This window comes from Helianthus annuus, chromosome 17, assembly GCF_002127325.2.
Source record: "Helianthus annuus cultivar XRQ/B chromosome 17, HanXRQr2.0-SUNRISE, whole genome shotgun sequence".
NCBI lineage: Eukaryota > Viridiplantae > Streptophyta > Magnoliopsida > Asterales > Asteraceae > Helianthus > Helianthus annuus.
In genome coordinates, this window is record NC_035449.2 from 79012522 (window position 1) to 79084610 (window position 72089).

Here is a 72089-nt window from a genome sequence, read left to right on the forward strand (position 1 = left end):
GAAACGTGATTGTAATCACGATAGTTATAATCCTTCGTGATTATAGCCGCTGATTACCACGTTAACTAGTTGTAGTGTCGAGTCAAAGTTTCGGTCAAAATGCGTTTTAGCACACATTTTGCAACGGAACTACTTTAGGGTATCAAAACACTTTGTTTTGATACAAAATCGGTAGGTTAAACATGTTTTGACATGTTTAACTCGACACTATTAGTTTGTGCTTGTTTAGGGTCGTAAGGTAAGCGGTATAAACAACCGCTTACACTTCCGAACCCGACCCGTTGGGTCGATCTTTAGGATCCGACCAAGCTTAATAAGTGATCATAGATTCATAGGGAATAACCACTGAGGTTATAACCTTATGATCACATAGGATTGGTTAGTCATATGCTTGTTAGCTTGTATGCCCATAGGAAATGACCAAAATGCCCTTTTGAAGCATAAATCCGTATTTTCCCTATGTGAACATATTTTTGACAAGTAATCTGATTTAGTAACATGCTTAGGGATTATTGGGCATGTAAGACTTGACATAGCACATAGTTAACCATCCGAACATAGTTTTACGCTAACGACGCCTTATAGTAGCTTATGTTACCATAATGTGTCGAAACGGGTCAAAATCACTTAGGTAGACTTTCCAATCAGAATGTAGGGCCTATTAAATCATACCATATGAGTTCAATTACTCATTTGATTTATAGAACCTCATTCTATCCTATCTCCCGATTTTAGGAGCCGATTATTAACATAGTTACCTATACTAGGTGCCGGTTGATTCCGTGATACTTGGAGCCTAAATTGGTCTTATTCTCAAGACTAATTAGCAATCCCAAGTGAGTACATAGTCCCCTCTTTTACTGTTTTCAATTGTTTTGGGGTGAAACATATATGCCTATCTGTTATTTTCCTGATTTTAAACTATATGATTACACATGCTTAATACATATTCTTTTGACAAATTAAACAATTACCTATGGTTTAAACACTGATTTTCCAAAACTTAATAAACAAATTGTTGGATTGTACCATTTTTATACATTCACCCAGCCGATTGGTAGTATGATATAGCGCTATAGGACTAGACACCCCATTCCTGTTGTATGGAATGTCAGAAACCAAATTTTAACCAAATAGAAATTGCCTTTGTGGTGTTTCTTGTTTCTATAGTCTCCAAAGTGTAGTTTGATACACTAAGGCATGATTGAATACCAAATCACACTCTTTTTGTATATGTTGATATACTACAAAAGTACAGTTTGATGTGCTCTCAAATGTGATCTACCAAAGTATATTTTGATATGTTTTAACATACTACTTTGTTAATTACCAAAAGCATAGTTTGATATGCTACTATTTACCAAAGTATAGTTTGATATACTACCAATCTTGTTATTTTAAACCAAAGTATATTTTGATATACTATCCAAAGCATAGTTTGATATACTACTGTTTACTAAAGTATAGTTTGATATACTACCTACTTTGTTATTTCATAAACCAAAGTATAATTTGATATACTACCAATACTTTTATCCTTAAACTAAAGTATACTTGAGATATACTACTAAATCTAATATTTTAAATACTAAAGTATATTTCGATATACTACCTATTAACTATTTCAAAACTAAAGTATACTTTGTTATACTATTTATACAAACTTTCCAAAACCAAAGTATATTTTGTGTATACTATAAACCCTTTTACAAAACGACACATTTTCAAAAACAAAACTTTTTACATTGGATTCATGGCTATTTTGAAAACATAAAACCTTTTCCTCCTTTATCCAAAGCCATGAATCTAATTCATAAAATCCTATGTTACTCACAGGCATTTTTATGCTGACGTACCTATTTTCATATATGTTTCAGGTACTGCTTTGTGATGATTGTTGATGCATGCTACACATAGGATGGACTTGTGCCTTAGCGACTTTAAAACTGAGAAACAATTATTTGTATTTACCTGAATTGTACCAAACATTGAGTTCAATAATTTAATAAAACAAAACTATTTGATCCATGGTTGTGAAACAATGATTCTGTTACAACACTCCCCGACGTTTCCGCCACAATTTGTTGTTTTACGTGGTCGGGGTGTGACAACTTCTACATTTAGACCATTAAACCAGTTGGGTTTTCAATATTCGACTCTTCCATTTGGGCAATCTTCGGGTATAGGGGAGATGGATATGATGAGGGGTATGAAGATTATGAGGGATATGATGAAGATGGCTATGCATATGGGGGTGATGAAAATCAAGGGGAGTTTGCTTATGTACAAGGCCAAACTCAAGGAATGCCAAGTGTTGGTGGAATGCCACAACAACAACTTATACCACAACATATTCGGCCAAGGCCACAAGGGCCACAAGTGCAACGTCCTATTCCATTGCAACAAGTTCGTCCACAAAATGCACGACCACAATTCCAAAGGCCAATTCAACACCCACTGATGCCACAACATCAATTTCAACCATATGTACCTCAAGGGCCTATGCAAAGACCAATGGGTCCTATTCGTCTAAGGGGTCGGTTGGGTGTACCAAGAAGGCATCTTAGAGAACATGCGAGGGGAATTGAAGCGCATTTTAGGCCGGTAATTACTCACAATCCTTCACCGGTAGTGATTCCTCACAATAATCAAGGGAGAACTTTTGAAGTGAGAACCAATTCATTGCAAAGTTTGCCGAAATACAAGGGTCTAGCAACGGAGGAGCCTTATTTTCATTTGGAGACTTATGACTCAATTTGTAACACTCTTAGGAGTCAAGGTTTTTCGGCCGATGATGTCAAATTGGTATTATTTCAATTTTCCTTGGAAGACAAGGCAAAGAAGTGGTTTTACACTCTACCTTCGGCATCTATTTACACTTGGGTGAAGACGCAACAAATATTTTTAGATGAATTTTACACCGCTCAAAAGACCAATGATGCTAGGAAGGGGTTGAGGAGTTTTCAACAACAAAAAGGTGAAATGTTTCATGAGGCCTTTGAGCGTTTCAACATGATGATCAAGAATTGCCCCCATCATGGGATTGAACTTTGGGAATTGATGAATGCTTTTCACGAGGGGTTAAGTGCCGAAGATGCTTGCGATCTAATGTCCATCACAAATGGGACTTTTGGTACAAACTACGAGCATGATGATTGGGAATTTTTGGAGCAAATGGCAATTACATCAAAACGAAAAGCTTAAGCGTCAAGGAGAGCACGACCAGCCGTTACCCGAACTCAAGTGCATGCGGTAGATGATGGTAACGTTCAAACCTCTAACCAAATTTATGATGTTTGTGCTATTTGCAATGAGATAGGGCATGCAGCTGAAAATTACCAAGGAGGTGCAGGGCAATATGAAGAGGTTCATGTTGTGCAAGGTCAAGGAGGGGGTGGTAGAAACTACAATATGAATTCTAACACTTACCACCCCGGGTTGAGAAACCACCCAAATTTTCGGTATGGGAACCCTTCAAATCAAGTAAACACAAATTTTCAAGGAAGTCAAGGTAACTTTGGTTCGCGCCAACCTTACAACAATCAAAGTGGATATTGAGGTGGGAACAATCAAGGGTTCCAAAGACAATATCACATGGGTCAAGAACAAGGGGGGGGGGTCTTCGGGTGGAAACGAGAAGATGGAGATGTTAAAGAGCATGCAAGCGGAGATGCAAAAGAGAAATCAAATGGATGATGCGCATATACAACAAAATGAAGCCCGAGACAAAGCAATTCAACCTTTAACCTCCCAAATGGGTCAACTCGCAACAGAAGTGGAGGACTTGAAGAAAAATAAAGGTCAATTACCAAGCGAGACTAAGGTAAACCCGTCTCATAATACTTCTAGAGGTGACAATGTTAATATTCATCATGTAAGTGTTTTGAGAAGTGGGAAAGAGTACAAAACCAATCCTTCACCGGATTTGGTTGATGGGGTGGTTGAAGACATAACGGGTCAAGAAAGTGAGGAAGAAAATGAAACACCTAAAAAATCTTCTAAAAAACCCAATTTTGAAAAACCCAAAATTAACAATGAAAAAGAAAATAAAAATGAGGATGGGGGATCTAGTCAAGTACCATTTCCCTCGGCTTTATTAGATCCGGGTAGGAAAATTTTCATTTTAAAACGGGGTCCTCAAAAGGAAGAAATGTAGGAGGTGTTTAAACAAGTTAAAATTAATCTTCCTCTACTTGAAGCAATTAAACAGGTACCCGCTTATGCCAAGTTTTTGAAAGAATTATATACTCAAAAGAGGCAACAAAAAGTGCCTAAATTGGTTGACTTGACGGAGCGGGTAAGCGCGGTCTTGAAAGGAGATCTTCCTCCTAAGCTACAAGACCCGGGAATGCCTCTTATTAACATTCAAGTAGGAAATTTTCAAACTGCAAGGGTGTTACTAGATCTTGGAGCCGGAGTAAGTATCTTACCGGCGGGGTTATATGACCAATACGACTTTGGTCCATTGAAACGGGTCGAGACAATAGTGGTATTAGCCGATTTGTCTCATAAACTTCCTCGGGGTATTGTACAGGATGTGATAGTTAAATTTGATGAGTTCTATTATCCCGTTGATTTTCTTGTGTTAGATTACTCATCCGCGGACCCAATTCAACAACAAAATGTTATTTTGGGTCGGCCGTTTTTGAACACCGCACACGCATTTATTGATTGTCGATATGGTACGGTCGACATGACATTCGGTAATAGAAAGATGAGATTAAATGTTTTTACTAACGGTGCTAATGTTTATGGTGAATAGTGTTTTCTAGCAGATTTCATAGATGGATACGACCCAAAGGAGTATGAGGAAGAGATTTTGGGTTCGTGTGTTTGTAATGTGTCTTTGCAGGTTCATGCATGTGAGTTGCAAATGGAAGAGAAGGAGCAAGAAGCTCTTGCGGTGAAAGAAGGAAGACCGCCATGGACCCACCAAACGGAAACTTTACCGGTGGGAATTGATTCGGGTACAAAACCTTCATTGGAGTGTCCACCAAATGTGGAATTGAAAGAGCTACCGAAATATCTAACATATGCATTTTTGGGGGAGAATGACACCTTACCGGTGATCATTGCTTCTAATTTGGCGGTAGCTCAAGAAGAGGAATTGATACGGGTTTTGAAGGCTAATAAGGCGGCAATTGGATGGACGATAGCCGACTTGAAAGGTATTAGTTCATCCATTGTAACTCATAAAATCATTACAAGTGAAGATGCGAAGCCAACCCGTGAAACATAAAGAAGGTTGAACTCGAACTTGAGAGAAGTGGTCAAGAAAGAAGTGATCAAGTGGTTGGATGCGGGGATCATCTATGCCATTTCGGACAGTGCTCGGGTAAGTCCGACTCAGGTAGTGCCTAAAAAGGCTGGTATTCAGGTAATTAAGGATGAACAAGGCGAGCAAATTGCCACCCGACCTTTCACCGGGTGGCGAGTTTGCATTGATTACAGAAAATTAAACGTCGCTACCTCCAAGGACCATTTCCCGTTACCCTTCATTGACCAAATAATTGAAAAACTTTCGGGTCAAAAATACTATTTTTTTTTGGATGGGTACTCGGGTTATAACTAAATTGCTATTCACCCGGACGACCAACACAAAATCACATTTACATGTCCATATGGTACATTTGCTTTTCGGCGAATTCCATTTGGATTATGTAGCGCCCCGGCTACATTCCAAAGATATATGATGAGTATATTTTCGGACATGGTTGGGGAGTCTCTTGAAGTGTTTATGGATGATTTTTCCGTCTTTGGCCGAAGTTTCGATTCTTGTCTTGACGAATTAGAAAAAGTTTTAAAAAGGTGTGTTGAGACAAACTTGGTACTAAGTTGGGAAAAAAGCCATTTTATGGTTCAAGAGGGTATTGTGTTGGGACACTTAATATCGGACCGGGGAATGGAGGTAGACAAAGCAAAGATTCGGGTAATTTCATCTCTACCCCCACCAAAAAAATGTTAAGGGGGTGAGATCATTTTTGGGACATGCGGGGTTCTATAGAAGATTTATTAAGGGTTTTAGTGTAATTACAAAACCTTTATGTAACTTATTATTGAAAGATGTTCCATTTGATTTTACTGACGAATGATTGCAAGCGTTTCATGTGTTGAAGGAACAGTTGGTGAACGCTCCTATCTTGCAACCACCGGATTGGTCGAAGCCGTTTGAGATTATGTGCGATGCTAGCGACATGACCATTGGAGCGGTTTTGGGTCAAAGAGTTGATAAGAAGCCGGTGGTAATTTACTATGCAAGTAAAACTTTGTCCGAGGCGCAACTGAATTACACCACAACCGAGAAAGAATTATTAGCGGTGGTGTATGCCTTAGACAAGTTTTGATCTTACATTTGGGGGAGCAAGGTGATCGTGTACTCGGATCATAGCGCGGTCCGGTATTTAATGGAAAAAAAGCATGCAAAGCCCCGGTTAATTCGTTGGGTGCTTTTGTTGCAAGAGTTCGATCTAGAGATTCGGGACAAAAAAGGGTGTGAAAATGTTGTTGCGGATCATTTATCCCGGATCCCATTGGAAGGTGTTGATGACCCGAGTGAGATTAATGAACGGTTTCCCGATGAATAATTGTTAGTCGTTTCTACTTTTGTGGCACCTTGATATGCTCATTACTTGAATTATTTGGCCAAGGGTGCAATTCCAAATCATTGGACGAAGAAGAGACGACAACAATACTTAAGTCAAGTAAAACAATATATTTGGGATGAACCGGATTTGTTTAAAATCGGACCCGATCAAGTGATAAGAAGGTGTGTTCCCGAAACTTAAGTACTAGAGATTTTGACCCATGCTCATTCGTCGGCATGTGGAGGGCATTTTAGTGGGAACAAGACAGGTTACCGGGTGTTATCATGTGGGTTTTATTGGCCCACAATTTTCAAAGATTCTTGCGAGTTTGCCCGGAATTGTATCAATTGTCAAAAAGTTGGAAGCATATCAAAGCGGGATGAAATGCCTTTACAACCAATTTTGGTGGTTGAGGTGTTTGATGTTTGGGGAATAGATTTCATGGGTCCGTTTCCCAATTCGAACGAGTTCTTGTACATATTGGTTGCGGTTGACTATATTACAAAGTGGATAGAAGCTATTGCTACAAGGACCAATGATCATTCCGTTGTATGTAAGTTTGTGCAATCCAACATCTTTGCTCGATTCGGCGAGCCAAGGGTGATAATAAGTAATGGCGGTTCACATTTCAAGAATTTTAATTTTGGGAAATTGCTAAAAAGATATAATGTGAACCATCGAGTGGCTACACCATACCATCCGCAAACAAGTGGACAAGTTGAAGTGTCCAACCGTCAAATTAAAGAGATTCTCATGAAGATGGTAAGAACGGATAGAAAAGATTGGTCAAGTAAACTTGACGATGCGTTGTGGGCATACCGGACGGCCTACAAAACTCCAATTGGTACCACCCCTTATCGAATGGTGTATGGGAAGGGGTGCCATCTACCAATGGAGTTAGCACATCGAGCGCATTGGGCCATAAAAACTGTTAATGCGGATTATGACGAAGCGGGTCGAGTACGGAAGTTGCAATTGAATGAGATTGAGGAAATTAGAGATGAAGCTTACGAATGTGCATCCGCATACAAAGACAAACTAAAGAAAGTTCATGATGCAAAGCTAAGGAAGAAGAACTTTGAAGTGGGTCAAAAGGTGTGGTTGTACAATTCGAGGTTGAAAATGTTCGCGGGCAAACTCAAGAGCAAATGGATGGGTCCTTACGTTATCCGAAGAGTGGGAAGATTTGGAGATGTCGATATTCAAGATGAGCAAACCAATAAGCAACAAACGATGAATGGGCATCGGCTCAAACCGTATTTGGAAGGCAACGACATCAACAATCTTGAGCTTGACAAAGTGGGTTACATTTTACACTCGCTTGATGACGAGGAAGCATGAGAGGCCCAGGTTTGATGTTTGTACATATTTAGTTTAGTTTTGTTTTATTTTGAATAAAGTCCCGTTTGAAACTTGTGTTCGAAATAAGTGTAGGGAAATCCGTACGAATTTCCCGAACATAGTGTTGAGGACAACAAGGGTTTTTCACGGGGGGTAGGGTTATAATTTTCATGTTTTTCAAAATTTATAAAAACTATAAAAATTATAAAATTTATAAAAGTTAAAAAAAAACAAACAAAACAAAATATAAAGTTGACAAAAGGTAAAATGGCCGAAGCCAAGGAACCCAGTAAGTGCCGTAAGCTACGGCCCCTCGCGTAGCTTACGGCGGTGACTTTGAAAATTTTTGTCCTACGGCGTCAGGGGACTGTCTTACGGCAGCGATTTGTGCCCAGATATGGCCGTAACCTACGGCAAGCGCCGTAGGCTACGACGATGAATAAGGAGATGGGGGACGATTGGGGGACCATGTCGGCAGTTTAATTAAAAAAAAAGAAAAAAACCAAACACCACTAATAATAATAATAATAATAATAATATTAATAATAATAATAATAATAATAATAATAATAATAATAATAATAATAATAGTATATTTAATAAATAAATAAAAATCTTTACCCTTCCCCAACAACACATATCGTTCCCTTATCCCCAACCACACAATTTCTTTCTTCTTCACCTTTCTTTCTCTAAGAACCCTAATAGCAACAATTTCAAATCTCCATATCTTTCTCAAATCTTGTCCGATTTTAGTGATTCTTGAGTCCATTTTGGGTGAAATTTCACAAGGAATCTAGATTTATACTCATATTTTGAAAAATCCTTTGTTTTGTTGTCAGATTTGAGCAAAAAGGGGGCCGAAATTTTGGGGTTTTTGTGAGTTCTTGTTTGAACTTGAAGTTTTTGCTAGTTTTATCCTCTACAAGGTCAAGGTATGCGATTTCCTCGTATTCTTTGAATTACATTGCGGTTTGTAAGTTTCCATTATTGTTTTTTCTTACACATTTGCTTGTATATGATAGATGATAGGATGTTGTTGAACCATTGAATGTTTGGGTATAAATGTATTTGATGTTTAGTGAAAAATTTTGGAAAAATTATGATTTGTAGAGACATCATGCCAAATTTTTGTTTGAAAGGATAGATTTTTGGTTTTTGTACATTTATACCATAACATAAAGCAAGTGTGGGGAAGATTTTGGAGTTGAACTAACTTGAATTGTTGTGTGTGGTTTATGAATGTGTGTAGGTATGGTGAAAGCAAAGGATAAAGCGGGATCAAGTTCGTCTAAACAACCTCAAGGGGAAGAAGAACAACCAAAGAAGAGAAGGCTGACACGGGTTGGTGACCGGACTCGGAGGAGGATGCACCTCCAAGGGGTCCAAAACCGAATTGGACATCCGGTTCACTACTAGACCAACCTGAAGAATGGTGAGAGGACTTCTTTCACGTGCAAATGAACAAGTTGAAGCAAAGGAGTGAGGCGTTTATTTGCGAGAAGGAGATCCGGGAAGTTGATTTTGGGTCGCTTGGGATAACGGCAAAGTTTAAAGCATTGGGTTGGGGGCAACTTTGAAGTGTTATGATAATGAAGTAAAGAAGATGTATGATGCTCAGATTCAAGAGTGGATGGCCACACTTGAATGTCCCCCGTTTAAGGCCCCAAACAAGATGAAACTGGTTGGAACATGTAACGGGGTAAAGGTCGAGATGTCTTATGATTCATTGCGCCGAATAGCGAAGTTTGACGACCAACCATCCAATCAATATATCTACCCAAGCCTCAAAGATCTCTATCACGAGCCTGACAAGCATCCTCGATGGCAACAAATGCTTGATTACCTTTCCCTTCCGGGTACTACACACGGAAAATTGTTTAGACGAAACATGAGAATGGAGGCGAAGTTGTTGTTAGTTTTGTGTACACACAACGTCATCCCGCGGTGGGGTGATAAGATGGAGGTTAGGTTTGAAGAGGTGCCGATCTTGTACATGTTGATGCATGGTTCTCCCAAGGTTCCCTTCCGATTTCTAGTGTTGAACAACATTTGGTTGAGCCGAAATAGCGGAGAAAGAAAAATTGTACCCCATTGTCGATTGATCACGGCATTGTTAAAGAAATACGGGGCAATTGAAGGCAATGAAAAAGGCTCTTATAAGAGGTTTAGCCCGATTGACATAAACAATTTGGGATCAGGATGGGAGTACAAGGAAACAGAAAGGTATCATAAGTTGAAGACCGATGGGAGAATATGGAGAGTTATCAAAGCGGATGCGAGGCCACTACGACCGGGCGAGGCTGAGGAGCCCGAAACAACTGATGAAGAGGTTAGTGGTGACGATGACTACCGTAAAGACACGTTCATGGTTGATGCTCCAATGGGGGGCACTGGTCCAGGTGGAGTTCAGGGAGTAGGAGTACAGTCAGGATATGTGGGGAGTGCATTCGACTATGCACAACAGCCATATGATCCCTATTGGGCTCATTCGGAGAATATGCGCCAGATTATTGAACAAAGGCGACCCCCCACTTTTGGCGAATGGACTAAACCGAATCAAATGCTCTTCGATCAACAAACTTTTATGGGGGCTAGTGTGGAGAGAGCTCTTAAGCAGAGCTACGACAGAAATGAGCAATGGAATCGTGCTCATATGTATGCCCGCGAAGAAGAGATGAATAATCACTACTTAGACGATCGCCAAAGACGTTTACATGACCAGTGGCATGCAGGTCAACCACTTGTAGCGGACCCGCCAGTTGTGGATTATACCACATTGCCACCATATGATAGTAGTATGTCGTATCCCACCCCACCATTGCATCATTCTCAATGGGTGGATCCACACGCCATGAGTTATCAGAAGGCGAGTCAAGGTGGTGATCAAGGAAGCAGCAGCAGTAGCGGAGCATTTGGGTTTGGAGAGTGGAATGACATGATGACATCCATCTTTGGGCCTCCACAGCCAAAGTACTACTAGCCAGGTCGTATCTTGCTCCTTTGTATATTTGTGTATATTTTCATCTCGTATGTTTATGTTTATGGTTGGGAGGTCGGGTGGTGTTTAGATGTTGATGTAAATTATGGGATGCGTTAGTGGTGGTGTGTTTGAATTTTCATAAAAAAAAATAAAAAAATACAAAAAGAAACTTGGGATTTGAGAGTACTAGCCAAAGCTAATGTTTTTTTATTAGAAGCGATCTTTCCCTCAAAACCATACATTGGGACAATGTATCCCAAGTGTGGGGATGGGGGGAATTTTTTAGAATTTTAAAATTTTCGAGTAACCAAGCGAAAAGTGTCAAAATTTGAAAACTTGATATTGTTCCACTTGACACACCAACACCCATTTCTAGTCCTTTCTTGGTGAGAGTTTGAGCCACATATGATTAGTATAGATATTTTCTTTGTTTTGAGTGGCGGTGTGTGTATTGTGTTAATAGAACTTGTGTTCGAATTCTTGTTAAATCCTAGAGTTAGCATGCTTTTGAAAATGATAGGGGACTTTTAGGTAGCCTCGTCTAGACGTGTGAGAGTGTGGGATTGGTGGATTGGACCTCATACTTTACAAATATGAGCTTGGTATTGTGAGGGGTGGGGGTTTGGTATTTAGAAAGCCATGTTTGAGTCTTAAACCATTCGGTTATGACCCAAACCTACTTCCTACAAAATTTTACCTTTTGAGATGACCTGGTTTAGGAGTTTAGTTGTGAATGTTGATGTTCTTGTATATAGTGTGAGTCTTTTATCTTAAAAAAAAGAAAAACAAAAAGAAAAGAAAAAAAAGGAGAAGAAGAGAAAAATATGAGAAAAATACAAATATAAGTGATTAGTTGCAATAGTAGTTGAGAATGTTGAAAAAGTTGTGTATATATTGGGTGTTTGCTTTGTTTAGTAGTAGAAATAAGAAACAAGTCAAATCAATTAGCTCTTGTATATATATCCCACCATTTTTCCTACCTTTGCACCTAGCCCCGTTACATCCCGTAAGTCCTTTTTGATTCATAAGCATGCTAGATATTTGATAGGAGGAGACTTGATTCTTATACAAGCTTATTGTCGTACAAACACATATACACATTGAGTGGTTTAACATTATATGCTAATATTTCTTGTCACCAAGAGTTTTTGTGAGGGGTGTGTCTTGTGGTATGATTAAAAGTTAGTAGAAGGACGACACATTTTAGCTTGGTTTACATGAGTGATCGCTTGAAGTTTGAAATGGTTTTTGAATGAGTTGCTTGGGACAAGCAATGGGTAAGTGTGGGGATGTGACCGGTGGTCCGTAGGACAACCCTTAAAAGGTTCAAGACTATGCACATTCTATGCTTATTATGGTTAATTGCTTGAATTTGGTAACCACAAGATGTTTGATGTTACAGGTGCTAAAGTGCTTGAAATACGGGTTTTAGGAAGCATAGAGGGATGCTAGAAGTTGGCGGAATCAAGAATTGAAGAAATGGTGATTTGAAAGATAAACAAGAGAAAAAGTTACACTTGTCGCCGTAGCCTACGGCCTCTGCCATAGGTTACAGCCCTCTATGTTGTCAAAAGACCACTGCCGTAAGATAGTAGATAGAGGCCGTAAGGAAGTCTTGCTCGTCGTAAGCTACGGTAAGCGCCGTAGCTTACGGCGCTATGTTGACTGGGTTTTGCTTGTTGACTGCCGTAAGCTACGGCGAACGATGCCGACTGTCCTCAAGATGTAACTTATCCATTTAATGCTCATTTGATGAAGTTTTAAGGTGTCTTATCATATATTTTCGGTTACACATCACTTAGAGACCATTTTTGGTTGTTCTTGGGAGCTTGAAGACCTCTTTAATCATTGTTCTTATGTTTCTAACTTATTTTGAAGATCAAGACTTTGTTATGATGTTTGTTCAAGCCATGAGTGGCTAAACTTGTTATGATTGTCTTTAGTTGAAGGTTTGTAAGACTTTATGCTTTGATTTCCGAATTTCTAGAATAACAATCTTTATCTTTATGATTTGTTTGTTATGGTGTGTGATTGCTTTGTTGTAAATTGTTGATTCTTATGTTAATCTAGTTTGAAATCATATGTTATTGGTGCCGTTGGCAATCGAGATATCATGGGTAAAATTAGACTTGGGTAAGGGTTAATTGATCATCGGGTAACAACCTCACGTTCTAGGAATCTGAGTACTTAGTTCCCTTTCATCACTACAAGTAATCACACATGAGCTATGTCTATGTAGTTCTTTCTAGTGGAATGATAGCATAAATGTCAAAGCAAACCGGAAACTAAAGATGATCATTTGTCTCTAAATTGTTTACAACCAACACTTTCATTTTGCAATTAGAATAGTAATCTTAGTTAAACACGATGACGAAGTAATCAAGGAAGGGTTTACACACACGATAAACACGATGACGAAGTAATCAAGGAAGGGTTTACACACACGGTTCATCAAATCCATGAAGATCGCGGGTGCGTTTGTGAGACCAAAAGGCATGACCACGAATTCATATTGGCCATAACGGGTACGGGAAGCGGTTTTAGGGATGTCTTGCTCCTGAATTTGTAGCTGATGGTAACCATAGCGTAGATCGATCTTAGAGAAACACGTAGCGCCTTGAAGTTGATCAAATAAATCATCGATTCAGGGTAGAGGATAGCGATTCTTGATAGTAAGCTTGTTGAGTTCCCTATAATCGATGCACATTCGGAACGATCCATCCTTCTTTTTCACGAAAAGGACAAGTGTGCCCCATGGCGATGTGCTAGGGCGTATGAAGCCTTTATCAAGTAATTCCTGGAGTTGACTAGAAAATTCATGCATTTCGAACGTGCGAGGCGATAAGGAGCTTTAGCAACAGGGTTAGCTCTAGGAATAAGGTCGATACGAAAGTCAATATCACGAGTCGGGGGTAGACCGGGTAAATCGTTAGGAAAGAAATTAGAAATTTCACGAACCATAAGTACCTTTTCCATCGGTTTCTTTTCCTTCTCCGCTACTACAATGTGAGCTAAGAAAGCCAAGTATTCCTTGCGGAGATACTTGCTTGCTTGAAAGCACGACATAAGTTTTAGTTCTTTCGAGGATACTTCGCCATAAACACAGAGTTGGTCGCCATTAGGAAGAGAGAAATGAATCATCTTTTCGAAACAAACAACTTCGGCACGATTTTCACAAAGAAAATCCATGCCTACTTTGATGTCGAACCTACCAAGTTGCATCGGAATGACATCGATCGGGAAAACGTGATTGTTGAGTTCGAGAGTACAATCACGGAGAACAGAACTGACGGCGACGGTTCTTCCGGTGGCAATTTCTACGTCGAACGTTGTTGGGAGGTTAGTGCATTTACGGTTTAGGAGCTTTTCGAATTCAAACGACACAAAATAGTTATCGGCTCTAGTATCAAATAAACACGAAGCATAAATACCGTTAACAAGGAACGTCCCATTGACAACATTGTTATCAGTCTAAGCCTGGCGGACGTTGATGTTGAAAGTTCTTCCGCGGGCTGCTTGCTATGGTTGATGCTACTGCTGCTGAGGTTGCTACTGTTATTGTTGCTGCGGTGGTTGCTGTGGTAGTTGCTGCTGCGGTTCTTGTTTCACCACACATTGTGGGTAGGCATTAGCAAAATGATTCGGGTCACCACAAGAGTAGCAAGCTCGTGCATGAACAACGGGCGCAGGAGCTGCTTGGTTACCCTGGAGAGCAAGAGGTTGAGCTGGTGGTGCTGCAGGAGCTTGAGCGGCTTGTTGGCGTGGGCCTGAACGGCAATGAGCAGTGAAATGCCCATAGATGTCGCAGTTTGCACAGAAACGACAATTCACCCCTACTGGGTGATGATAGGTGCAAGTAGGACAGAGAGGATGAACACCAGTATACGCACACTTAGCAGGCAGTGCGTTGGTAACAGGTGCTTGGCGGTTCTGATTGGTGGGGTGTACGGGGACAATGTTGAGAGGAGCGACGGTAGTAGCGTAGTTCTTGCCCTTTTGCTTGCGATTCTGGCGTGAAGACTTTGAACCTTGTGATGCTGCAGATTCGGCACCTGACACTGCAGTAGCTTGGCTGAGACTCTTGGTTGAGGATTTGAAATACCCAGCTAAGACTCGCTTGTCGTTGATCTCAGCTGCGAGTTGGTAGGTTTCCTCAATGATAGCAGGTTTAGCTGCTTGAACAAAGTCAGCTACACAATCGGGGAGAGCTCGAATGTACTTCTTGATTGTCATATCAGGCGTTGCCACCTGACTAGGACAGATAATACTGAGCTGCTTGAAGCGAGCGGTGAGACCAGCGTTGTCACCTCCATCTTGTTTGATATGCCAAAATTCATTCTCCAACTTTTGAACTTCATGAGGAGGACAGAACTCCTTCATCATAAGCTCCCTGAGTTCCTCCCAAGAAAGGCTATAAGCTGAATCATTGTCGCGTCTGTTGCGCTCAGCAATCCACCAGTACATAGCCCTAGACTGAAAAACTTCAGTAGCATTAACAGTACGCAGATTTTCGGGGCATCCGCTTTTCCTGAAGGTGACTTCGATAGAGTCAAACCACTGGAACAGAGCATTGGGTACTTCTTCGCCAGTGAAGTTTGCAGGACCACAGGCCTTGAATTGTTTGAAGCTGAAAGGCATTTGAGGTGCATCACTCTTTGATTCGACAGAGGACTTGCTGCTGACCTCATTGATCTCACTGACGATTTGAGGTATGACTTAAGCCATTTCCTTGGCTACCAGTGAAGCGATGCGGTTGTCAGCATGGTTTCGTCGAGCGGCGCATTGGATATGCGATCCAAATGACGACATTGTCTGCAGCAGACGTCGTCATATGAATTAGACGAGATTCGATTATATCGGTTTTTGAAAAGTTTAGTGTTTAACCAACATACTTATTATTATTATTAGGGAAAGCACACTAACACGTCAAGCACATAACACATAGGCACATAATTCACATAAGCACGTTTACACATAGGTACGTAAGCACGTAGGAGCACATAATTCACATATTTTGCACGTATTCACCTATCTTTCAAAGTTTGCGTAACGCATTCGAGAGTTGCGAGCGATAGCGAGTAGCGTAAGCGAGTAGTATAGCGTGCGAGAGTTGCGTGAGATAGCAAGTAGCATAGCGAGTAGCCTACGAGAGTTCTTAGTTTGTTCGCGATTAGTTAGCGTTTGAGATTTGGGAACTGTGCAAGTTGTGCGCGTTTTGCAGAGCGGTGAAAGCGAAAAGCGTAGATCTCCAAAATTAAAGCATATAACATATAAACATATAAAATCGATAACTCATAAAATCAGCGGCTGCGGCTCAGAATCGAAACAGAGTGTGCCCTGGGTGTTAGGCATCGACTACCCAAAGTGATTCAACCATTCACAACTACCTCGAGTACACGCTTTAGCCTAATAGACTGTGCTCTCGCCGATATACAGCGAACGACACTCATCCTTCCAGTTACTACGTGAATTGAGCCATTGGAACAGTCGAGACTCCGGTGGGATTTGTAAAATCAAAGTAGAGAGTGGAACGTGTCATTAAGGTGCGGGTTTCACCCCTAACTTAACAACTTCGTTCCTGAAAGTGTGGCAGAACCACGAGATAGAGGTGAAGAATTTTGTCGAGATATGGATGTCAGTCCTAACTCAACGAAGATTCTGGTGCTGAGAGTAAAAATACGCGTAGAGTGAGTAATCTTATCGAGAGTTCTTAGTTTTCAAACCTAATATCGATCCAATCACTCGATTGTGTTATGCGAGTGTTTTCGAAAATGTGTGTATTGTGTTAGCCTTAGGAAAGGCAAATATGCATTTTCAGCCTTAGGAAAATCTTCCTTCGTGCGAAGCTATAGTATGCGGTGTTCGCACAAAGATGTAGTTTTCGCGAATTCGAGCGAAAGTATCAAAAGTAGGCTTGTACGGAACCCCTACTGGCTGTGATACCAATCTACATGAATTGACCTAATTCCCTATAGTTATGGCTCTGATACCAATCTGTCACACCCCAACCAATGGCGGAATCATCGGGGCGTGGCACTGAGCAAAACAGATTGTTCAAGTGAATCCACAACAACTATTAAATGACAATATCTTTAATTTTAATATCCCATACTACTAATAGATAAAGCAAAAAACAGTCATTACAGATAATAAGTCTCAAAAACAAGTCTATTCTGACAACTGAGATTTATTTAGCGTGTTTCTAGACTTCCTAGCTTGATTCATCACAGCATAGCATCCTATCAACCTGTCACATACGTTAAAATAGGGTCAATACATAAAATGTAAAGGTGAGTACACAAGTTTGCATAGCATATAGTATAGAAAGCTTTTACACATAACCAGCATGTATCACGTAACGGGCGAAGCATGTAACTATCAAACAAGGATTACAACTTAACCACGAGACTACGTTGTTGAGTAAGCGCGACACATGTTCAGCGAACACGTGAAGTAAAGTGATGTGATCCCTAGCAACCCTTGCCCACGACAGGTGCTGAGTCCAAACTATTGTACTATCATTGCTAGAGGCGGTATAGTGTAACACTGTATAAGCATAGTACAAGCATTCATAGATCACGTATAGCATGCAGGAGCGGTTAGCATTTATAAAGTGTTTGCGCTGTGTGTTATGTTTTGATATAGAACGTATGTAACATCCAAAAGTGCGTTAAAAGAAAATGGGTTCGAGTATACTCACAGTGCGTGTTTAGCTTGTAAACACAGTCTGTATTAGATTGAAGGAAGCGTTGAGCTAGACTGAGCATAGAATAGTAGCGTGAGTCATTGAACAGAGCGTAAACGGTGCGTAAACATAATGTCGAATGGTTGAGTGTTTGAATGGTGATTCGAAAGGATGGGTCTCCATTTGAGTGGATGGTCATCCAAGCGGATGGCTATTCGAACGGATGGCCATTCGAATGAGATGTGTGGGTGTTTGTAAATCGTTGAAAATTCGAAGTTTCGTTAATAGTTTTTATTCGTTGAATATTATGAAGGGTAGGTCATCCAAACGGATGGTCATCCGGACGGATGGCCATCCGGACGGATGGTCATCCGGTCGAATGGCCATTCGTGTGGGTGATCTGTTATTTAAAAATTTTACAAGTTTTCCAATAAAAATTTGAAGTTTAACGGAGACGGCGCGACGACGTGTCAAACAACGGAAACACACCAAGTCCGGCTTATTCGGTCGAATGGTCTCAGCCCATTCGATCAGACTCACTGTTCTTGATGAAATCTCATGTCTGACCCATTAATCGGTCCATCTCTCCGGTGGAAATCCGTTTTCAAGCCGGTTCTAGACTAAGGAACGAGTCTAAAGTCAGATTGAGTCCAGATTCCATCGGTTTAGTTGTGAAAGTCGAAGAAAAGTTTGAAAACAAAAATACAGTGAAGAACAATCGAAAATAGTTGAAAAGTGTTGAAATCTTGTTGTGATTGAGTTCAAAAAGTGTGAAAACTTGTAGATCTAGAACCAATCTCGATCAAATGGTGTTCCACAACAGTTTGCCTAAGCAAAGAGAGTGAAAACCACCTTCAAGAGGTCCAAATCAAAGATTTCAGAGAAAAAGTTAGTGTTTATGTGTGATTTTGATGAAGAAGATGATGTAGAAGTGATTAGAGATGAAGGTTGTATAAGATTTGGGAAGAAATGCTTACAAAAAAACCTTGAATCGCGTCTAAGAGTGAATGAGAGCGTGTGAGCGGATGGGAGTGTCACATCAGTGAAAGGGAGGTGTGTACGGCAGTATTTATAGTGTTTGGATGGTAATCCGGGTCGGATGGTCATCCGAGCGGATGTCCATTCGGACTGCCGTGTTGTGCTTGTCAGTTTTCCACTTTCGTTTCATTTGTTAAGTGTTGCGTTGTGTTTAACCGAGTTGCGAGTGAGTGTTTGAGCGTGTAAGCGTTGCGTTGATAACCACATAACATTTAAACAATTTATCACACAAATAACACATATAACATAAGTAAATCCGTGTTTCGAGTTTGCGTTGAGTTTACGTTGTGTTTGCGTTGCGATAGCGTTTAGTCTAAACAAGCGATGTGGCATGCGATAGAATGTGTTTAAATAGTAAGCGTTATAAACAGCGTAAAATGCGTTGACTGCTTTTTGAATAAACGTTGTGATAAGCGTTGTAATCATGCGTTTAAAATGTGTCAAAATATAGTTTAAACCCATAGCATAAATCGAAATCTCGGGAGTACAAGTAACTACGAATGAAAAGACAGCGTCGGGTAACGATCCGAAAAGTCGGGTTGTTACAAAGCTTGCATTTGTCTCTAATCTGATGCAGCTAAAAAGTGTTCATACGCACTAACCTTAAGCCATATCAGCGTCACATCACCATTTTCCATCTCTTCTGTTTCATCCTCAAACCATAGAAATGGATCTTCACTATCCCCCATACCCGTATAGAGATCATGTTGGGTAGGGGTGCTAGACAGATCGGGTTCGCGGGTTGATAGGTCCAATCTGACCTGAACCCGAAAATTTTATCCAAACCCGAAATTCATGTCAGACACATGAACCCAAACACAACACGAATATTCACGGGTTAACCCGAACACGACCTGTTTGACCCGAGTTTTTTTGTTAATTTTCTTATATTATTTCAAAAATAAAAAATTAACAGCAAAAACAAGAGATGTAACATTAAGTATTAAGTATTTCAAAACACATCCTGATACCAAAACGTCTAAAGCAAAATTTTTAAAAAGAAATGTCAAAAAACCCACAAAATAAATACATAGCAAGTGTCATAACGACGTCTATTGTTTTCACATTTCTTCACATCCGAGCATCTTTAGTTGTTATTTTAACACTTTTGTAAGTGTCTTTTTAGACTGCTGATGCCAATTTTCCTTAAAACTTTTAATTTCATTCCAATTTTATTGCATTTACAACTCAACTCTTCTCTTGGTTTTGCTTCTAACATTTCGAAATGACTCCAAACATAACTCAAATTTCTCCTCCTTGCAGCTACAGATGATGGCACGGTATCATCAACGATCAATGGTCCATTGCTAGGATTCTCCATTCCAAAATCTGCAAAGAATCACATATTACATTATTACACAGAGCTAAAGTATTAAATATCACATTAATTATTGTTTAAGAAAATATACAAACAACACAAAAAACATCAGTTTCAAAAAAAAAAAAAAAAATTCTTTATTCAAGATAATACCATATCGAAGTCTAAACTCTTATAGGACAAACAATTAATCATACCTCACTACTGTAAGTGTAAATTTCGAATTTGAGCAGCAAAACATCGTTTTTGTGAAAAGATTTCGACACCAGTGAATTGCTCCTGATCCAAGCTATTTATAGCTGAAAAATGGGTCTCACGTGGCCCGCGTGAACCCTTGCTCGACCCTTACGCGGCCCGCGTGGCCACCTAGTCTACGGGTAGGTTTGCTGGGTCACGAGTAGGGTTGCCAAGTGGATGCCACGTGGACTGGGCACGCTTATCCAGTCAAAAACATGTCGACGCGGGCCACGTAAGGTTATGCTTTCCCTTACGCGGCCCGCCTGAAACTCATTTTTCTTGTTTTCTTAGTTTTTCATGTATGTTAGGGTTTCGGGGGTCCGGGTTTTCACTTACAGGTCACTTAGGGACATTTTTGCAGTCCTTACATCCTCCCCACCTTATTTAAAATCTCGTCCTCGATATTTATTGAAATAAGTGAGGATATTTTGGCTTCATTTCCGATTCCAGTTCCCAAGTGTATTCAGGTCCTCTTTTAGAATCCCACTTGACTTTGACTAATACCAGTCTTTTGTGTTTGAGAAACTTAATCTTTCTGTCTTCTATTCAAAGTAGTTTCTCAACAAACTTCATATTTTCATTTACTTGTATATCTTGAAGAGGTATTACCAGGGATTCGTCAGATAAACATTTCTTAAGATTGGATATCATGTACCCCGGCTAGCTCTTCTGGTAGTTGTAAATGATAAGCAACTAGTCCTATGCGTTGGATTACTAGGAATGGTCCTATGTATCTTGGACTCAACTTTCCTTTCTTACCGAACCGAACTACTCCTTTCCATGGAGAAACTTTCAAAAGTACCTTGTCTCCGACTTAAATTCTAGCGGCTAACATCGGTTGTCTGTATAACTTTTCTGGCGATCTCGAGCCGTCTTTAGTCTTTCCTTGATTTGAGTTATCTTGTCCGTGGTCTCTTGCACAATCTCGGGACCTGATAATTCACTTTCTCCTATTTCTGCCCAGCAAACTGGAGTTCTACACTTGCGTCCATACAGTGCTTCGAACGGGGCAGCTTCGATGCTTGAATGATAACTATTGTTATAGGAGAATTCAATTAAGGGTAGGTGTGTAACGCCCCAAAAACGATAAATGATAAGTATAAAAGGAAAATAATATTAAACTTAATGTAGTTAAGGAATTATGGTGAGATCATAGCTAAATGTGGTTAAAGGTTAGACTTGTAACTAGCAAATAAGTGAAGGGGTGAAAGTGTAAAAAATTAATTTAACTAAATTTAATAAAACAATAAACATCCCAAACACACAATACGTGTGTCTGGGAGCGATCGAACAAGGCAGAAGAGAGGGGAAACCCTAGCTCAAGAAATCAAGCAATCCAATCCAAGATCATAAGCTAATTCAGTGCATGATCCATAAATTGTGATTAGCTAACCCTAATCTCTTAAGTGGTAAGTTTAATTTTCTGAAATTGTGAATTGTTGAATAAGGGGTAAAACCCAATTTCGATTTCTTGTATCAAATGTGAGAAATCTGAGTTAAGATTTCTTTCTAGAACAAGAATCATGTTTGATTTTGGGATTTGTGATAGGTATAGTGAAAACCCACTTTGTAGAGATTGAGTAATGAGTAGGAAGCTTATAATGTTATGATCATGTGTTAGATTGATATATGATTTTGTTTGTAATACCTGAATGCTAGATAAACTGATATAGGATGAATTAACTATGTAAATTCAAGGGAATGTGATTGTCTTGTGATGATAAACTAGTAGGAATATGCTTAATAGACTTGTACCTTGTACCTTAATTATGGTGCCTACCAAGTGTTCGATGAAATGCCTAAAAGATGAATGTATGTGGAAATGGTGAAATGAGTTGAGAGACTAAATGAAAGAATGAATGTTTAATGTAGGCGTAAAGGAGGAAGGTACAAGCACCAAGAAAAGGAAGGCGCGCAAGATCGAGGTATGTTTCGTTGCATACAAATCCTTGTCATATCCTCTTTTTATTTAGATTTGATATAGAACTATCCTTGTATAACAAATGTGACGAATAGCGAGTAAATGACAAATCCGGGTGGATTTGGATATGCTAACGAAAGTTGTGTTAAGCTATGCATTTTGACCGATTGAAATTAAATCGTGTCAAGTAAAGATGAACGCCATCCGTTCTAACGGATAGCTTTGAATGCTATAATAAAGGTGAAAGTTATAATCCGTTTTACGGATAGAACAGAGAGTAATGTTGAAAGCAAATAACCCAATTAAACGGGTTGAATGTGTATGCCTAACTCTCAATGAGAGTGTTTATGCTAAACCCAATTAAACGGGTTGAATGTGTATGCTTAACTCTCAATGAGAGTGTTTATGCTGAACCCAATTAAACGGGTCGAATGTGTATGCTTAACTCTCAATGAGAGTGTTTATGCCTAACCCAACTATTGGGGTAGTCGAATGCGTAAAAGTAAGAATGTTTTTGTATGGATAAAGCTAGAATGAAAGGATTATGATTTACTAGGGTGATAACTAACCTTTTAAAATTTTGATTGTTAATGTAGGTAAAACTCCACTATAGGCGATTTGGAGATATGGAGCGAGCACGTGTTCAAGCCTTATTATACCAAGCGCTTCCGCTAGTTTATATGCATACTTTTGGGTCCATGTTTTGTCACTTTGTTAAATCTTGTTAGAAGTCTTACACTTGAAAACTTGTTGTTTTTGTTTGGGGTAGTTTAATGCTAATAGGGTCGTAGGTGAATGTTGTCTATTATGTAAAAAACAGGGGGCATGTCCGTTTTACAAACGGGTCATGCCCAAATTTTGTAAAAATTCCTATTATGTGTCAAAGTTGGTATTTTGATGTCCGAAAAATTATTCTTTTGTAAGTAATCTAACATTATGGAAAAGCGGACCTTACAAGTTGGTATTAGAGAAAAGGTTTGAGGGATTCGAGCTTTTAACGCGATGCTTGAACTCAAACCGATGGCTCGTTCGAAAGTGTGCTCGCTCCAGGATCGCCAATGAGGTAATAATGTACGTTTTCGATAAATGCTAGTATATGTCATGAGTTTAAGATGTAAGGTTAAGTTAAATATGTGAAGTAACAATTATGGGTAGCAAAGCAAGAAATTCCGGAACCCGAGCAGCTGGTAACGGACCTGGAAATGGGTTAAAACATAAAAAAATGAAGTTACAGCGAAATGATCAGGGGAAGGCCGTCGCCGATGCCCTACACGTCCGTCGCCGACGCCTTAGTTTGGCCGACGGCCTAAGTTCCTGCCTACGGGGTATTTCACCCGACGCACATTTTTAAGAGCCGTCGCCGACGGGCTTCCCTGCCGTCGCCGACGGCTAGCGTAGGTCCAGTTCGCTGATTTGTTTTGTTTTCCACATTCTAAGTTTCCGTATTATTTGAAAGCCTATTAAATTGTTACGAGAAGTCTATATAAAGCTTCATAGATGTGGGGAACCATAAATAGTAATTATGAAGGGATGGACTCGAAAGAATCAAAGGTGACGAGTCAAATGATATGAACGAATAATAAAAATTTAAAAAGCAAGTAAAGTCTAAAACATGGGAATGTGGATGAAGTAAACATGGATTAATGAACTATGACGTAATGAAAGCTTGTTATTGGTGTTAATTGTAAATATGATTTTGTGTAGATGGCTGATGCAAGAAATGTTAATGATGATAATAATGACGTGGCTAGACAAGAAGCATTCGAGAACAAAGTTACGGAAGTAGCGGAATGGGTTATGCAACCCAATCTCCCACGATTGGCTCAAGAAGTAGAAAGCCGAGTTTTGGGAGTTGTGGATGCCATGATGACTAGCAAGATTGAAGAACTGAAAGAACTGATAGAGGGATCTAAGGGCAAGAGCAAAGAACGACGATGCACATATAAAGATTTTATGGCGTGCCACCCAACGACGTATGACGGTAAAATCGATCCAATCGAATGTCAAAGATGGATCTCGAATATAGAGGCGGTGTTTATACGAAGTCGGTGCGATAAGGAAGATCAAGTGATGTTCGCTACCGTGCGATAAGGAAGATCAAGTGATGTTCGCTACCGGTCTACTAACCCATCAGGCGAAAGATTGGTGGGATGCGCACAGTAAGGAAGTAGGTGAAGATAGACTGCAAATTATGACTTGGCAAGAGTTCAAGAGGCCCTTCATGAGATATCATTGTCCTCAGTCGGCTATCGACAAGATTCAGGAGGATTTCTTGCGCCTCCGGCAGAAAAATGAGTCAGTAAATGAAATATCAAATGCTTTCATGGATAAGATGAAGTTCTGTGGGGAATTGGTAACAACCCAAAGAATGAAGATAAATCGTTTCCATGGCGTGTTAAAGGCAGAAATTAGAGAGTTCATCACTCCCTCAAAATGTGAAACCCTCGATGAGCTCATCAATTTAGCTCGCGATAGAGAGATTGAAATTAAAAGGCAAGAAGAGCGAGGTGAAAAGAGACCAAGCGAAAAGGGTGCAAGTTCTAGTCCGTCTAAAAAGGGGAAATTTCAGGATCAAGGAAGGAAGGGTAAGTCGAAAGGTGGAATTACTCCATGCAAGACTTGTGGGAAGCTCCATATCGGAGAATGTTTGTTAGGCAAGAAGGGGTGCTTCAAATGCGGTAAGGAGGGGCATTCGTCTTATCAATGCCCGAACAACCCAAAGACTTGTTTCAATTGTTTCGAAAAGGGGCATATCAAATCGGAATGCCCGAAGCTTCAGCAAGAGTCAAAGAAAGAAGATAAGAAGCAAGAGGGTTCTAGGGCGAAAGGGAGAATGTTTCAAATTACATCTGAAGAAGCCAAATCCCAGCCGAATGTGGTCTCAGATATCTTTTTAATAAACTCCATACTGGTTTATGTTTTGTTTGATACTGGAGCCACTATGTCATTTATCTCTAGTGAAGTCGTACAACATCCTTCCTTTAGGATTGAACGAATGTCGATACCCTTAGAAGTAGAAACAGCAGATAGTAAAAATTACTTATTACACGAAATATGTAAGAATTGTAAATTAACCATTGAGGATGAGGAGTTTGCTATTGACCTCATACCTATGATCTTGGGGGAATTTAAAGTAATAGTGGGTATGGATTGGATGTCTCAAAACCACGCGGAGATAAATTGTGAAACCAAAACTATACTTCTCCAAACTCCAAGTGGAAGGCGATTAAACATACAAGGCGAAAGAAAGTTGGAAGCGAAGTTATGTACTCTCGTTCAAGCTACTAAGTATGTGCTTAACGGGAGTAGGGCATATTTAGCTTACGTGGTAAATACTCAACAAGGCTCCCCGAAGTTTGAAGATGTTGAAATTGTGAACGAATTTCCGGATGTGTTTCCGGAGGAATTGCCGGGACTCCCTCCCGAACGAGAGGTAGAATTTAAAATCGAATTGAATCCGGGTGCGAAACCGGTTGCGAAGGCTCCCTATAGGTTAGCTCCCACGGAGATGCGAGAATTAATGACACAATTACAAGACCTCCTAGACAAGGGCTTTATACGCCCAAGTGTGTCGCCTTGGGGAGCACCTGTCTTATTTGTTAAAAAGAAAGACGGGTCGATGCGCATGTGCATCGACTATAGGGAGTTGAATAAGCTGACCATAAAGAACCGCTACCCTTTACCTAGAATTGATGACCTTTTTGATCAATTACAAGGGGCGAGTTGGTTCTCCAAAATAGATCTGCGCTCGGGGTACCATCAAGTTAGAGTACGAGAAGAAGACATTCCAAAGACCGCATTTAGAACCCGTTATGGGCATTATGAGTTCTTAGTTATGTCCTTCGGGTTAACTAATGCGCCAGCGGCATTTATGGACCTTATGAACCGGGTATGCCGACCCATGTTGGATAAATCTGTGATCGTATTCATAGATGACATTCTGGTTTATTCACAAAGCAAAAACGAACATGCAATGCACTTGCGTGAAGTACTTGAAGTTCTCCGTAAGGAGAAACTCTATGCAAAATTCTCAAAATGCGCCTTTTGGCTCAGGGAAGTATAGTTTCTGGGGCATGTGATCAATTCGGAGGGTGTTTTAGTTGATCCTTCAAAGATTGATGCTGTAATGAAGTGGGCTTCTCCGAAGAACCCGACAGAGATAAGAAGTTTTATGGGTCTTGCGGGGTACTATAGAAGATTCATACAGGATTTTCAAAGATAGCCTTACCCTTAACAAAACTGACGAGAAAGAAAGAGAAGTTTGTGTGGGGTAAAGAACAGGAGGAGGCTTTTCAAATGTTAAAGGAAAAACTATCTCGTCCCCCGGTCTTGACATTACCGGATGGAACTGAAGACCTGGTGGTCTATTCAGATGCTTCACACCAGGGATTAGGCTGTGTTCTGATGCAAAAGGGAAGAGTTATCGCTTATGCTTCACGACAGTTGAAGCCGCATGAAGTGAACTACCCAACCCACAATCTAGAATTAGCAGCGGTAGTATTTGCCTTAAAGATTTGGAGGCATTATTTGTATGGCACGAGATACACAATTTATTCAGATCACAAAAGTCTCAAATACTTCTTTGAACAGAAAGACCTAAATATGAGGCAGCGGAGATGGTTGGAGCTTATTAAAGATTATGATTGTGATATCCTTTATTACCCGGGAAAAGCAAATGTGGTAGCCGATGCGTTAAGCCGAAAAGATTATCTGTCTCCCCTTCGGGTAAAATCCAAGAAAATGATAGTTACGCCACGATTACTCGAGACGATACGTGAATCTCAAATAAAGTCGCTCGCAGTAGAAGACCTGAGGAGAGAACGATTAAAAGGTGTAATCGATAAACTAGAAGAAAATTCGACCGGACTTAAGACGCGATTCGGCCGAATTTGGATACCACGATTCTGCGAAGTCAAGGCCACTCTACTCGACGATGCACATAAATCACGATATTCGGTCCACCCCGGGGCTACAAAGATGTATCGGGACTTAAAAACCGGTTATTGGTGGCCGGGCATGAAGCGTGATATAGTTAAATACGTCGCGAAATGCTTAACATGCTCCCAGGTGAAAGCAGAACATCAAAAGCCGTACGGGAAATTACAACCCTTGGAGATACCGGTATGGAAGTGGGAGGAACTAACAATGGATTTGATAACCAAGCTTCCTAAAACAAAGAAAGGGCATGATACAATATGGGTAATCGTAGACCGACTTACAAAAAGCGCTCACTTTCTTCCCATCAAAGAAGCTTACTCTTCCGAGAAGATGGCAGAAATCTATATGAACGAGATCATATCCCGTCACGGAGTGCCCGTGTCAATTGTCTCGGATCGGGACACTAGATTTACTTCTCGTTACTGGCAAAAGTTTCACGAGAGTGTGGGTACGAAATTGCACATAAGTATCGCCTACCACCCTCAAATTGACGGCCAGACAGAAAGAACCATTCAAACACTTGTTGATATGTTGAGGGCGTGTGCCCTAGATTTTGGGGGAAGTTGGGATGACCATTTGCCACTAGTTGAATTTTCTTATAATAACAGTTACCATAGTGGTATTCAAATGGCACCTTACGAACTACTATACGGGAGAAAATGTAGAACTCCCGTATGTTGGGGCGAGGTAGGACAAAGAGAGCTTGCGCCAAGTGATTTAATAGCAGCAGCAAATGAAAAGATTGAATTGATTAGAACTAGATTGAAAGCGGCCCAGGATCGGCAAAATGCTTACGCAGACAAGAGGAGGCGTCCTATCGAATTCCAAGTCGGAGATTTGGTTCTATTAAAAGTGTCCCCATGGAAGGGTATAATTCGTTTTCGCAAACGGGGAAAGTTAGGTCCTCGTTATATCGGACCGTTTAAAATCTTGGCTCGGGTTGGAAATGTTGCTTATCGATTAGAACTACCACCCACCCTGGATGGGATCCACAATACCTTCCATGTATCATAGTTGAGGAAGTGTCTTGCGGATGACACAGCATTAGAACCACTTGATGATATTGAGTTGGACGAGGGATTGAACTATGTCGAAAGACCCATAGCCATTAAAGACTTCAAGGTAAAGAATCTCCGCAAGAAAACTGTTAGACAAGTGTTGGTATAATGGCAACACCGAAAAGGTTCAGATCTTACATGGGAAGCAGAAGATGAGATGAGGAGACACTATCCTTTTCTTTTCGGTATGTCAATATTTAAATTTATTTATGTTCAGGTTTCGGGGACGAAACCTCTTTTAAGGGGGGTAGACTTGTAACGCCCCAAAAACGATAAATGATAAGTATAAAAGGAAAATAATATTAAAGTTAATGTAGTTAACGAATTATGGTGAGATCATAGCTAAATGTGGTTGAAGGTTAGACTTGTAACTAGCAAATAAGTGAAGGGGGTGAAAGTGTAAAAAATTAACTTAGCTAAATTTAATAAAACAATAAACATCCCAAACACACAATACGTGTGTCTGGGAGCAATCGAACAAGGCAGAAGAGAGGGGAAACCCTAGCTCAAGAAATCAAGCAATCCAATCCAAGATCATAAGCTAATTCAGTGCATGATCCATAAATTGTGATTAGCTAACCCTAATCTCTTAAGTGGTAAGTTTAATTTTCTGAAATTGTGAATTGTTGAATAAGGGGTAAAACCCAATTTCGATTTCTTGTATCAAATGTGAGAAATATGAGTTAAGATTTCTTTCTAGAACAAGAATCATGTTTGATTTTGGGATTTATCATAGGTATAGTGAAAACCCACTTTGTAGAGATTGAGTAATGAGTAGGAAGCTTATAATGTTATGATCATGTGTTAGATTGATATATGATTTTGTTTGTAATACTTGAATGCTAGATAAACTGATATAGGATGAATTAACTATGTAAATTCAAGGGAATGTGATTGTCTTGTGATGATAAACTAGTAGGAATATGCTTAATAGACTTGTACCTTGTACCTTAATTATGGTGCCTACCAAGTGTTCGATGAAATGCCTAAAAGATGAATGTATGTGGAAATGGTGAAATGAGTTGAGAGACTAAATGAAAGAATGAATGTTTAATGTAGGCGTAAAGGAGGAAGGTACAAGCTCCAAGAAAACGGAAGGCGCGCAAGATCGAGGTATGTTTCGTTGCATACAAATCCTTGTCATATCCTCTTTTTATTTAGATTTGATATAGAACTATCCTTGTATAACAAATGTGACAAATAGCGAGTAAATGACAAATCCGGGTGGATTTGGATATGCTAACAAAAGTTGTGTTAAGCTATGCATTTTGACCGATTGAAATTAAATCGTGTCAAGTAAATATGAACGCCATCCGTTCTAACGGATAGCTTTGAATGCTATAATAAAGGTGAAAGTTATAATCCGTTTTACGGATAGAACAGAGAGTAATGTTGAAAGCAAATAACCCAATTAAACGGGTTGAATGTGTATGCCTAACTCTCAATGAGAGTGTTTATGCTAAACCCAATTAAACGGGTTGAATGTGTATGCTTAACTCTCAATGAGAGTGTTTATGCTGAACCCAATTAAACGGGTCGAATGTGTATGCTTAACTCTCAATGAGAGTGTTTATGCCTAACCCAACTATTGGGGTAGTCGAATACGTAAAAGTAAGAATGTTTTTGTATGGATAAAGCTAAAACGAAAGGATTATGATTTACTAGGGTGATAACTAACCTTTTAAAATTTTAATTGTTAATGTAGGTAAAACTCCACTATAGGCGATTTGGAGATATGGAGCGAGCACGTGTTCAAGCCTTATTATACCAAGCGCTTCCGCTAGTTTATATGCATACTTTTGGGTCCACGTTTTGTCACTTTGTTAAATCTTGTTAGAAGTCTTACACTTGAAAACTTGTTGTTTTTGTTTGGGGTAGTTTAATGCTAATAGGGTTGTACTTGAATGTTGTCTATTATGTCAAAAACAGGGGGCATGTCCGTTTTACAAACGGGTCATGCCCAAATTTTGTAAAAATTCCTATTATGTGTCAAAGTTGGTATTTTGATGTCCGAAAAATTATTCTTTTGTAAGTAATCTAACATTATGGAAAAGCGGACCTTACAAGGTGGTTATCCCAGTTACCACGAAAATCGATCACACATGCCCTGAGCATGTCTTCCAGGGTTTGGATCGTCCTTTCACTTTGTCCGTCAGTTTGGGGATGGTTGGCAGTACTTAAATTTAATCGGGTTCCCATTGCTTCTTGAAAAGTCGTCCAGAAATGTGAAGTGAAATAACTATCCCTATCCGATACAATGGAGAGTGGGACTCCATGTAAGGATACTACTTCGTCTATGTATAACTTGGCTAACCTTTCCATGCTAAAGGTTTCCTTGATAGGTAGAAAATGAGTTGATTTGGTTAATCGATCCACAATTACCCAAATCACGTCATTACCCTTTCGGGTTTTGGGTAACTTAGTAACAAAATCCATAGTTATTAGTTCCCACTTCCAAACAGGCATCTCCAATTGTTGGAGTAACCCTGAAGGTTTCTGATGTTCTGCTTTAACTTGCAAACAAGTTAGACACTTAGATACATAACTAGCTATGTCCTTTTTCATTCCTATCCACCAGAAATTATTTCTTAAATCTTGGTACATCTTATTGTTTCCTGGGTGTATAGTATACCTAGATTTATGAGCTTCCTCTAAAATCTTATCTCTTAAGTTTCCCTGTTTAGGTACCCAAATTCTTTTCTTATGGAATCTCTAAATTCCATCAGTTCCTTGCTCTAACTCCTTTATCCTTTCTTTCATTTCTTCAGCATCGTCCTTGATTGATGTTTCCTGAACATTCCTCAATTGTTCCATTAAATCTACTTGAAGATTTAATCTAAGAGCACGAACTCGCTTTTGCTTTTCATGATACTTACGACTGAGAGCATCTGCGACTACATTTGCTTTTCCTCCGTGATATTGAATATCACAGTCGTAGTCACTTAGAATTTCCATCCATCTTCTTTGCCTCATGTTCAACTCTTTTTGCCCAAATATGTACCTTAAACTCTTATGATCTGTATAAATGGTAAACTTACTTCCATACAGATAATGTCTCCAAATTTTGAGGGAAAAAATTATTGATCCTAACTCTAAATCATGAGTCGTATAATTTTCCTCGTGCTTCTTTAATTTCCTTGATACATACGCAATTACCTTCTTACGTTGCATTAGCACACATTCTAATCCTAATTTAGAAGCATCGCAGTAGACTTCAAGATCTTCTATTCCTTCTGGTAAGGCAAGAATTGGGGCATTTGTTAACTTTTGCTTTAAAATCTTAAAAGCCTCTTCTTGCCTAGGTCCCCATTCAAACTTAACTGCTTTACAGGTTAACTTAGTTAATGGCACGGCTATCTTAGAGAAATCCTTAATGAATCGCCTATAGTATCCAGCTAACCCTAGAAAGCTTTTAACTTCTATAGCTGATTGCGGAACCTTCCATTTGGTGATTGCTTCTATTTTGGAGGGATCTACGTGAATACCTTCATGATTCACCATGTGCCCTAGAAATTGCACCTCCTAGAGCCAAAATTCGCACTTCGAGAATTTGGCATAAAGCTTCTCCTTTCTTAACAAAGTTAAGAGTGCATGCAGGTGTTGACAATGTTCTTCCTGACTTTTGGAATAAATAAGTATATCGTCGATAAAGACAATTACAAATTTATCCAAATACGGTTTACAGATCCTATTCATCATATCCATAAATGCTGCAGGAGCATTTGTTAATCCGAAGGGCATGACTGTAAACTCCTGACGACCATACCTGGTTCTGAAAGCTGTTTTAGGTATGTCTTCTTCTTGTACCTTCAGTTGATGGTATCCGGAGCGTAAATCTATCTTAGAGAAATATCTAGCTCCCTGAAGCTGATCAAAAAGATCATCAATCCTAGGTAATGGGTATCGATTCTTAATTGTAACTTTATTTAATTCCCTATAATCGATACACATTCGCATTGAGCCATCTTTCTTTTTCACAAACAACACTGGTGCTCCCCAAGGGGATGAACTAGGTTGTATAAACCCTTTGTTTAGTAATTCATCTAACTGCTTCTTTAATTCTAACATTTCGGTGGGTGCTAACCGATAAGGTGCATTGGCTATCGGTGTAGTTCCAGGAATTAGATGAATCCTAAATTCTACTTCCCTATCGGGTGGTAATCCAGGTAGTTCTTCTGGGAATACATCCGGGTACTCTGATACTACTGGAATGTCCTTAAGTTCTTTACTTTTGGTATTAACCACTACCGAAACCATATATGTTATTCCCTGCTTTCTGGAATAACTAGCCACTTTCATGACTGAAATGAATTTCATTGGCTTTCATGGCTTATCTCCTACAACCATAATTATTTCTCCTGATGGCGCACGAATTTCTATGGAATTATTTTCACAAAGGATTCGAGCATGGTTGGTTACTAACCAATCCATTCCTAACACAACATCGAATCCAGCTAAGTTCATGGGTAACAGATTTGCAGAAAATTTATGACCTGAAAGTTCTATTTTTCCTTCTTACAAGACTTGATCTATACTAACAAAGTTACCGTCGGCTGTTTCTACTGTATAAATTTGCTTAAGTTTGGTTAATGGTAACTTAAGAGCTTGGCAGAACGAAGTATTTATAAAACTTTGGTTTGCACCAGAGTCAAATAATACTTTCGCATAAACGTTGTGAACTAGAAACGTACCCGCTATCATATCCGGAATCAGATCCGCTTCTTGGGTAGTCAACTGGAAGGCTTTTGCATTCTTCTTGGTTGTTCCTTCCGCAGGTTTAGCTTTATTATCAGCTGGTTTGACCAGTTTAGGGCAGTCTGGTCTAAAATGTCCAGCTTCTCCACAGTTGAAGCAGATCGTCGATTTCTTCCTCATGCAATCTTCTTCTTGATGCCCTGGAATTTTGCAGAAATTGCAATATCCTTTGCATTTCCCAGAATGCTTTCTTTTGCAAATCCTGCAAAATGGGATAGTGGAGGATTGCCCAGTTCCTTTTTTCCTGAAGTTGTTACTAGCATTACCTCCTCGGAATCCTTGGGAAATTTTCTGAGCCAGGTCCTTCTTTCTATTCTCTTCTCGCGTGCATACCAGTTCATCTGTCAAGGTATTGGCTAATTCCACCGCATCATCAATTGTGCGAGGTCTGGCAGCTTTGACGATATTACGAATCTCGCTGATCAAACCCAAAATGTAGCGAGAAATAAGTACTGGCTCTAGCGAAGCCAGAGTTGGCACGATCCTGGCATACTCGAAAAATTTCGAAGTATAACCTCGACAGTTAACATCCACCATTCGGTGGCTCAGGAACTTGTTGGCCATTTGTTCCTTCTCATATTCAGGATAAAATTTTCTTTCCACCATTTGTGTGAATTTATCCCAACTCATAGCATAGGCCAAGTCACTTCCCTTGGCTTGCAGTACCGTATTCCACCATTCTAATGCATCTTCCTTGAAAAGGTGAGAAGCATACATAACTTTATCTTCCTCTACATATTTACTTATTTTAATTACGGCTTCTGTTTTCTCTAACCAATGCAGTGCGGCGGTCGCCCCTTCAGTGCCTGCAAATTCAGCTGGTTTACAGGCAAGAAATTCCTTGTAAGTGCAACCAGGTGTTGCAGCTTTCATTCTTTTGAGTATTGGGGCCTGAATTAAGTTGTCGTTATCGCCTCCTCCGTTAACACTATTACTGAAATTATCTTCGCGCGTGCGTTTATTGGGGTGAGCTTGTGAAGGCTCAACAGGATTTTTAACCGCAGCGATGATTGCCGGAATAGCATTAACTATTCCCTGAGCGACAATGTTTTCTATATCTTGTCGATTTAGGAAGTGATCCTCGTTATGGTTTTCTGATTGATTAACTTCATTAACCGGTTCATTCACAGCGTGTTCCATCTGATAACTAACAATATATCTAAATAAGTTATTGGTACGAATAAATATGACCAAATGCAATTAAAGTAATCGCACGAAATCACATTAAGTTATTCTATTTCCTCTTACTAAGTTGTTAGTAAAGTTTATTGCATATAGATGATATGGTGCTAGTACCGAGTTTGAGATCTAATTTTATTGGTTGGTCCGGGTTCAGCAGTTTTAACTTAATTAAAGGTTGGCATTTACTGCTGTAGTGGCTCACATGTAGAGATCTGCCCATTTTTCATCTAATTCGTCTTCCCATGGGGGTTTATTACTTATTTCCTGAGTTTCCTTATTAGTAATCATTTCTTTTTCTTGACTTTTTCTAATAATCCGACGACTTTTCTTAGCGGTAAGTGGTTCTTCAAACTGTGCCTTACGGACAAATATTCCTTCCTTAGTATCTGGAGGAATTTGATTGAGATGAGGTTCCCTTATCTTTTGGTGAATTATCTAGTTGGTGATAGATGTCCGAAATTCTTTGCTTACCCGTACTGTAAATTAACAAATAGTCAAATACCACAAGAAGAAAAACACATAATCACACTAACACGTACAGTCAAAATTGTCGACCTTGCGACTATCCGATTCTATATATTTTAATAATATGCATCCGTACACACTGATTATCTTACATAAGTTTTATTTTAGTTAATTTACAAGATTATATTATTTGTTATTTTATTATTATTAAACAAACACACCACCACACACTTTCCTAGTCAAGTGGTATTTCAGAAACGACGTTCCCTCTCGTCGTACTTCCAGGAGATCTGTTCTCCCACTTCCCGAATTCTATTCCCTGCATCCACCAACTCCTCGCCATAATGGTGGAGTTCAGCTAAGTTCTCATTGCTCATTGGTGGGTTTGGTGCAGGCTCCGGGTCGAACTGAGGGAAAAAGGTGTTAGGGTTATTCAAAAGATTCTGAAATCCCCAGTCGGTGGTCCACCATTCTTCCAGTTCTGTGGGTAGAGGTTGGGGGTTCACAATGGAATCTGGGATAGCAGGTTCCAAATTTACTGGGAGTTGTGATTCAACGGGGTCATAGAAAAAGTCTTCATCGGCAGGTCCGATGAGGTCACTAAGTGCCAGTTTTTGATCTAACTCCTCCCAGGGTGGCATTTCCTAAGCTTGCTTAGAACTTTCCCCAATCTCTATCCCTTTTCCATTATCCTTGGGATCCTCGACCTTTTTAACTTTTGCCTTCGGTATCGTTGGTTTCTTCCTGCGTACACGCCTCCAACCTACAACCCTCTGCCTCTTTTTCACTACTTTTGGTTTCTCATGTGGTTGAGCTTTGAACACCATTGGCTCCTCGATGTCCGCCTGGTATCCAGTAACAGTACCAGTGGTATCCATATCTGTGCTATGGATAGAAAAATTTTGAAGGGCTTCTGATAGTTCGTTCATGCTGTTAGCACACACGAAGACGCACACAACCCTAAGTTAAAATTTTGTAAACTAAAATTTCACCGAATTACAGAATGACAATCAGAAAAATTAAGTATTTCTAAATACTTAATTGGCTTAAACCAGTGGCTCTGATACCACCTTTTTCTGTCACAACCACCGTCCCGGTTTTACCCGGTCCAGGAGCCATGGGGCAGAAAAACCCGTGGTATTTTTTATTTAGCAGCGGAAGATTTTAACAGGATCTTTTAAACTTGAAAATGCCCGATTATTTTATTTCATCACTTGGGATGAACCCGGTAATTTACAATAGAGGAATTTCCCGAGGAAATTCCCTGATTACAAAACATGTTTATTTATTTAGTTGAGCCACCACTTCAAGCTTGATTAGTGCTCCGTAGCACTTTTTCCTTGATTCACAGGAGGTCGCCTGAAACATGTTTTAAAAATATTTTGTCAACGGGGAAATACTGGTGAATCATTCAATTTTCATAAAACGACACATAGCTATTAATTACAGCATAAGAGCGATTACAATGGCCTTTATCTTATTTTTTATCTGGCGCCATGTCACAGCCGTGTGACGATGGTCATATCACTATTGGTTCCTTTCACCAAAGTAGTGATTATTATCATTGTTAGGATTGATTAGCCTAACTGTGAGAATTTAGTAATGTGCACAATACCCCACTAGCCAGTGATTCAAGATGACCACGACTTAATCCCTGTAATTATAACTTTTGAAATAATTCAAAGTATTGTAAAACACGGTTAATAAAAAGAGAATGACTCACATTGCAAGTTTATACGGGCAGAGTTTAGCCTACTGATAAGCCTGATAACCTAGTTTAAACAACAATGCACACAAACTAGGTTAGTAACTAATACAGCATTTACGATAACTCATGAGATACAAACCCTCACAACGAATGACAAAGTGCGATACTTAAACATCCATCAAATTCACGACGAATGACAATGTATAACCCTAATGTGGGCAGCACTAAAACATCCATTGGATAGTTCCAATCGATCGGACATAGAATCGTAATAGCGATCGAGTTAATACCCGGTATCGTGGAAGTACCTCACTACTGTAAGTGTAAATTTCGAATTTGAGCAGCAAAACTACATTTTTGTGAAAAGATTTCGACACCAGTGAATTGCTCTTGTTCCAAGCTATTTATAGCTGAAAAATGGGTCTCACGCGGCCCGTGTGAACCCTTGCTCGTCCCTTACGCGGCCCGCGTGGCCACCTAGTCTACGTGTAGGTTTGCTGGGTCACGAGTAGGGTTGCGAGGTGGATGCCACGTGGACTGGGCACGCTTATCCGGTCAAACACATGTTAACGCCGCCCGCGTAAGGTTATGCTTTCCCTTACGCGGCCCGCCTGAAACGCATTTTTCTTGTTTTCTTGGTTTTTCATGTATGTTAGGGTTTCAGGGGTCCGGGTTTTCACTTACAGGTCGCTTAGGGACATTTTTGCAGTCCTTACAACTATAATTTAACACAGAATCTAATTGGGCAAATATAAAACATAAAGTGCTAATAAAAGTGTTTTATCATCTTAGCCATACATAGCAACAAATCATCAAGTTAATAATTTAAAAAAAAACATACAACATCACCATCAAAAAATTCATAGTTATAGTATCTGATATCAGAACAGACTTAAATTTGTTTGTTAAACTGATGTAACTTCATTTAATACAATCTTCTGTTGCGAAGACATGTATGTGAAGTGCAACATATCACCAAACCTCAAGTTATTGTCAGTCATAAACTTTCGCCAACCGTCCAATGCATAACGTGGGTTCAATTCATTTAACTCAGACTTAACATCACAAACCTCCACAACTCCAACCATGTTTTGAACTTTCAAAGGATGAAGATCAAGAGAAAGACCTGCTCGTCTGGCAACTTCAGCAAGAAGACGCTACATGTATTGTGTGGAAAAAAATAATAGTCAGACAAATAAACATAAATCATTAGTTTGTTATAAAAAAAATGGTCTACCAGCCTATAGTCTCCTTTGTGATCAAAATGAAAGAACTCAGGGTCGAGAGGATGTCCAGAATGTTTATTTGCAGTCTTTGCAATCTTATTTCTACGGTTAAGCTTTTTCTGAACGGTGGCAGCTCTCTTCCCCTTGACGAAAAAGTAAACATATACATGTGAATTAAAGAAATGTTGAATATATGCACAAAAAAAAACAGTTTATATAACATATACTAATTAACTGGCAAGTATAGATACCTTAACTTTATGAACAGACGCAGAACATCCAATATGATCACTTGTTTCGACAGGAAAGGCAGCATTTCCCTTAGTCCTATTCTTGACCATCTCCTTTCTCACAGAAGTAACTTTACTTTTCTTCTTAACCTGTTGTCATAGAGTAACTTTAATAACAATAGTAATATAACAATCTTTAAGATGGTAAACTTAGATCCTGGGTTTTGTTCAGTCGTGAAGATATGCGTCTCTTCGACGTGCATTCGGCATTGGTTGGTAAGTTCTTGTAAATAATACATTATTGGATAAATATAACATCAGTAAACAGCATTAATAATAGTTGTAAAAATATTAAATTCTTATATGTGTTAAATTAAAAATAAATAATTTTAATAATTTAAATAGTACCTGAGTAACAGTTGTACCTTCACCTACAGACACAACTTCTTCATCCTCATAAGTCCTGGTCAACATTAATGAAATAATTAATATAATGCTAAAAAATTAAAACTTTTATTGCTAATGATAAATACTTATGTACCTTGAATGCATTATCAACATAATCAACCTTTGATATCTCAAGTACACTATCATCATCAGATTCAGGTTTCTTCAAAAAGCAAATCTCAGTCTCATCTCTATAAACTACTACCTCAAAAACAACATCATCAATTCTGCTAAACACAAGCAAATCATCCTCCAGTATCCCAACATCGTTGCACATTTCCAGCCATCCTCTAGAAAATACAAAGTTGGTATCAACCTTAGACGCCTCAACATTCCAGTAGGAACCCTTATAACAAATTTGAAATTTGCCACTTGGTGGGCTATTTACGTAAAATTGTTTAATGAAGCAGTCTTCAATTACCTACATACAATTAAAAATAATGAATACTATACGTGAAGTATGTATCTTATGAGAATAAGTGTTAACACGTTACAGATGCAAAAGAATAGAAGTTAAGATCAATACTCATACCGTAAAACCAAATCTTGCATAAGGATTAAAGGTGAAATAAGATTCCCCACGCATGCCATTAACATAACATGAAAGTTCAAGTCCAAAATCACCTAACGGTTTGAAAACCAACAAAGTATCCCTCGGAAAATTGAGATCTTTAACAACATTGTCCCAACCGTCAGTTATTATCGGCGTTGAATTTTCTGTTCTGACCCTCACAACCCATTTTTTACCAGAATCATGATATATTCACAACCTATTTTTTTGCCAACAATCTCCCCACTTTTGATTAGCAAAGAATATAGGTACATCCTGTATATATAATTTTTAAATAGTATAAGAAAATATAAACCATAAGAACTGTTAAATATATATCTCAATAAAAATAAATTATGTATGTAAAAACATGTCATACCAGTTTCAAAGATTCTGGGTTATCAAGAAACTTAACAAATGTAGTACACATCATAAAACCTGAATTAGTAAAGATGTTACAATATTGTAATTAAAAAGTTGGCTTCGAAAATGAACATTAACTTTTTGTATTAACAGAGTATGTAGTGAAATTAATCATAGAAACAGAGTATGAGTTAAAATTTGTGACACTCGAGGTTTTTCCGAACGATCACCTTGTAATATTTTGTGTATATATATATATTAGTAAATGAAAACGTGATTTTTACTTGATATGTGACGTATGTATGTATTATATATGTAAATATGAGAGCCGAAACCACGACCCGAGACCATGACTCGCAACCGGGCGGTTGCGAGTGGGTCACTCGGTTGCGAGTGGGCCTTTGGGCCGTAACCGGTTTGGGTCGAAACCCCCAAGCCCAACCCGAAACACCCTATGAATATATATCCCACCTCCTCCTCATTTCCTTCATTTGTTACACCAAACAAACACACACCTCTTCTATTTTCTCTCAACTAAAAACCCCAAGCCAACAACATCCAAACTCTTCCAAACTCTCGGTTCAAGCAAGGATATCGGACAAGGACTCGGTCAAGACCATCACTCGTATACTCCATCTTCTCGGTTCCCTTCTCTTTGTTTTCGGCTCCTCCTTTCATAACCGGTTAGTGTTATCTTTGTGTATCTTTTGTGTATAAGATTTATGTGGGTTAAATGAACTAGAAATATTATGCTTGGTTAGAAATACTATGCATGATTTTTAGGAAGATTGTGAAGTTTTGACTATGTGTGTTAAACCCTATGTATGATACTTGCTAACATGCTTAAATGGTTATGGAATAATGGTTTAAGGATGTTTAGGGCCAACCGAGTTATGTTAATGCCACTAAGTGTATGTTTTACTTGTTCTTGCATATTAATCTTGTTAGAAATAGGTGATTTTCGGTCCAAAAATGTGTGATTATGTTAACATGAAAACCCTAGGAAAAACTATGAACTTGATGAACTTGTTGAAGATAGTTTGAAGATTTTAAAATGGTAATGTTTGATCTATTGTTGTATATGGTCAAATTAGGAAAAGTGTTTGTAGAAACCTTATTGGCTGTTTCCAAATATGGGTCTGATTTCATATGTACAATTTGGACTGTCTTTTCTGCATCATCACGTGTATATGAAAGTGACAGATTACGACTCGCAACGACAGCATTCCGACTCGCAACGACGGCATTACGACTCGAAACCACACGGTTGCGACTCGCAACCAAAGCATGACAAGTCGAAACCACGAGATTTCGACTCGAGACTACGACGGTTGCGACTCGCAACCAACACGTGACAACTCGAGACCACGATTGCGACTCGCAACCATAACGAGACAAGCCGAGACCACCTGGTTGCGACTCGAGACAAGCTGGTTGCGAGTTGGCTGTCCATTTTGGTTATTGGGCCATTCTGTGTTAACTTGGACTATCTGTTAAATGGACTATGTGATGCGGTTGACTGTTTAATTGTTTAGGCCGGCCCAATAACCCAATGACTGTTTACTTATATGCTTGATACGTGCCTATATGTGTTTTACGTGAATGATTGTGCACCGAACCTGACCTATACCGGTAACCATGTTAGGACGTGGTGACCAACGTGATTGACAAGTAACCTAAACCTACCGAGCAACCCAAGGTGAGTTCACAACTTAAAAGCATGCGTCCCGGTGGTTTGGGACACGAGACTAACAACCCTATCCCCTGGTAAAAAGGGGATACCATTTACATACCTTCCCTAGTTATTGGGAACAAAACCTACTTTTTCTTCCCGGGTATTGGGAAACCTTTTGGTTAATTACTGTTTATACGGATTGCAACTAACGGCACTAAACGAAACTCTATCACTCAAGTCCCTACTACAAATACCGATTAGTCGCCGGGTTAGGCGAACGGGTTATTAGTTGATAGCGCTATTTAGGTGTTTACCAGCCTCACACCGTGCCCTGGTTTGGGACGGGCGTGAACTAATGTACTCAGAAATCCGTCAATGATGATAGAACATTGACATCGGGGCATCCTGCGGATACGCAACGGTTACCTAGTGTTCGGTATTGGAAAAACAGTTTAGTCGCTAACTTTTGGGGTAGCTCCCCAGGGCATGTATAAACGGATAAATTAACCGGCGAAACAAAGTTTTTGGTAATTAAAACTGGACAACTAGTGAACTCACTCAGCATTATTGTTGACCCCTTACTGCATGCTTTGCAGGTAACCAGTGACGAAGGAGCTTGCAGCTTGGGAACGTGTAGTGTCTGTTCACCCCTGTGTTGGGTGTTACCTCATTTTGAATCATGAACTTGTTTTAAACTACCTTACTTATGCTTCCGCTACTTAGTACTGTTTTGAACCAAAACTTTAAACTCTGAACTTAATATTTGATAAGCTTACGAATAGTAAGTATTACTTTTGTTATCAACTAAAGTATTCAGTATAATTGGTGGCTGGATCCTGGTCGGTCACGCCCCCGAAGCGGGTGTTATCCGCAGGTGGATTTTGGGGGTGTGACAGATTGGTATCAGAGCCATTGGTTATAGTGAACTTGGTTTTAAAAAGGGAAAAATCTTTTTGGAGAAAACCAGACTATAACCCGTGACTCGCAACGACACTACACTCCAAGTGCAAGGCTCGACACATTTGACCTCATAGCTCGGACCAGTGTTTACTTGTTTGCTTTATGTTTCCCGTTATGATATACGTACTAGTGTGCCTAAACTAGATAGATACACCTCTCTCTTCTATCTCATTCTCGCTACACTACGACATCACACTCATACTGTGTTTTCTGGTTATGAAGACAATGAGTGGACGCGGAAGAGGAAACATTAACATGACGCAGGCTCAGTTCACTAACCTGCTCAACACAGTGGCTGCGGCTTTTGCAGCCCACCCCATAGGTAAGCTCGTTGTTTTAGGATGTATAGATCCTACCGCCACATCGACTTTTCGCCTCTAAACCTATACGCTTCGCTTCTCACGAACAGGTCAGCATGCACCGGCGCAACCACCAGTGTGTACTTTCAAAACTTTCATGGATTGCAAGCCTCTCCCTTTCAACGGCACTGAGGGTGCCATAGGTCTTCTGCATTGGATTGAGAAAATTGAAGCTGTTTTTGCCGTTTGCGAGTGTCCTCCTGCAAATTGGGTGAAATTTGCTACTGCTACGCTTGAAGGAAGCGCGCTTTCTTGGTGGAAGGCGCAGATTCAGATGTTTGGGTTGGAAACTGCTAATGCTACGGCATGGGAGGATTTCAAGGATATGATTAAGGATGAATACTGTCACCGGGATGACATCCACAAGCTTGAGAACGAGTACTATGAGCTCAAGATGGTTGGGTCAGAGATTGAAACCTACACCAAGTTGTCCAATGACTATGCTGCTCTCTGCCCGAACATGTCCCGACCTATGTACCGAAGGATCGAACTGTATATCAAAGGTTTGGCTCCAGAGATTCGAAGCCATGTCACTTCAGCCAACCACACTACCATTCAGCCGATTGTTCGACTTGCTCACAAACTCACTGATCAAGCCGTAGAAGAGGGCCGGTTGCCCAAAAGGATCAGTGCTACTGTCGGAACTTCTAGTGACAGCAAGCGTAAGTGGGAAGGAAGTCAAAGCAAGGATGCTAACCCCACTCAGGCCCCAGCACAGCAAAGGAAAACCGAAAACAACAAGGGCGCTCAACAACAGGGTGGCTATCGTGGAAACCACCCCAAGTGCAACAAGTGCAATCGACATCACAGCGGGCAGTGTGTGAAGGGTCAGTGTCAGCGATGTAACAAAATGGGGCATGAGGCCAAGGATTGCAGAAGTCAGTTCCCAGCTAGACAGAACCAGCAGCAACCCCAACAGCAACAGCAGCAGGGAAACAACCGGGCATGTTTTAAGTGTGGAGCTGAGGGGCACTTTAAGAAGGATTGCCCTGAACTGAATCAGAATCGCAACAATAATCAGGGAGCTGGGAACAACAACCAGAACAACAATGCTGGGAATGGTGCTAGAGGAAGGGCTTTCGTGATTGGAGCTGGTGAAGCAAGGAATGACCCCAATGTCGTGACGGGTAAGTTCCTACTCGATGATCGTTATGTTTCTGTGTTATTTGATTCCGGTGCCGATGCTAGTTATGTATCCCTACGTATTAGTAAGAAGCTTAAGCGTCCGCTTTCGTTACTAAGTTCTCCTCATATCGTCGAGTTAGCTAATGGTAGAAACATCGAGGCCTCACATGTTGTCAAAGGCTGCAAACTAGAGTTGTCTGGTCAGACATTTAGTATCGATCTTTTCCCTGTTACTCTTGGAAGCTTCGACGTCGTTATTGGTATGGATTGGTTATCCAAGCATCGCGCTGAGATCCTCTGTCAAGAGAAAGCAGTTCGTATTCCTCGCCGTTCTGGCAAACCCCTCATTGTACAAGGTGGCAAGGGTGGAGAAATCTCCGGCATTATCTCGTTCTTGAAGGCCCAGAAGTGTTTACGGAAAGGGCACACCGCTATCTTGGCACTTGTTACCAACACGCAGGAAAAGGAAAAGAGGATTGAAGACTTTCCAGTAGTATGCGACTATCCCGAGGTATTTCCTGAGGAATTACCTGGACTCCCTCCCCATCGTCAGGTCGAATTCCAAATCGAGCTAGCTCCCGGAGCAGCGCCTATAGCTCGTGCACCTTATCGACTAGCCCCCGCAGAATTGAAGGAACTCTCTATTCAACTACAGGAACTTTTGGATAAAGGATTTATCCGTCCTAGCTCATCACCCTGGGGAGCACCGGTACTCTTTGTTAAGAAGAAGGATGGCACGTTCCGAATGTGCATAGACTATCGTGAGTTGAACAAGGTTACCATCAAGAATCGTTACCCTCTCCCGCGAATCGACGATTTGTTTGATCAACTGCAAGGATCGAGCTACTATTCTAAGATTGACCTGCGATCAGGCTACCATCAGTTAAGGGTCCGTAACGAAGACATCTCCAAAACTGCATTCAGAACTCGTTATGGTCATTATGAATTCCTCGTTATGCCCTTTGGAATGACCAACGCCCCTGCAGTGTTCATGGATCTCATGAACCGGGTATGCAAACCCTACCTCGACAAATTTGTGATCGTGTTTATAGACGACATCTTGATCTACTCGAAAAGTCAGGAAGAGCATGAACAGCACCTACGCCTTATCCTCGAACTCCTTCGCAACGAGCAACTGTATGCCAAGTTCTCGAAATGCGACTTCTGGCTTCGAGAAGTCCATTTCCTTGGGCACGTGGTTAACAAGGACGGAATCCACGTCGACCCAGCTAAGATCGACTCTATAAAGAATTGGCCTACCCCTAAAACTCCCACTGAAGTTCGCCAATTCTTGGGATTGGCAGGTTACTACCGCAGATTTATTCAGGGATTCTCTAAGATTGCACAACCTCTCACGACACTCACTCAGAAAGGCGTCACCTACAAGTGGAATGAAGCACAGGAATCTGCTTTTCAGAGGCTTAAGGATAACCTCTGCAGTGCTCCAATTCTCTCGTTACCTGAAGGAACGGACGACCTTGTGGTTTACTGTGATGCGTCTATTCATGGGCTCGGTTGCGTGTTGATGCAACGCGAGAAAGTCATTGCTTACGCATCCCGACAACTTAAGACACATGAAAGGAACTACACAACACACGACTTGGAGCTAGGAGCAGTGATATTTGCGCTTAAGATATGGAGACATTACCTGTACGGTACCAAGTGCACCATTTACACCGATCACAGGAGTCTCGAGCATATCTTTAAGCAGAAGGAATTAAACATGCGACAACGCCGGTGGGTTGAACTTTTGAATGATTATGAATGCGCCATCAAGTATCATCCGGGCAAGGCCAATGTTGTGGCAGACGCCCTCAGCCGGAAAGACACTGTACCAAAGCGCGTGCGAGCATTACAACTTACCATCCAGTCTAGTCTCCCTACCCAGATCCGAAATGCTCAGATTGAAGCTCTGAAACCGGAAAACATCAGGGCTGAGTCCCTGCGAGGATCGAGACAGCAACTAGAACAGAAAGAAGACGGCGCCTACTATGTGGCAGGGCGCATTTGGGTCCCACTTTACGGAGATCTACGAGAGCTTGTGATGGACGAAGCCCATAAGTCCCGTTATTCAGTACATCCTGGTGCAGATAAGATGTACCACGACTTAAGAACCACTTACTGGTGGCCTGGCATGAAAGCCCACATAGCAGCCTACGTTGGCAAATGTTTGACCTGCGCAAGAGTCAAGATCGAGTATCAGAAACCAGCAGGCCTACTACAGCAACCCGAAATCCCGAAATGGAAATGGGAACAGATTTCCATGGATTTTGTTACAGGGCTACCTAGATCTCAACGCGGGAATGACACTATTTGGGTGATAGTAGATCGATTGACTAAGTCTGCACACTTTCTGGCCATTAAGGAAACAGACAAGTTTTCTACCTTGGCAGAAATCTATTTGAAGGAAGTAGTCTCCAGGCACGGGGTGCCAACTTCTATTATTTCCGACCGAGACGCTCGTTTTACTTCCGAGTTGTGGCAAGCTATGCACAAATCCTTTGGCTCACGTTTGGACATGAGCACCGCTTATCACCCGCAAACGGATGGGCAGTCTGAACGCACCATCCAAACCCTGGAAGACATGCTTAGAGCATGTGTGATCGATTTTGGCAAGAACTGGGAGAAGCATCTGCCGTTGGTGGAATTCTCCTACAATAACAGCTACCACACCAGTATTCAGGCGGCACCTTTTGAGGCATTGTACGGTCGTAAATGCCGATCACCACTCTGCTGGGCGGAAATAGGTGACAGTCAACTCACAGGCCCAGAACTAGTGGTAGATACAACGGAAAAGATTTCCCAGATCAGGCAACGCATGGCGGCAGCTCGTGACCGTCAGAAAAGCTACGCTGACAAGCGTAAGAGACCGTTAGAATTCCAGGTCGGGGACCGGGTTCTACTTAAAGTCTCACCCTGGAAGGGTGTGGTTCGTTTCGGTAAACGAGGCAAACTGAATCCACGGTATGTTGGACCATTCGAAATTACCGAGAAAATCGGTAAGGTTGCTTATAGATTGAACCTGCCTGCAGAGCTGAGTGCAGTGCACAACGTCTTTCATGTATCTAACCTGAAGAAGTGTTTGTCGGATGAAACACTTGTGATTCCTTTTAAGGAACTGACGATTGATGAACAGCTACATTTTACTGAGGAACCGATTGAGATCACGGATCGAGAGATCAAAACCCTCAAACGTAGCCAGATACCCCTTGTACGAGTTCGTTGGAACTCACGGCGCGGCCCAGAGTTTACCTGGGAGCGGGAGGACCAGATGAAGTCCAAGTATCCCCAGTTATTCCCAAACGAAAACCCCAGCACTGAAGCTACAACCGAATTTCGGGACGAAATTCCAAACTAACGGGGGGATGATGTGACACCCCGTTGAAACACGCTAGCTTGGCAGTGGCTGCTTCAACTTTCGGGACGAAAGTTCTTAAAACTTGGGGATAATGTGACACTCGAGGTTTTTCCGAACGATCACCTTGTAATATTTTGTGTATATATATATATTAGTAAATGAAAACGTGATTTTTACTTGATATGTGACGTATGTATGTATTATATATGTAAATATGAGAGCCGAAACCACGACCCGAGACCATGACTCGCAACCGGGCGGTTGCGAGTGGGTCACTCGGTTGCGAGTGGGCCTTTGGGCCGTAACCGGTTTGGGTCGAAACCCCCAAGCCCAACCCGAAACACCCTATGAATATATATCCCACCTCCTCCTCATTTCCTTCATTTGTTACACCAAACAAACACACACCTCTTCTATTTTCTCTCAACTAAAAACCCCAAGCCAACAACATCCAAACTCTTCCAAACTCTCGGTTCAAGCAAGGATATCGGACAAGGACTCGGTCAAGACCATCACTCGTATACTCCATCTTCTCGGTTCCCTTCTCTTTGTTTTCGGCTCCTCCTTTCATAACCGGTTAGTGTTATCTTTGTGTATCTTTTGTGTATAAGATTTATGTGGGTTAAATGAACTAGAAATATTATGCTTGGTTAGAAATACTATGCATGATTTTTAGGAAGATTGTGAAGTTTTGACTATGTGTGTTAAACCCTATGTATGATACTTGCTAACATGCTTAAATGGTTATGGAATAATGGTTTAAGGATGTTTAGGGCCAACCGAGTTATGTTAATGCCACTAAGTGTATGTTTTACTTGTTCTTGCATATTAATCTTGTTAGAAATAGGTGATTTTCGGTCCAAAAATGTGTGATTATGTTAACATGAAAACCCTAGGAAAAACTATGAACTTGATGAACTTGTTGAAGATAGTTTGAAGATTTTAAAATGGTAATGTTTGATCTATTGTTGTATATGGTCAAATTAGGAAAAGTGTTTGTAGAAACCTTATTGGCTGTTTCCAAATATGGGTCTGATTTCATATGTACAATTTGGACTGTCTTTTCTGCATCATCACGTGTATATGAAAGTGACAGATTACGACTCGCAACGACAGCATTCCGACTCGCAACGACGGCATTACGACTCGAAACCACACGGTTGCGACTCGCAACCAAAGCATGACAAGTCGAAACCACGAGATTTCGACTCGAGACTACGACGGTTGCGACTCGCAACCAACACGTGACAACTCGAGACCACGATTGCGACTCGCAACCATAACGAGACAAGCCGAGACCACCTGGTTGCGACTCGAGACAAGCTGGTTGCGAGTGGGCTGTCCATTTTGGTTATTGGGCCATTCTGTGTTAACTTGGACTATCTGTTAAATGGACTATGTGATGCGGTTGACTGTTTAATTGTTTAGGCCGGCCCAATAACCCAATGACTGTTTACTTATATGCTTGATACGTGCCTATATGTGTTTTACGTGAATGATTGTGCACCGAACCTGACCTATACCGGTAACCATGTTAGGACGTGGTGACCAACGTGATTGACAAGTAACCTAAACCTACCGAGCAACCCAAGGTGAGTTCACAACTTAAAAGCATGCGTCCCGGTGGTTTGGGACACGAGACTAACAACCCTATCCCCTGGTAAAAAGGGGATACCATTTACATACCTTCCCTAGTTATTGGGAACAAAACCTACTTTTTCTTCCCGGGTATTGGGAAACCTTTTGGTTAATTACTGTTTATACGGATTGCAACTAACGGCACTAAACGAAACTCTATCACTCAAGTCCCTACTACAAATACCGATTAGTCGCCGGGTTAGGCGAACGGGTTATTAGTTGATAGCGCTATTTAGGTGTTTACCAGCCTCACACCGTGCCCTGGTTTGGGACGGGCGTGAACTAATGTACTCAGAAATCCGTCAATGATGATAGAACATTGACATCGGGGCATCCTGCGGATACGCAACGGTTACCTAGTGTTCGGTATTGGAAAAACAGTTTAGTCGCTAACTTTTGGGGTAGCTCCCCAGGGCATGTATAAACGGATAAATTAACCGGCGAAACAAAGTTTTTGGTAATTAAAACTGGACAACTAGTGAACTCACTCAGCATTATTGTTGACCCCTTACTGCATGCTTTGCAGGTAACCAGTGACGAAGGAGCTTGCAGCTTGGGAACGTGTAGTGTCTGTTCACCCCTGTGTTGGGTGTTACCTCATTTTGAATCATGAACTTGTTTTAAACTACCTTACTTATGCTTCCGCTACTTAGTACTGTTTTGAACCAAAACTTTAAACTCTGAACTTAATATTTGATAAGCTTACGAATAGTAAGTATTACTTTTGTTATCAACTAAAGTATTCAGTATAATTGGTGGCTGGATCCTGGTCGGTCACGCCCCCGAAGCGGGTGTTATCCGCAGGTGGATTTTGGGGGTGTGACAAAATTTTTCTGCAAATAATAATTATTTTAACATGTTCTCAACAAATGATTCAAACACATAAGTAAACCCTTATTGAATGTATAGCAATAAACATTTAAAATCGTATTAGTAGGAAGATAAGATAGGATTTAAATTAAGATCGATTAAACAATATAAAGTCCATTACAATAGGAATGTACATACCAGTTACTGAAGAAAAAATAATAAAACCTCAGGTGATTGAAGTGTAGAAGACGGAGGATAAGAAAATTGAAACCCTAGAAAATGACTGGGAAGAAGAGATTTTTGAAAGAAGAGATGATAGATGTTTGATATGTAATAATGATGAAGAAATAATGACGGTTGTGTGTTTCTCTTCCCATATTTTCAACTGACGAAAAATATTTACACATACACCCCTTATTGAATTTGTTATTTACATTTACATTGAGATACAATAGTAAAGTAGATGATTAGTTGAATTGATTTGGTATTCAAATTAACAAAGAAAAATAATTTTTCTTATAGCAAAACCATTAACATATCATATACTTTCAATGCTTTAAATCATGTATTAATCATAATTAGGTTTTAACATAAGTAAGTTTCATGACCTCGAGAAGCAATGCCGGGTGAAAATCTAGTTTTATCTATTATAAGTACCTTTTAACATAAGTAGTTTGACTTTGGTCAAACAGCGTTTTAACATTGCTGAAACAGTGTTTTATCTATGATAAGTTGCTTTTAACAAAAGTAGTTCGACTTTGGTGAAACAGACTTTGGTCAAAAGCGTTTTAACATTGCTCAAACAGTGTTTTATCTATTATAATTAGCTTTTAACATAAGTAGTTTGACTTTGGTCAAACACCGTTTTAACATTGCTCACAATGATTACAAGCTAGTAAAAACTTCTTTGTAAACAACATTAGAAGTCTTATTTGTTGGTTTTCCATCACCGTCGAATATTAGTATTTTAACGCCTTCTCTGGTCTTGACCCTTGATAATGCAACATACAACTGACCATGAGTGAAGACAGGATCTTTCAAATAAAGACCAACCTTTGATAACGATTGTCCTTGACTCTTGTTAATTGTCATAGCAAAACAAACTGATAACGGAAATTGTCTTCGTTGAAATTGAAAAGGTATTTTTTTGTCAGACGGGGTCATATTAATCCTTGGAATAAAAACTCTCGTACCAATGTTCCCACCAGATATAACTTCAGCTTCTATAACTCGTTTACCAAGAAAAGTAATCTGAAGCCTTGTACCATTACATAACCCTTTCTGTTGATCAATATTTCGAAGAAGCATCACAGGAACACCAACTTTAAGAACTAATCTGTGATTAGGCAAGCCTGAAATCTTAAGAACATTCAAATTTTCTGTTGAGTATAAGCTTTGTTGAAAAGAATCAAGAATTTGTTCAGTTTGACATATACCATCAGAACTCAGATACTCTTTCGCATCACCAGGAAATAACGAAAGCAATCGATCATTAATTTCATGAACTACCTCATTTTTGGGTGCAAGAATTGCTCGCTCAGAAAAAAATCCAGGAATCCTAAATTGTTCAATAATTGAAGGATATACAAAGTCAATTAAACTTTGTATTGGGTCACAAATATCGGTGATTAGTAAATCATCTGGTATCTCTATAATGACGTCACCATCATTATCATCTCCAACGTTTCCTTCACCAATATCAATAAGCCATTTTACAAATTCTCTGATAGACTCCATATTCAAACTTTCAGCTCCAATAGTTAAACGCATGTTTTTGTCAGCCGTAAGAGTCTGCATTTTGCCCATATGTATGAAGAGCTTAAAGATGCACTAACAATTTCTTGTCTAGTACCATTAGGAATAACAGGTAGTATTTGTCTAAAGTCACCACCAAATACAATAACTTTACCTCCAAAAGGAATATCCGAACGAATACTCCTACCTTCCGAAAATACGTCGGTCATCGTCCTATCTAAAGCTTCAAAGGCATGTTTGTGTACCATCGGTGCTTCGTCCCATATGATTAATTGGGTTTCCTTTAATAATCTCGCAATATCACTATTTGGCTTAATATTGCACATTGAATCTTCTGTTAGATTAATGGGGATATGGAACCGAGAATGAGTTGTCCTTCCACGGGAAAGTAATAACGAAGCAATACCACTTGAAGCCACATTTAAAACTATTCCATTTCTGCATCGAACAGCTGAAGCCAAACTCTTCCATAAAAAGGTTTTTCCAGTTCCACCATAACCATAGACAAAAAAAGGCCTCCTTTAATTAAGCCCTACAACTGCTTCCATTATTTCATCAAAAACCGCTCGTTGTTCATCTGTAAGAGATTGATGCAACCTGTTAAACTCAGCTTGTACTTCATCTAGGTCATGTGACAGCTCTTCATTGATCAGACGATTAGAAGCATCACGTAAGGAATCGTCATCAGGGTACGGCATAGTGACAAACCTTTGTAATGATGAACCATTGGAAATTAAATAGTTTTCAATTTTCAACAAAGTAAGGTTCTTAATCTGATATTCAGGAAGCATTAAACCTAGTAAATCAAAAAATTAACATTATTAAATAAAAAATCAAAATGTAATATGTGAAATAAAAAAATAGATCAGAGCCTGAAATATCTGTTTCTTTTTTACGCCTATAAACAATATCATCAGCTAAGTATTTCCACGTATTATCCCAAACAAATTCTGGCCAAGATAGAGTATTTGACAAAAGCAGGGTAGCAAATAACGCTCGAAGATACCCAGCATGTCCTTCAAAACTTGCTTCTTTAATGGCCTCAATGTATTCATTGTCATCATCTAAGAGTCCCATCGCATAGCAAGCATCTCTAAAAGTCGGGAATAATTGATCGTTAACTGTACGTATCTCCTCAAATGATCTAGGCCCTTTAACTTTATTGAGTAGCATCCTCAAAAAATAAGGTTCGCCTAATGCAGGATATACAGAATGAATCCGGCCAACACACTGGTACATCTTATGTATCTGCCAACATCTATCTTTAAGTATCCAAACAAATTTGGAAGGAAACTCAACATAAGTCAGCTTTCTAGCATCTTCATTTGTCTCATTCAACTTCATCCATTGCACAAATATTGAATAAGCAATAGAAGGCTTGCTTAAAACATTATCAATATCGTCATCCGCACCATACACAACATTCTGTTGGTCGGGCAAATGAAAGGGAAGCCTCATAACAGCAGGATGCCTATAATGAACCTCATTAGAGAATATTCTCCAGGATGCCTCACAAGCTGAAATATATCTACAATCATAATACTCCTTGATCTCGTCTTTTGGCTTTTTTTTGATGGTTGAACTTGTATCATCAGAAACTACCGCAGTAGCAATATCAGGACCTTTGTTAATGTACTTGAACAAATATTTCACTGAACCGGCTTGATTACACCATTCAACATTAATGTGTGCTTGATATCTTTTCAAAAGTCTTTTGTTATAAGGAACAACATTTCTGTTGTCTAATCTAACACCAGATTTTATAACTGTATGACCTGAATCTCTTCTTCTGTACACAGGAAAACCATTTGAATCAATAGTTGTCTGTGGTGTGAATTTCTTCGGAAAGTTCAGGATCTTCTTTTTTATCGGGAATCTCAGCAGAAATAAATGGATCTATGTGATCTATGGTTGGAAGTTTGTGATTGACCTTCATGAATAAGCATATATGTGCATGAGGAAGACCACGCTTTTGAAATTCTACTATATAAACAACTAAATAAAAAGGAAAAATAAATAGATTTATTAGTTAATAACCTTGATTACAAAATATACATTAAAGGATAAGATGTGAAAACAAAATAACATACCAGCGTTAATCTCACCAAAATACTTAGAATCCTTCAAATCTTTGAGTAAGGAATCAAGCTTCAATTTAAACAATCGACACAATATGTCAGGCCTGTCTTCGGCTTTGATGGTTGAATCTTTTAGAAATCGTTTTACTTCAGGCCACTTAGGATTACACGCTGTAGTTATGAAGAAATCAGGGTACCCATACCACTTACATAAGGCCATTGCATCGAGGTAATTTTGTTGCATGAATCTTGCACCACCAGTAAATGAAGAAGGAAGTATAACAGGCTTTCCAGTATCTGTTAAAACTTCCTTACCTTTAGATTTATACTTTTGAAGATTCTCAAATGTTTCAGAGCGAAGGTTCGCTTGTTGCCTACGGATGTACTTTAGTCTTTTGCTCTCAATCATTGTGTACGCATCAACCAAAAACTGTTGTAACAACCTTCGCCCATTTAAAATTAAGGAAAAGCCATAAGTTCTATCTTGGATCCCATATGAAAAAAATTCTCTCATTGTGCACTTTGGTTTTATTTTCTTTTGTGTGGACATAAAATCTCTATGAGGAATATCAACTCTATAACCATCATCACCATATGGGAAAAGTAACGGATATTGCAGAGCAAGATACGATGGGTGTAATTCGCTAATTTGCTGCAGCATTCCCGATTGAGTCTCGACAACAATGTCACGATGGTCTATAGCTTTATCTACGTCTCCGACAACCAAAGCAGCAACTTCAGATGTGGTGGGTAAGTTATATGTCCTGCCGTCTTTTTCTCTTCTATAAATTAGTCGCAGACTAAGATTGGCATATGGAGATTGGAGAAAATGGTTTCTGACCATCCTATATGTCTTAACCAACATATTTTGTGAATCTAATAAAGCCCTCAAATACTCTATCATTTCAACATCAAGTTCTTTATCAGCAGGCGATGAAGGTTTGGTTCTTTTGTTGTTAAAAGAAAAAAAACAACAAAACATTAACATAACTAACTATTGTAATAAGTAGTGGATAGAGAATCAGTGATTAATAATTAAATGTTAACGAAAAACAGTTTAGTACTAAGTCAAACAGCTGATGAAAACCTTGTAAGCACTGATAGTAATTAAAACACTGATGGTACTTAACAACTGATAGTGAACTACAAATGGTTAACAACTGCTATTGTAATAAGCAGTGGATAGAGAATCAGTGATTAACAATTAAGTTTTAAAGAAGAACAGTTGTAAACAACTGTTGATACCAGCTCAAAACTTTTAGAGTATGTTGAGAAAAAGTAACATTTCAGTGGTTTGGTCTTGAACAGTGGTTTGGTAAACAGTGGATACAGAAGCAGGGATTACGGATTAAGTGTTAAGGAAGAGCAGTGGTTAACATTTGCTGATACCAACCGAAAACTTATAAAATATGTTGAGAAAAAGTAACATTTAAGTTTAGAGAAAAATGCAATTTGCGTCCCTGTGGTATGTGTGAAACATCAACTTGAGCCCCTAAATTCATTGTTTGGTTTTTTGAGCCCCTGAATTTATAAATTCATAACAGTTTGAGTCCCTCCATCACACTTCCCTCTGTTTGACTGTTAATGATAAACACATATAATCCCTAATTCCCTAACACCGATCACACTTCTCAAAAATATCTGAAAATCTCTTCTCCCAACACCGATCATCATCTTCATCTTCATCTTCATCATCTTCATCTTCATTGAATCTCCTCACCGACCATTTGTTGTTATAACAATCCAAGGTAAAATCACATACCTAAAACATGATCGACACTATGGTTTACCCTCTGTTCTTGTTAGATGCTTGTGTAACCCTATGTAACTTGATGTTTAATGATGTTTGATGATATCTCATTTTCACCACTGATGTTTTTACACTTGTTATCTGTATATGTTTTTGATATGCTAGAATGTAACAGGTTTTGTGTGAAAACATTGTTTGATTATTGTGGGTTTTTGGCTCGGGAATCAAAACAGAGGTTTGGATTTTGGTTATTATGAAGGTTTGTTTGTTATGTTTTTGGTTTTCTCTGTTTATTAATACTGGGTTTTTGGCGTTCATCTAAGATTGTTTTTGTGTTATAGTTTGTTTGAAATGTTTAAAATATACAATCGATTAAAACAGGGTCAGGTTTCTTAAATATCTGCTGTTAATGTTGAAATCTGGGTTTCTTAAGTCTCTGCTGTTCATGTTGAAATATGGGTATGGTTGTTGTTTTGTTTCTCATATAAAGTTGGTTAAAGACTATATGTTTTGGGTTCCTCGTATTGGTCATTTGAATGTGTTTTCTTCATATGAGATCAACTGTGTTTTGGGTTCCTCATATTCGGTTCATCATATATGTATACGTATATGCACTATGAATGTACTGTATCAGCCGTCTTACTATGGATGTTTTTATTGTACAGAATGGCTGTGGATGTAAAGATACGCAAAACACGAACTACGAAAACATTGGCGAGAATACTTGACAACCTCCTAGAAGATAGTGCGGTGCACATAAGGAAGTGATTGATAAGAACGATCAATTGCTTAAAGATAAGCTGATTGGTGCATATGAAATAATATAACCCCAGTGGAACATATGATATTAGCGAGCTTTGGAATTTCAAGGAAAATCGAAGAGCTACACTAAAGGGGGTTATCAGCTACATTCTGAAGTGCACCACTCACTCCTTGAGTTTTCATCACGAAGAAATTAGAAAACTCGTTGTATGATACGGTCTTTTGTTATCGAGTCTGTAAGTTCCGTCAAGTCTACCAAGTTGGATATCCTTCTATCTTTCTTGGTATGACGCTTTGTGTCCGTATTGTATGTTTAACATGATGCAAGTGTGCATTTATGTTGGCTTTAATTGTAATCATGAATTTAAATTGAATTTAAAATGAATAAAGCAAACTACTGTTAAGAGAAACTACTGTTAAGTGAAACTACTGTTAAGTGAAACAGCTGATGAAAAACTTGTAAGCACTGCTAGTGATTATAACACTAATGGTACTTAACAACTGATAGTGAACTACTAATGGTTAACAACTGCTGTTGTAGTAAGCAGTGGATAGAGAATCAATGATTAAGGATTAAGTGATGGTACTTAACAACTGATAGTGAACTACAAATGGTTAAATTTCTAGTTGTTCTTTAATAGAATAAATATGGAACTTAGAAATCTCTCTTACCTGAATAATGCCTGTCTATTTGTTATTTCATTTTCGGTATCATGTATGTATAGCTGACAAAACTTAGCTTCATTTCCAGCTGGAGGTTTGAGACTCCCCATGCAATGATAGTTTTGGCCACTGATACGGTATATAAATGGAGCATTGCCCTTGTTGATATTAGAATCAAGCTTTCCACCCATAGATGTAAAAGAGAACATAGAGTTGTAACGTCTTATGTTCTTCAGGAAGAACTTGCTTTTTGCATTGGAGGAAGAAAACAAATTTTGATAAGACGGATGTGCATCCTTTAAAGGCGGTAGCTGAACTTTACCATACCCACAACACATACTATAACATAGCTTATTTATAGTTAAACGACCTTTTCCACCTTCTGATGTCCATAATTTTGCACTACAAAGCTGACATGTAAGCACTTGGTCACCATGGTCCAAATAATCTGTTCACAAATGATTGAGAGTTATACTACAGGTGTAACACAACAAATGTCCTAAAACAATAAAATAGGTTAAAACATTTAGATATCCCTTTATAAGGATCTTCATCAGTGCACAAGAACACATTGTCTTGATCTGAATCCAAAGAGAGCATAGGTACAGGAGTATTATCACGCTTCTTGCGCTCGAGGTTACTTTTACCAGAAGACAGCCGTGTAAGCGTAGAGTTACTACCCAATATCGGTTGATTGTTACTGCTAATAATGCTAGAAGTAATGGAACATCGACGGTTGCTATCTAGAGGTGTACCTATGTAAATGCCGTTATATGAACATCCAATATTAAAACATTTATGTTAGTACCAGTATGTGGTTTAGTAATGTATTTATCAAAACAAATAATAAAGAAACAAAATACAAACCCGGTGTAGTTGAAATTAAAGAACCAATAGCATTTCTAACTGCTCGACACGCAATGGAGTACATATGTTGATCCGTAGTATCAGAACATTCGACCAAATTTGCATTGTCAGAAAAGATGTTACGAACATTCGTTGATGATGACGATGCATTCTTTGATTCCTTATTATCAAGTATTAATTTTCGAAGCTTACGCCTTTCATTCGGTGAAGTAACTAAATAGCAGAGAAAGTATAATATGTACGAAACACAAGAATCAATCCACTTAGAAACATAAAAACGAAAAAAGTATACTTATAATCAAATTCATGAGCTATTACCATTTGTGATATATGAAAGAGGAGATCTGTTAGAGATATCTGAAACAGGAGTTCTCATAAGACGACCTACAAAAAAAACCAAGTAGAATTATGATTTCAATCTGAAAGCTGATTTTGATTTGGGAAATGATTAGTTAAGAAGTTATAATTTCACTTACTATGTAAATTTTGTTGAGATGAATTAGTAGCTGAAGAAGATGAACGTGAATTCTTTGACATTGCATACATGAAAGAAGGAGATGCTTTCAAAAGAAGAAAGAGTAAAAGATCAGGAACATTAAAAAAATAGAAGAAAACAGTGGTTTTTAAATTTTGAATTACAATATGTCATAGTTAGGGATTAACATAACCTCAATAAATTATAATATTTCATTTTATCATTTTCTAATTAAAAATCATTTTATGAAAAGCAAAATAGAATTGTTTCAAATTATTGAATTAATTATTCCAAGCAATCTATTAAATTGATAAAAAACTTAACAACAAATTTTGTAATCTTTGTGGAATGTAAATCGGATGTTCATCGGTTAGGTTTATGGTTTATTTGTATATGATTTTTAAAATAAAATATTATTATCTTTATTTAATAAATAATTAAGTTAAACGGTATTTTTTTCAGTTATCCAAATAAACCAAACGAAACAAATAAAATAAAACATGGATCGATAAACCGAACAAAAAACCAAATAAAATGGGTTTGAATTTACGCTTCATACTTGGTTAGGATTTTTCTGAACAACATACTTTGAATGACTTAGACAAAATTTGAAGTATATAAAAAAGCTATTGAATGAGATTACTTAAATAAGTTAATGGGAGAAACAAGCACAAATTAAATATTTTTTATAAAGTGTAACATATGACGGATACTTATTAAATCTTAGTGGGCAGGGATAACAATAAAAACCAATAAAGAACAACCACATCCACTGATAATCCTATATAAATTATGAGATAAGATAATAAGATTAAAATTGCTTAAAGATTACAAATGTTTGTAGATAAAAAAAGTTGTTATTTGGGTTTATACAATATATATTATAAATTGTTGCTCCTATTCATACACATAAGTATTAAACATAAATATTGACTATTGAACATCTCAATATTTATTTAACATTATAAATTATAATATGCAAAGAAAGGTAATAATCATTATAATATTAGAACATAACAGTATAATAAGCAGATAAGTTTTCAGGAATTCAAAACCACACAATCAGTCCAAAACATAACCCACCAAACACCTAAAAGCAACAAAACGAAAATCATAAGTTCAACATGGCAACATCATATGAAATCAACACGTAAATGTTTTTGAAAATATAGAAATAACTATTTCTCAATCTTTGGAATCAAAAGCGTCGAAACACCAGCATCTTCATCCTGAGACAGTTCATCACTGATGCGGCGCTTTATCGAGGAGCAACCTAATGCATCATCAACATCGAACACTTCACGAATATTACGTTTTGTTTCATCAGAAGAGGGATTCTTAGTGCCTACAAGTGCTTGGGATGCAGGTGTAACATTGTCACCACAGCATGACATCTCATCCTGATATAAAAAGACAATAAGTACTAACATTTCAAAAAATTTAGTACAAATAACCAAATTATCATATTACCTTCATAAGGTCAACAGGAGTAGACACACTGCAGGAATCTGGAACCTCCAACGATTCGGACTGTTCATGCTTTAAGTACATAATACACAATAACATAAAATACATACAATGGTATAAATCTATTTCAAAACGATATGACTATGAAATTAAAAGAATGACATAATGAAGATTTAAACCTGGTTAAGATTGAATTTGGCGCTGAGCACGGCAAGGTTCTCATCATCATTAGTGGCCATTGAAATACCATAGTTTTCAACCTGATGCTCAATGTTATAGTCTTTAACACTTATGATGAACGCATACCTCTTTCCAATCAATGTGTCAAAGATCTTAGGATATGGGTTCGGTATCTCTCCAGAATTAACAACCTATGATTTTATAAAAATTAATATAAATTACAATGAGCAGAATGATTCCATAATTGAGTACATACAATTTTATAAAAATTAATTTTAAGTTATATTTACTACATGGCCATATAACTGAATGCATGTATTTGTTACCTGATCTTGGATTGAAAGTAACTCTTTGGCAGTTTTCTTAAGAATCTTGTAAGCTTCAAAATCAAACAGTGTCAATGACACAGTACCGGATGAGTCTTGAACCCTAATAGGTATCTTGAACCTATCAAAGTTAAAAACAAATTTCGAAAATTAGTATTACTAATAACAAAAGTGTGGTTCATATTAGTATTTAGTATAAGGAAATAAAACTGTAATCTCAAACCGCAGAATAGAATAGATGTCGACTCCTTCACATTTATCATTTGTACACACCAACGATTTTGCATGATCAACATCAAATGAACCATCCGCATTTTCTTTCTTTACAAATCTTTCCTCCACACCTGACTTACAGTGGTTACAACCATTGTAATACCAAAGTTTATCAGTGCATATAGTTGTGATTGTGCCAATAACCAAAACCTTCTTTGTCTATCAATATCAAACAAAAATAATAACACTTAGAAAAGACTATAAAAAAACTCAGCATGTAGAGTACTTATAAGAAAATACACACCGTTGATATGGTTCCAAGGAAACCAATAAGCATGAAATCAGGGTTATTAAGAAACTCATCTTCAACACTTGAGATAACGTTTGAACCAACATGCTCATTTGATGAAGATGAAGCAGAAATTTTCTCTACATACCTAAACAGATTCATGTGATCAAATTAAAATGTAAAAAGTAAATGTAAGTACAAAATAATACTGTTCAATGTTTATATGCATATTACTAACTATACCTCTTCCTAAAAGAGGATATCTCTTCAATGTCATTGTCAATAAAAAGTCTGCTAAGCTCAAACTCGTTTTCAACTCCACACTTACCTGAAATAAAACCAAATGTAGATCAATATAAATAGTGTCAAATTTAAAACATATAAATAAATATAAAGATAAATTACTAAAAATAAAAAAAATAAACTAATTATGTTTAAATTGTACCTTTGTAAAGGTTGACCATACCAAAATGACAAAGGATAACAACATATTTCTCTCGTTTCTTATCATTCATGTAAGCAAACATGTCAATAGCAAAACTGTGACAACCCGAAGTTTCAAGGTTAGTACCTTCGGTATTGTGATCTCCCTGTTCTCGTTTAATTAACTTGTTCAACACGTGACCTTGTTAAATGTGCTAACGTATATTGTAGTTGAGTGTGTGTGCGTGTATAACGAGTCAACTTCTATGTCGTGTGTATGTTGAGCCGCAAGACATAATTGGGCCGTGATATGTGTGTGTGTGTTAGTTTGTTTGAAGCCCATCTATGTAATGGAGATTGGCCCAAAACCGGAAATGTGAATCTTTAGATCTCGGCCCAATCCATTCGTGAATTAGCAAACCTAGCCGGCCCAACCACTCCTCTTTCTTTTACATGTTCTTATATGTAGGTAAAGTATTATGCACACAACAAAACAAAACCCTATTACTACCCCTTTCTGTGCGGCGGTAGCAGTAAAAGACCCCCCCCCCCTCTTGTGACGTCTCCTTAGCGGATCGGATTACCGGTTAGTGATTCCTATTGTTGGCTTTGTTTTGATAATTATGTTTGTGTGTGTATGAGACCTTGACCGCATGACTATGATATGGGTGATGAATTAGTAGTATGTGAATTGTTAATATGTTTAGGGTGATGAATCTGTATGCTTCATGTTCGAATTAGTTGTTATGTTTTCATGAGGGTACAACTATATATGCTCATATTACAACCTGTTTATGCACACTAGAATGATTAATAAATAAAGAATAAAGCATCAATTAGTTATTCTGCATGACAGTGATGTTGATGTTGTGCTTTTGTGAAATCCCATAAAGTGAGATCTAACATATTGATTAGGTTGATTAGGTTGTCAGCCCCTTTACTCACAATTGTTGGTCCAATTAAAATTTAGTAGTGCATAAGATATTTAGATAAGAACTTAAAATTTGCATGTGACATTGTCGGTTATTCAGAAAATTTAATCATTAGAGACTTAACAACTTGAAGGTCCAATTGAGGTTTAAAGAGTGTTGACCTTCATATGATATCTTGATCGATTCACTTAACAGTTGTCAACAATTGTCTATTCACTTTAAAACGTTGCATCTGATAGAATATCTTAGTTCATGATACTGTTGATAATGTTAATTAACGAGGATTGGATAACTCACCAAACTACATGGAATATGATTGTGAATTGTAAATTTGTATTATGAATGTGAGAATTATCATATGTTTTATCAAGTGTGTCTCATATGCTTAATTGGATTACATGACTAGTGGTGAATTAAACAAATGGGCCGCGCCCCTCTTCCTGTGGGTCAGTGTTGGGCCTTGGCCCAACCGGCCACATATGAGAAGTCATGCCACCCCCTACATGGACCGAGTAATTTGGGGAGTTGCTTATCGGTTGGGCCGGGTAGTGTAACAGGTCACCATATGCGGTGGAGCCCAATATGAACTGGGCCGCACTGCTACGTGTTAAGTTGGCCGCACATGTTAGTGGGTGGTATCAACTGGGCCGGTAACCCGGAGAATCAATAGAATGATGTGATATATTAACTTGTGTAACAAAACGGCCTAAACTTGTGAATTGATATGGTACATGAAGTCACCTCTTGTGCATATGTTCGAGATGATGCTTTATTTGAATACTTGAAGCGTGAGGTATAACTCTATATGTGTAGCACCTAGTATGAGAACGTACTTTAATGATGGAATTCGTGTTTGGTTAATTGATATACCATGTCTAGTGATGAATGTTAACACTTGTATTCGTGTGCACTAGCTGATGATTAAACATGAAATAATACGTGTTGTGCTTGTACGCAAACTGACTGTTATGTGCAACTATCATAGGACTTGGTAAATCACTGTTGTTAAATGAGTAATAAATTCTACCGAGCAAACCAAAGGTGAGTTGACTACATTCGAGCATGCGCCCCACTGGTTGGGGACAGTCAGTGGGTATCCCGTGGAGGGATAAGTCTTTTGGGTAAAAACATGTATATTGGTTAATATTCTCACCTGTCATTCTTGTAAGTCCCTTATTATGTTACCTGGAGGGTAACGGGTATTAGTTGGTAGCGCTACTTAGGTTTGGCACCCTCACACCGCTCCTAGATAGGACGGATGTGAACTAATAACCCAGTCGGGGCCCAGTACTAGATAGGAGTACGTGGGAAGGGCAGTCATGTATTTCATGAGCCGTCATGTCCGGAAATGAGATATTAACAATATTACTTGCATTTGTCAGTGAACTGTTTTACATACAACGGGTAACATACGTTTTCAAAAACTGTGAACTCGCCAGCTTTGTCTGATACACTTGTTACATGCTCGCAGGTCGTTAGGTACTTGAGAACAGGAACTTGCTGGCTGGAGGGCGTGAGTGGTCATGGTTGCATTGATGGGTTTATTTATCAAACATTTATTTACTATGGTTGTCTGGAAAGTATTTACATTATGTTACGTTAACGCTTCCGCTGAACTTGATGGTTTTTTTGAATTACTTATGTTTGGATTTTATTCATGGTTGTAAAACAAGGTCTCGAAGGCCGAGTACTCCACGAGTACTCGCTACAAGGTAGGCTGCCGAGGCACGAGTACTCTTCGTTTAGGCAAATTACTCCCCGAGTACTCTCCGCCTATGCCGAGTACTTCCCGCGTACTCCCGACTCCGACTAGGGAGCGCCTAGCGACTTTTGCGACCATGATTTTATTACTATTAAATGATGAAACTTTATTTTAAACTTATGGATTCAATGTAATTGGTGGCTCATTACTAGTGGTCACACGCCTAACGGGGACACTCCCTAGCTGGTAATTTGAGGGTGTGACAGTTTGGTATCAGAGCCACTGGTTATAGAGAACTTGGTTTTAAAACGTTTTTATAAAACCAGACTATAACCGAACAGATCCGAAATCGACCATGACACTCAGCTCCAGACTGCAAGGTTCGTTTCTCGTTTACTACTACATAGTATATCTTGTGTTTGCTTGTGAATAACATCAGACGTGAATGCACACTTAGCACTGCAGTATGAACTTCTATGTTACCAACCCATGTTACGTGTTTTAAGAGTGCGACTCTTCTTGAACTTTCATGATCTATGTTGTGGCGTCATCTGTCTTATTGCTCGAATCCAGGGAACCTTTTAGCGCGAGTTAAGAGGCACTGAGATAAGCATGCAAATTGCCTTATTATTATGGGTGCACACATAATAATAATGTGGGGTGCATGTGAGTCCCAGTGAGGCTTAACGAGTGTGAGAAGGGTTCCGCTCTGTTAATTGATGTTATGTTAGAACTCAGCAGTCTATAGGAGTCATAGCAGTGATTGTCTCCTACTCGAACATGATCTTTTCACCCCTTTCTGAATCATTACGAATCTCGATGCTATCGAGTATCACCTGATCACATATCTGAACGCCTAGCAAACTGTGTAGAATGTTTGGTGCTAGTACGAACGTCCCTGAGTTGGATGGCTCAGCGTCAAATGATTGGACTATATTTCCCTCACTTATCTTTGTTTGCTGGAACTTAGCATGTTGACGTCTTAGACCCTGAAGTGCGATCACTTCTGCAACACTCTCGCGACATACCGTGTATTACTCAGTCGACTTGCAAGAACGATGGACAAAAGGGTAAACGTAGTACCTTACCGACTTCAGCATTTGAACGACCCTAGTTACCTGCAACGAACAACAGCGATTTAACTCTGATCGAATCCTTAACGCCGGCCAGCGACTCATGGGAGTCGACTCTTACGAACCAATCGGGACAAAATCGATGACGATTGACTGTAGAGCGGATTGTGTAACCGCTCGCACCATGAGTAGTGCCTTAGGACGTGGCACGAAATGTGAAAAGATGGACCTTGTTGGTGAAAGGACGCAGGACACTGTTACAGGCAACAATATTAGAGGCAACAGTCACGGCAACATCAAGGTACTTGTGATCGTAGCTTACAGTATGGAAATGAAGGTGCCTACGGCATGGATCGGCCGTTGTTGAATCAAGACGACAACAACCAAGGGAACGACGGCAGTACTGGAAATCCTCGTAACGACAACGACACTAGAAATGATGCTCGTGGAGGGGCATTTAGGATTGGCGTGGGCGACGCCAGGATTATAACAACATGGTGGCCTACACGTTCTTGGTAACGAATCACTTCGTCTCTGTTGTGTTTAACCCTGATGCTTCTTGAACCCGAACCTGTTGTGGAATCGACTGACGGCAGGACATGGAAACCTCACATGCATATTAGGATGCAAATTTGACCTTGTGGGACAAGTGTTCGACATCGACCTTCTTTATACTATTCCTGGTGGTTTTGGAGCAGTGGTTAGTGTGGAATGGTTATCCAGAGATCGCGTAGATATGTCTTGCGAGAAGAAAAATTTTGCGTATATTTTTTTTCCTGGTGGAGAACCGTTATCTGTTCTAAAGCGTCAGAGTGGTGCAAGGGTTAGCGCCGTTTCAGCTATGAAAGCCCAAAAGCATCCACGAAAGGACTACCCCGCTATGTTAGCACTCGTTACGAATGTAAAGGCCAAGGAAAGGAGGATCGAGGGTCCACAAATTGTTCGAGATTTCTCCCTATGTGTTACCAGAAGAACTATCAGGTTTACCATCACATCGTCAGGTGGAGTAGCAGACTGATAACATGTCAGAAGCAACCCTTATTACTAGTTCTCCTTATTGTCTCACAACCGGAAGGTTGCAGTAACCGCCTAATTAGCTTCAGGAACTGTCGGACAAGAGACTTAGCGGATCTAGCTTTTTGCTTTGGGGAGCCTCAATAATACCCGTGAAGATAAGCCTTTCGTATGGATTATCGAGAACTTAACAAGGTGACAGTCGAGAACCGTTTGCCTCGACCGTGTAGTGACAACCTGTCGACTAGTTGCGAGGGGCCAGCTTTCATTCGAGGATTGATTTACGAACGGACTATTATAAGATGGAAATTCACAGGGAGGATGTTCTTAAAGCGGCTTATCGAACGCAATACGGCTATTGCGACTTTGTATTCCATGACATTTGGGCTAATCATCACATCAGCAGTTGTATGGATCACATGAATCGGCTATGCCTATTGACGACGTGTTGGACGACATCTGTATTTTAATTTAGAGCTCGTGAGGGAGGAGTCATTCCGCGTGAAGTCTTGTAAAATGTAGCATCTGGATTCGAGAGATACACTTTGGGCATATAACCAACGAAGTGGGACCACACGAGGATCTTGCTAAAGATCCATTTTGTTAGAAACCGATCAACACCAAAGATTCCTTCGGGGATGCAGCAATTCCTTGGTTTCACTAGATACTATCGCAGCTTATTCACAGGATTTTCGAAGGTCGCACAGCTTAAATCTCTTTAGCACAGCAGGGTACTGTGTTCGTGAAAGACGAAACAGGAGGACGTCTTTTCAGTTTTCGAAACCCAACACTACAATACACTGAGCATAGTCTTTACCTAGGGGGAACCATGATTTAGTAGTATACCATGATAGTTCGAATCAGAGTAACAGTAACACGCCGATGCAACGCGGGAATGTGATAGCTTACGTAGAAGACTTACAAGAAGAATCGCACGAGTCACCACCTGCAGTGGAAGCCATAGTCCTTGAATTTAAATGGGAGGCATTACTTGGACGATACCGAATGCACTACTTAGATCGATCACAAGAGCCTCTCGTGTACCCTGGTTTCGAAAGAGCTAAATCAGTTAATGGCATCGCTGGGTGGAACTTTTGGATGAATACGACCATGAAACCTGGACGTGCGCGAGCTTTGCGGCTCACTATCTACTCTAACATACCTGATCAGACCCGCTTTGCTTAAACTGAAGGAAGAGAGTTCTCAAGATTGACCCATGCGGGGCATGAGGAAGCAACGTTTGGCAGGTCGGATGATATTTGCTACTTCATGGAATGAAATTGGACCTCACTATACAACAACCTTAGGGAACTGGTGCAGGCAAAGCACGCGGGCCTCGATATCCTATTCACCTGAGTTTTGATAGGATGAATTAAAACCTGGAGACCATGTACGGATGACCGGGCCTGAAGGCCCACATACCCACGCATGGGAACGAAGTTTGACATGTGGAAAGTCAAGGTGGGATATTGGCAACCAGAAACACATGTATGGAAATGAGAACAGACTGCCATGGATTTTGCCACTAGCCTACTTACAACTAGAAGCAGAAACATTATCACATGGGTGGTCATTGATGGACTCAAGTTACCAGCACACTTTCTTGCAACCAAGGAAACTGACGAGTCTTCACAGCTGTGGATGTTCCCCTGAGAGAGGAGGCCTTTATGCACGAGGTGCCAGCTCCTGTTACCTTTGATTTTGAGCCAAACCTGATTTATGATCGGCGTTACTGATCACTGTAGAACAACCGGACAGAGTAATGAACCATCCGGACACATGAAGACATGCTGCGAGCATGTGCGTGATCGACTTTAGTAAACATTTGGGAAGGACACTTATCTTTGGGAGAGCTCTACTGCAGTTGTTACCGTATTGGTATGCATACAGCTCTGTTTGAGGAATCGCATGGACAATAACGTTAATCTCCTTGATTGGATTAAGATGGGTAATAACCTAATCAGAGGTCCAGGACTTGTGCTAGAAACTCTTGAAGATTGCTTGGATCGGAAATTGATTGGCGGCAACGCGTGACCGTCAGGAAAGCGGATAAAGTGGGGAAACGCTGAAAGATCGATGTAGGCGATCGTATGGTGTTGAAAGTCTCACCCTGGGAGGGTTTGGAATGCTTGAGGAAGCATGGCGAGCTTAACTGACGTCACAATGGACCATTCAACAGTCTGGGAAGAATCAACAAGCGTAACCTACAAACTCGAGTTACCCGACGAATTGGATAACATGCATGATATCATTTATGTTTCGGATCTAAGGCAGTGGTTGTCTGATGAAACACGTGTGATACCTTTACTGGAGGAATTTATTGAACACATGGACCAGGAAGTCAAGGTTCGTTAACCTAGTCGAATTTCGATCATGAGAGTTCGTTGGAACTCAAGACGCGGATCGGAGTTCACGTGGGAGCGTGAAGATTGGATGAAACTTAAGTATCCTCAATTATTTCCTGATGAGCAATCTAAGTCTGTTAACACTAGTGAATTTCGGGACGAAATTACTCTTCAAGTTGGGGGTGATGTGGCACCTGAGGAAAACTCACAGCAGTCTTGATTTATCACTCCACTCTTTCATGCTTACTTGTCAAATTTCGGGACGAAATTTCATTCAAGTTGCGGATGATGTGACAACCCGATGTTTCAAGGTTAGTACCTTCGGTATTGTGATCTCCCTGTTCTCGTTTAATTAACTTGTTCAACCCGTGACTATGTCAAATGTGCTAACGTATATTGTAGTTGAGTGTGTGTGCGTGTATAACGAGTCAACTTCTATGTCGTGTGTATGTTGAGCCGCAAGACATAATTGGGCCGTGATATGTGTGTGTGTTAGTTTGTTTGAAGCCCATCTATGTAATGGAGATTGGCCCAAAACCGGAAATGTGAATCTTTAGATCTCGGCCCAATCCATTCGTGAATTAGCAAACCTAGCCGGCCCAACCACTCCTCTTTCTTTTACATGTTCTTATATGTACGTAAAGTATTATGCACACAACAAAACAAAACCCTATTCCTACCCCTTTCTGTGCGGCGGCAGTAGTAAAAGACCCCCCCCCCTCTTGTGACGTCTCCTTAGCGGATCGGATTACCGGTTAGTGATTCCTAATGTTGGCTTTGTTTTGATAATTATGTTTGTGTGTGTATGAGACCTTGACCGCATGACTATGATATGGGTAGGATTACATAAAATTGCTCGTGTTTCTGATGATGTATATACGATGAATTAGTAGTATGTGAATTGTTAATATGTTTAGGGTGATGAATCTGTATGCTTCATGTTCGAATTAGTTGTTATGTTTTCATGAGGGTACAACTAGATATGCTCATATTACAACCTGTTTATGCACACTAGAATGATTAATAAATAAAGAATAAAGCATCAATTAGTTATTCTGCATAACAGTGATGTTGATGTTGTGCTTTTGTGAAATCCCATAAAGTGAGATCTAACATATTGATTAGGTTGATTAGGTTGTCAGCCCCTTTACTCACAATTGTTGGTCAGTCAGCCCCTTTACTCACAATTGTTGGTCCAATTAAAATTTAGTAGTGCATAAGATATTTAAATAAGAACTAAAAATTTGCATGTGACATTGTTGGTTATTCAGAAAATTTAATCATTAGAGACTTATCAACTTGAAGGTCCAATTGAGGTTTAAAGAGTGTTAACCTTCATATGATATCTTGATCGATTCACTTAACAGTTGTCAACAATTGTCTATTCACTTTAAAACGTTGCATCTGATAGAATATCTTAGTTCATGATACTGTTGATAATGTTAATTAACGAGGATCGGATAACTCACCAAACTACATGGAATATGATTGTGAATTGTAAATTTGTATTATGAATGTGAGAATTATCATATGTTTTATCAAGTGTGTCTCATATGCTTAATTGGATTACATGACTAGTGGTGAATTGTACAAATGGTCCACGCCCCTCTTCCTGTGGTCAGTGTTGGGCCTTGGCCCAACCGGCCACATATGAGAAGTCATGCCACCCCTGTAGGATCAATTTTGACCACACTAATGAGTCAATCAGAGCTAGTGCTTACTGAAAATGTGGCGGAAACACATTTTCAGCATGATACGATGATAAAACTGATAGAAAGGAGTAGAAAACAGAGAGATCTACACTTTAATCACTTTTACTTCACTTGATAACGATTGCCAAATGGTCAGCAGTTCGACGTACAGCACAAGACAACGTTACAAATGAAAGGAACACAGGGGTATTTATAGATTTCTGGAACCGCTCATGTGACATGTCCACATGAGCGATCCAGCTTGGGTCGCTTTTGTGGACAAATGTCACAAAAGCGGTCCAGCAACATAACTTTCATATAATTACACTTTAACCCCTGAGCTATTACAAAATAACCTATCTAGACCATATACGTTAATCTAACTTCACAAAGACGCAGGCTTTAGACATTATGCACCAACAAACTCCCCCTTGGATGAAGCCGCAGTCTTTGTCTTGAAAATTGGTCTTCAGATAGCAGCTTTGTAATGTTCTTCACGCCCTTTAGGCTTCCTGCTTAATGCAACTCTGATCTTTTCACGCTTTCGCTTCTCTGCCTTCTCTTCTTCCTGTTGTTTCTTCAAAAACTTTCCTCTTTTCTCTTCCATCCTACGATTTTCACGTTCACGTTCACGTTTAGCTTTCTTCTTCATCTTTTCATCCAATGCCCACCATGACGATTTCCACTTGCTTTCGGAATTGATTCCTTTTTGAAAGCACAGTGATACAACGCGTTGGAACTGTTGAGCTTGATCTTTATCTTCTGCTTTATAACGAATCTTGTGAATAAACAAGCATTCGATGTCTTTTGCCGAACAATTCACCAGCCACATCGGATCATAGACACGAATATATCTCAGCTCACTACCAGCTCTGTATGTAATGATAGCTTCAGTTGTAAGACAGTTATACACCCAATCAATGAAACCTTTATAAAAATCTTGTTCCATTTCTGGCATAGGAATCGTCGTCATGGTTCTTGGAGGCTTTACATTCAGAATAGTTTCCCTTACACCAGTTTCAGGATCTACTCTTTCAACCCGTCTTGGACGATGAGGTTTCCATTTCAGATAACCTCTTAGAGTCTCGTACTTGATATATCCCCACATTGCTTTATCATTCTGTCTCACCTGATACTCCAACGTTCTCACCTGAGATAACTCATCGACATCCCACCATGGTAATGACATAATGCCATATAAATGTTTAAAGTATTGGACACCATATTCTCTTCTAACTGCATAGGCGTTGACTTGAGGAAGAAAACCCCAACTGATGATATCACCAAGAGAAATAGATCTATCACGTTGGAAAAACTTCAAAGGTCTCTTGAACTTTCTCTCATGATTGTCTTTAAACCATTTTGAATGATCTTCTTTCTCAACATTTGATTGCCCTTCCTGTTCAGCTTCTTTTCTCAAACACTCGAACACATTATCATTTACTGCTTCAGTCACTTTCTGACGTAACTCATCTCTGTTTTCAGCAGCAAAAAATTCCATTAACGTTGGAAACTTTGAAGTGTCTTCAGGAACATCTTCATTATCCGAATCATCCTCTACTTCAATTCTATCATACTGATCGGCATCTGCAACATAGTTATACTTGTAATCTTTATGTTTATTGATATCAAAAGATTCCAGATCAGCTTCAAGATCAATTGGATTCTCGGGATTTACATCATTTAACATCTCCCTATACACATCTAGACATAAGAACAACGGTTCATGATGTTCGACAATCCGATTTTTACTCGACTCCCCCTTTCTCTCAGCTTCCCCACTTTCTTCATTAACTGTATCGTTTAGCAGATCTTCAACGACTTTTTCTTTTGAAGCTTCAGTAACTCTCACACCAGAACCTCCTGCAGCGTCATCATCATCATCACCTTTCGAACTGTGACTGCTTGCAGAATAAACAAACTCTTCCTCATCATCATCTTCATCGTCCTCTTCTTCTTCGCCACCAATTAACTTTGGTGATTGAATTTCTTCTTCGACTATACCCGGGACAGAGGATATAGGCACTGGATTATCTATCACCATTGAAGGCACAATAGTCATTACAAAACTTCCTTCAACAGCTTTACCTTTATCTTCCATTTGCCTTTCTACTTCTGCTTTACGTTCAGCACGAAGATCCTCTAACTTCAACTCTTCATACTTCTGATCCACTGTTGTTTCTAACATGCTTTCCACAACTCTATTTAGCATGTAGAACTTGTGTTCATGCAACGCTTTAGCAGCCATAAGCTCTTTATTCTTCAACTTATAGTACTCGTTTTCACTTTCTCGACGACTCTTCTCCTCTTCTAACTCAGACACTCGAACTTTCAAAACATCAATTTCCGTCTGATCAACTTCAATCTTCAGTTCCAACACTTTGTTTTCACCTTCTAATCTCTATCAGCAATCTTTTTGCATTCATCTGCCAACTTTTTGTTTTCTGCTATCACCTCATCAATTCTCTTTTCCAACTTCAAGACTTGAGAATTGTTTGCAAAATCAAAATCAACATCTAGCAGATTATCATGCGGTATCGCAAGGCCTCTACTTGAAGAACCAAATTGGGCTTGAGCGATTGGAGGTGTGCCAAAAAGATCTTGAGAAGAATAATATTGTTGATGTGGAGGTGGTGATGGTGGAAACAGTGGAGATGGTTGTCGTTGAGGAGTAGGTTGTCTGGGTGGTGTTGAATGTGATGGAGGGGTAGGTTGTTTTGGTGAGTGTTGTGGTGTTGGTTGTCTAGGAGGAGATTGATGTATTGGAGATTGTGGAGGTGTTGGTTGATGTGGATGTGTTTGTTGACGTGGAGGTGTAGATTGTGTTTGCATGATCTTTTGAGGACGATTTGACACTTTAATCTTTGGAGTACCCTTCTTTCGACCTCCAGCTTTCTTTTTTACTTTTAGGAGTAGACTGTGATGCTGAAACATGCTCTGGAGAAGGTTCATAAGGTGCATCTTCTTTCTCTTCTCTCTTTCTCTTTCTGAGTAACTTCTCCTTTTCTACCTCCTCTCTCATTCGCCTTTCACGTTCTCTTGCATCAACTACTTCAAAAACAGACCCACTAGAAGAACTAGTAGTGTCTTTATCAACATCGTCGCCTTCAACATCATCTACCACTTTCTC

At 39.4% G+C, this 72089-nt stretch overlaps 4 protein-coding genes, 1 long non-coding RNA gene and 1 other non-coding gene across 6 annotated transcripts; 2 read left to right on the forward strand and 4 right to left on the reverse strand.

The window, feature by feature from the left end:
- Positions 1 to 2938: 2938 nt before the first annotated feature.
- Positions 2939 to 3044, reverse strand: LOC118489508. The gene has a single exon (XR_004887528.1). It is a non-coding gene; the product is annotated as a small nucleolar RNA R71 (small nucleolar RNA).
- A 21167-nt stretch (positions 3045 to 24211) lies between these two features.
- On the forward strand, positions 24212 to 28212 carry LOC118488855. The gene is made up of 4 exons (XM_035986260.1): positions 24212 to 25540; positions 26302 to 26601; positions 26698 to 27228; positions 28060 to 28212. Exons 1-4 carry the CDS (start codon positions 24212 to 24214, stop codon positions 28210 to 28212), a joined length of 2313 nt encoding a protein of 770 aa, XP_035842153.1.
- Positions 28213 to 28581: 369 nt separating this feature from the next.
- LOC110910876 lies at positions 28582 to 29947 on the forward strand. Its single transcript, XR_002576537.1, has 3 exons — positions 28582 to 28699; positions 29163 to 29216; positions 29809 to 29947. It is a non-coding gene; the product is annotated as an uncharacterized LOC110910876 (long non-coding RNA).
- Positions 29948 to 49839: 19892 nt separating this feature from the next.
- On the reverse strand, positions 49840 to 50918 carry LOC110914611 (ATP-dependent DNA helicase PIF1-like). Its single transcript, XM_022159398.1, has 2 exons — positions 50790 to 50918; positions 49840 to 50745 (listed from the first exon to the last, which is right to left on the reverse strand). Exons 1-2 carry the CDS (start codon positions 50916 to 50918, stop codon positions 49840 to 49842), a joined length of 1035 nt encoding a protein of 344 aa, XP_022015090.1.
- Positions 50919 to 51230: 312 nt separating this feature from the next.
- LOC110914612 lies at positions 51231 to 57366 on the reverse strand. Its single transcript, XM_022159399.1, has 9 exons — positions 57306 to 57366; positions 57148 to 57213; positions 56830 to 57042; positions 56487 to 56717; positions 55972 to 56410; positions 52800 to 53734; positions 52640 to 52704; positions 51606 to 52533; positions 51231 to 51505 (listed from the first exon to the last, which is right to left on the reverse strand). Exons 1-9 carry the CDS (start codon positions 57364 to 57366, stop codon positions 51231 to 51233), a joined length of 3213 nt encoding a protein of 1070 aa, XP_022015091.1.
- Positions 57367 to 58482: 1116 nt separating this feature from the next.
- On the reverse strand, positions 58483 to 60294 carry LOC110914613. The gene is made up of 8 exons (XM_022159400.1): positions 60225 to 60294; positions 60023 to 60107; positions 59795 to 59927; positions 59501 to 59709; positions 59278 to 59398; positions 58951 to 59142; positions 58775 to 58843; positions 58483 to 58704 (listed from the first exon to the last, which is right to left on the reverse strand). Exons 1-8 carry the CDS (start codon positions 60292 to 60294, stop codon positions 58483 to 58485), a joined length of 1101 nt encoding a protein of 366 aa, XP_022015092.1.
- Positions 60295 to 72089: the final 11795 nt, after the last annotated feature.

What these genes read in the sequence shown, in the direction of transcription:
- LOC118488855 (XM_035986260.1), top strand. Translation starts at nt 24,212, where the DNA reads ATGTTCGCTACCGGTCTACTAACCCATCAGGCGAAAGATTGGTGGGAT. An exon ending in ACAATCTAGAATTAGCAGCG is followed by an intron (nt 26,602 to 26,697) that starts GTAGTATTTGCC and finishes TTCTTTGAACAG; the next exon opens with AAAGACCTAAATATGAGGCA. An exon ending in TACAACCCTTGGAGATACCG is followed by an intron (nt 27,229 to 28,059) that starts GTATGGAAGTGG and finishes CATGTATCATAG; the next exon opens with TTGAGGAAGTGTCTTGCGGA.
- LOC110914611 (XM_022159398.1), bottom strand. Translation starts at nt 50,918, where the DNA reads ATGACCGACGTATTTTCGGAAGGTAGGAGTATTCGTTCGGATATTCCT. An exon ending in ATGGTACTAGACAAGAAATT is followed by an intron (nt 50,746 to 50,789) that starts GTTAGTGCATCT and finishes GGCAAAATGCAG; the next exon opens with ACTCTTACGGCTGACAAAAA.
- LOC110914612 (XM_022159399.1), bottom strand. Translation starts at nt 57,366, where the DNA reads ATGTCAAAGAATTCACGTTCATCTTCTTCAGCTACTAATTCATCTCAA. An exon ending in TCTTTCATATATCACAAATG is followed by an intron (nt 57,043 to 57,147) that starts GTAATAGCTCAT and finishes TCTGCTATTTAG; the next exon opens with TTACTTCACCGAATGAAAGG. An exon ending in TTATAAAGGGATATCTAAAT is followed by an intron (nt 56,411 to 56,486) that starts GTTTTAACCTAT and finishes ATTTGTGAACAG; the next exon opens with ATTATTTGGACCATGGTGAC.
- LOC110914613 (XM_022159400.1), bottom strand. Translation starts at nt 60,294, where the DNA reads ATGAATGATAAGAAACGAGAGAAATATGTTGTTATCCTTTGTCATTTT. An exon ending in ATATCCTCTTTTAGGAAGAG is followed by an intron (nt 59,928 to 60,022) that starts GTATAGTTAGTA and finishes GAATCTGTTTAG; the next exon opens with GTATGTAGAGAAAATTTCTG. An exon ending in CCAAATTCAATCTTAACCAG is followed by an intron (nt 58,844 to 58,950) that starts GTTTAAATCTTC and finishes ATGTACTTAAAG; the next exon opens with CATGAACAGTCCGAATCGTT.